Source organism: Cucumis sativus, chromosome 1 (genome assembly GCF_000004075.3).
Source record: "Cucumis sativus cultivar 9930 chromosome 1, Cucumber_9930_V3, whole genome shotgun sequence".
NCBI classification, from domain to species: Eukaryota; Viridiplantae; Streptophyta; class Magnoliopsida; order Cucurbitales; family Cucurbitaceae; genus Cucumis; species Cucumis sativus.
The window spans coordinates 13,144,744-13,216,832 of record NC_026655.2 but is presented as its reverse complement, the minus strand read 5'-3'; the positions used below and the strand labels follow the sequence as shown (position 1 = coordinate 13,216,832).

The window sequence follows — 72,089 nt, the reverse complement described above, 5'->3', positions numbered from 1 at the left end:
AAACTAAGAACAAACTGCAACCATGAAAATGACCAAAACAAACAATAAAAAGAACTTGACTTGGACCCTCTACTTCTCCCGAGCATGAAAGACGGCAGCCTCTACTTCTTTGGAATATTTTGTCCCCTTTCTCCCTCCTCTTTCCTCCCTTTTATTTTGCTTTACTAACAAACTAATGGGAAAGATCTCCTCCAATATTCTCTCCTCCTATAATCTCTCCTATATTCTCGTGTGGGTCAATATTACCCTTTTTAATTCTTCTACTGTATTTAAATAATATTGGAGACATATGCTTCCTAACAAGAACAAGATCTGAATTTATTATAATGTAACTATAAGAAAATACAAGATAAAACCAAGTATAAAGCATTGGAACCCTCCCTCTTGAGTACTCTCACCCAAGCCTTATATCACTCCCCAGAATTCTCCCCACTTACCCTCCCTCCATTTATAATAACATGTAACCAGCCTAGTTACCACACTTACATAATAACTACTAGTAACCACACTTACACAATAACTCTAATTACCCTTATACCCCAACCCTATACTAATCTAGGTATCTAACAAATTCCATAACATAATGTATTAGGGGAAGAAGGAAATCGAGGATAAAAACACTAGCTAGCCAACAAATATCTTTCATTAGTGAGCTTGAGCCATTTTACACGTAAAATGGGAAAAGTAAGCCTGAAACCCAAATTAGCCTAATGGTTGTCTTAACAACCACTACCCACCATCATGATAGAAACAACTGAAAAGGAAGAGCATGATACAATCCAACTCAAATATAAGAATTGATTTTGATGTTTAACTAAAAGTAAACAGGCAGTAGAATAAGAAACTATGCCCTTTTAGATCTAGAAGGTTCACAACAATTTCCAGCCTAAACACAACTACGAGCCAATGGAAGAATAACGGCAAAGGCCTTGTGTGCATGGAATCGCTAACTTTGGTGCAAATGAGATGATTATCGGTATTCAAAGGCCAAAAGGACACATAGAAGAGTGTTCGTCTAAGGTTGGAAGACTAACCCTGAAAAGAGAGCAATACAAAAATTTAGAGTTTTCCGCACTTTTCCTGTAATGACATGAGTGCTTGTACTCCCATAAGCAGTGAGAGAACCACCAAGCTCCTCAATCATCTAAATCAGAAAACAAATGCACATTAGAGCAGTCACAATTTGGAATAAATAGAACTTTTTATTGTTAGAATCTTAGAATATTTACGAAAAGTTTATGGGAATATTTTTCTTAATTCCTAAATATTTTCCTTTTTTATTCCTCTGTATATTCTATTTATTCTCCCTTGTACCTATTGTATTTTTCATCAGAAAATAATAAGAAGAAAAATATAGTGGTTTTTCTCCTGGTACACAGGTTTCCACGTAAAGTTGTGTGTTTGTTTGTCTCCCTTTCAATATGGTATCCGAGCAGGTGGTCCAAGAAGGTCTTGTCTTCAAGCCTCGCATTGTCGTTTCCTCCCCAATTAAAATCCATTTCCAGTTGTTGGGCCTTTCAAATATTTCAAGCCCACAAGTGAGGAGAGTGTTGGTGATATATAATTGAATTTTCTTTCTTTTTTTAAAAAAGGATACGAGTCTCACTATTATTAATATAAAGAAAGAGACAAAGCTCAATGTACATGAGGATTATACAAAGAGCAAAAGGGGAGAGGGAAGATCAATAGGCGCATCCGGGCATCTCAAACTAGGTTGACACCCCCTTAGTGCCCTCAAAACATCCAAAAAGCGACAACACAAGATCAAAACAAAAAGCCACAAAAACAAAGACAAACAAAATGATAAAAAGAATCTTTCCAAAGCAAAATCATAATCAAAGGCAGCATGCTGAGAACAAAGAAGAATAAGCCTTGATTGGTTGAGCAAAAACTATTTGAAGAAGAGGGCTGATCCGAAAGTCCTGATCATCAAAGACTTCAAAGTGGGGATGCTGTAAAGGCTGGCCAATATAACACAATATCCTACGTCGAAGATCTTCTTTTGCATTACATTTTCTAAAATTTCCAATCCACTCTGTTAAAGGCCTTTTCAAGGTCTAATCTAATGATCCATCTTTTCTTTTTTCAGATACTATATACCTCCACAGTTTCTTTTGCTATTAAAATAGGATCCAAGATTTGGCACTCTTCCAGAAAGCCACATTGTAATGGAGAAGTATGTTAGGATTCTAACAATAAAACAACAAAATATCCTAAACCAAATGGCTAAACAGAGGCAGCACCCTGTAATTCTTTATTTATGTAAAAGCCAAAACACAGTCAACAGTAGTAGATATGAAAAATAAAGGAAGAACAACATAGAAAACTTACCCAGCTCCTTTATACGGGCTGGATACCCTCAGGCTACAGCAGCCTTTACTCTCCTTGAAATAACCAAAAAACACCTAGCCTCCCCTACCCCAACATTACATATTTATACCTCTCTCTCTCATCCCTCCTGGTGGGCCCCACCTGCAGGATCCTCTCCCATTATTCTCTCATCATTGGTTGCTAAGGAATTTCCCTTTCTACCCTTCCTTTCATAGGTATAGATAATAGGAGGTCTTACAAAGAAATACCTGGCCTGACTTTCTTTAATCTTTCTGCGAGAACCTTTCCAAACAACTTATAAATTAATGTTGAAACAACTTATAAGCCACACTGTAATGACCTTCCTTCTCTTGACCGAACTTCAATAATCGACAACTTATATTTATCCACATAATCAGCAAAACTCTTAATCTGCCACTAGCTTCAAACAAAGACCCAACCAATTCCTTTTGAACTCCATAGTGCCTTTATAATACAACTGGCAATCTCTTCTCTTTTGGTCTCCGGAATCAATGCTCTATCTGGATTAGCTTTCTTCAAAAGATTTTTAATAGCCAATTGTTTCGAATGGCCCATGAATCCTCTAGTGTTCCATGATATAATCTCCATCTTTGCTACCTCTGCCTTATATCAATTCAGTTTCACATGCTGCCAAGAAAGGAACCAACTCTTGAGGGGGAAGGATACTTGCTGATCTGCACAAAATTTCTTTTTATGGGGAGGAAAACAATTTAATAAAATCTGAATCGAGAGAGTCACTGTCCTCTTGTTTCTCTGTCTCTGATTGAATTATTTCTTCCTCAACTGGTTCAAATTCTGCACTACTTACACTGGTGACTGTCAACCTTTCTTCAACTTCCATGAATTCATCTTCTAGGTTCTTAACTTTTTTGAGACAAGAAGTATCTTGCACAAAATTAAAGAATGAACCAGAAAGTTTGGAGGAGGATTGAGAAAATTTATTACTTAAGGAGGAAGGCAGTACTGACCTTTTGCCAACTGAATTTGGAATTTGTATCTTCACACAACTTTCCTCTAATAAATCAGAATTAGCCAAGCTCATCCAAATGTTGCGAAAAGAAGTTCTCCCTTTGGTATAGGTCTTGAGGTGCTTAGAAAAATTTCTGGCATGAATTGGAATAGCTTTCATTGCAGAGGATATTTTAGTCTTGGGAGAGGCTGGTAATTTTGGTTGAGAACTGAAAACAGGAGATGGCCCGCAAGTGAAGTTCCTTGATGGAGGAGAGGACTCTGATTCTTCCTCCAATTCGTCAGAATACCAAAAGCCATTGGAATTCTGATTAATAAAATTCTTGGGGCCTACCATCTGTGTGTCAGCTTTTAAAATATCTGCAGATACATTAAGTTTGAAAAAATCTGGTTGGGGAGGGCTAGGTGAGCTATTTTTTTAGATAATAAAATGTTGGGTGCCTGTCTTTTCTTCTTTCGAGGTCTGTTTTTCTCTCTTTGCCTTCTGAAAATTATTTTTTCCGGTCGAACAAGGTTTTCTTCTTCCTCACCCAACTTCCTAAGTGCTTCGAAAGGATTTCTTGAGATGGATGGGGCATTCTGTTTGAGAAAATTCAGGTATCTGGGAGACCATCACTTTGGAGCCCTTCATCTAAAATCACTGAATTTATTCTACATAAATCAATAGGATTGGAAAAATCACTTTGAAATAGATCAAATTGGATTATTACAGGAGCTTCTAAGGGTTCAAAATCCCCAAAATTAAGGGAAAAATTTCCTCAGTTCTCACTCTTTAATTCTATAGTTGCTGGTAAGAATCCGCAAAGATTTTTCCGAACTTTAATTCTTGCTTCAGAGAACTTGATCAGATTGAGTGTTTCTAAGATTATACTTTCTAGTCCACCAAAGTAGCTTAAGCTTAAGGCTATAATTGAATTTTCTTTCAACCACCAGCTTAAACATTTTGGTGAATCGGTGGTTTAATATTTATATTAATATTTTATAAAAAAAGTATACAACTAATGCCATATAAAATAAATAAAGAAATACTATAAAATCTACATCCATAAAATATGCATGTGAACACATATCAGAAGATGGATATTCGTAAGTTAGAAAGACCGATCACAAAATGTCATAATTAAACAACAACATTAATATTATGGGTAGTTTCAAGCTTCATTTGTCTATTTTAGGTAGGGATATTGAATAACTCTTAAAAATAATATAAAGATTGAATCCCTAAACTTCATGTGCTTGCTAGTATACAACCTAAAAGTTCAACAGTTAAAGAAACTGATTAATCATTTTTGGCAGGATGTCAGATTCGCCTTTTGAAATCCTACATGAGTAGAGCCAGCCAAATAAGCCAAGCAAGATATGCCTCTTAAGGAATATGGAGAAGTTCAATGACTAGGTATGTATATGATAAGCCTTAACCTCAATTTTATTTATCAATAATGGAGGGAAGGAATCAGAAGCTTCTCTAGCTCTCCCAATTATTCTAAGAAACCTGATACAAGCTATGCCAAAACATACCCCCCCAAACAATCATAATAGCATTTATATGAAAGCATAAAAGACTCATGGCCCCCTTAACTAGCAACATTCAGACCAACAAATACAGCTTCCCATCCTCCTCTCCTGAATCCTTTCTTGTGCCTACGGGTGTACACCTTCACTACCATGGGCCTATCAGTATTTAGAGATCGTAGAGGCTGTATGAGCCAAGGAGCTGGAAGAGTAGGATTAGGGAAGTGTGGAGTTTTCCGCTCTTTGTTTGGCCAAAAGTGTTTGTCCGAAATCCTACAGCTTCAACTAACTTTGGAAAGTCAGTCGAACACATTGAAATTCCCTGAATGTGCGAAATCCATGGATTTTATTACACATCCCAAAGGTGAACGACTTTGAGGCATCTTGGTTATAATCAATTGGTTCTCGAAGTACGCTACCTTCATCCCCACTACAAAAAAACTATGTTCTGTCGAGCTGATAGCACACTTGTTCTTTAAGAACGTCTTGAAGTTATGAGGAGTTCCATCAAGCATTGTGAGTGACAGGGATGGTAGATTCATTGGTACTCTCTGGACCGAACTATTCGCCTTCTTGGGGACATGACCGCCTAAATATATCCTTAAGCTGCCATCCTCAGACGAATGGCCAAACTGAAGGATTCAATTGTATGCTTATGGAATATCTACGATATTTTTGTTGATTCTGGACAAAAGAATTGGGCCTAGTTGATGGATGTGGCTCAATTTTGTTTTAATGCACAAACTAGTCTATCCACAAGAACGAGTCCTTTCGAAATCTTGAGTGGAAGACAACCTATACTGCCTCATATTGTTGATCATCCTTATGCAGGAAAAAATCCTCAAGCTCATAACTTTACGAAAACGTGGGAGAAGACTACGAACATCGCTCGAGCATACTAAGAGAAAGTCTCGAAGCGTATGATAAGAAGCATCATCCTCTCAAGTTTTGAGCGGAAGACCAACTCTTCATAGAGTTTAAAGCAAAGCAAATTTGATTTAGAGGACATCAACATCAACATCTCACCAGAAAATACGAAGGGCCTGTTGAAGTTTTGAAGAAATTTGGAAATGCATTATATAGGGTATCGTTGCCTGCCATGGATAAAAAAATCATCTAGTAGCTCATGTGAGCAACTTGAAACCTTACCATCAAGATCCAGATGACCAGTAGTGCAACAATGGTGTATGGTCATCTAGTGACCTAAAGCAGAAAGACGATAAAGAAATGGAAGAAATCGTTCCTAAGAGAGTGAGGAAGGGTATACCCATGAAGAGGATACATGAATTCCTACTGAAGTGAAAGAACCTCCATGCGGAAGAAACACGTTAGGAATGTGCTGAAGGGTATACCCAGTCGACAGGGACGCCAATTGTTTAAGAGCGGGAGAATGTAACAAGCATGCTTGTCCAGGGCGCTGTTTGCTTATGGCCGCATGCCCAAACACCCAAAATTTACATTGTTTTTATGTTTGTATTTAGTTTTACTTTTTGCTTTTCCTTTTTATGTCATAAACCTTGTGGTGTGACTTGGCTTTTTCTTATGCAAGCCTACCAGAACTAAAAAAGTCTAAAATGTACTATAGATGGGACATAGTAGTTGAATCCCTGCCCAAGCCTTGTTGCACTCTTCGCAATCAAAGTTTTTCTTTGCAATTGACAATCTTCAATGCTTGCTTTAACGATATTTTCATTGAATTTCTTTCTCCTCACGTTTTATAAAACATTTTCTCAAGAACGTGAAGAGAGGCTACATCGTATCATGTGTTTGTCCGTGGTTTTTGGATTTTGATCAGCTAACTTGTTGTCTACGTAAAACAAGTGCAACATAATCGCTCCTCTCGTGTTTGAAAGCTCGCGATTGTGACACAAGAAATGCACTAGCCAAGAATGCACACGAGGAGGGCTACACGAAATGCCAAGCACGCAACCAAGTGAGGTTCACAATGTGCTTGTGTGTGAGGTTAGCACGCGGGCATGCCCAACGCGCGTGAAAAGCCTCTTGTGAGATTCACACACACTAGCCAGCGCCCAACCAAGGCCCTGCCGCCCACCCATTCGTGTCAGGCAGTGTCATATTGCGTGTTGAGCTATTTTGGTAATTTTTTGAGTTTTTTAAGTATACTTTTGATATTTTCTTGGCAAAAGATAATTAATTGTACTATTTTACCATTATTTCAGGACATGAGAAGATCATACAAATTTATAAACCAAGGATTTGAGCTTGTATCTTTGAGTGGAAAATGTTTTATTTAAAGTGATTTCAAGCATGTTCTTAAGTCATGATTTATGACGGATTTATGCTAAAATGTTTAAGTTATGTTATGAAAAGTCTTTCAAGCGTGTTATTGTTTAAAGGTATTTATTCAAGCATATTTTTTACTCTTCAAAATGCATAATATTCAAAATGTTTTCCCACTTTCTAGGTAGAGATCGTGTCCTCTAAGCCTAACTTGAACCTGTCTACTAAAGGATTTCATTTTGTTATCGTATGTGTCCTGTTATTTTGTACTAATGGTAAATTAGTCTTTTGTGCTATCAGACTTATGCTTTTGGAAAGGTTTTATAAGGTTTTGTTCTAGATAAATAAGATTACGTTTTTTCTATGTAAAACTTGTCTAAGGTTGTTAAATGAAAAAGGTTTAGCCCAATTGGTTTTAGTAAAACTTATGTGTTATGTTTCCGCTGTTGTTTAGAGTTTAAAGGTTCAGGCTAAGGGTCAGATAGTGTCGTTCTTGACGTGGGTGCTATCGATTGGCTTCACGCCATATCTCGAGCCACGCAAGTAGGTGCTCGTGGTGGGGTGTGATAGCCTAAGTTGGCTTATTAACGGTTAAAATGTAAACATGTCCATAACAAAATAGTTGGGCAAGGCCCATGTGGACCGACTGGTAAAGGTTGAAGAGCAAATGCTCTACCTAATGAAAGTTCCTAACTCAATTCGCTTCTTGGAAACCCGCCTTGAAGAAATTTTTTAGAAAGCTGATGCTATTAATTAAACCACCACCCAAAATCTTAAGCTAGTGATTAAAAGTAAATTTAATTATATATCACTAACAATCCCCCACTTATGGGTTCGAAATATCTAAAAGGTCCAACAAGTGAAAATCAATTTTAATTTGGAAGGAAACACCAATACAGGGACTTGAACATAAGACCTTTTGGACCACCTGCTCTAATACCATATTAAACCCCAAATTCACCCAAAAGCTTAAGCTAGTGGTTGAAGGTAAATTTAATTATATATTACCAAAGTATGAGGTTTCATCACAATACCAATTGGCAATGAGAGGAGTAGCTCATCTATTTTATAAGGAGTCTAAGTTTCCTTGGTTTTTCAATTGTGGGAACATGCCCCTTCAAGATGGTGCCTCTTTGGTTTCACCTATCTTGAACCAAATATCCGTTTAGGCTTAATGAGCTCTAATACCATATTGAAAGCAATATATACGAAACCAAAGCTTACGTGAAAACGTAAGAATCGAAAGAAAAGCATTGTGTTTGTAGTTTTATTATTTTTATGATAATTACAGACGTACAATTGGTGGTTTAATATATATCACTAACACTATTGCTGCAATGATCGATCATCTCGATGGATTACCCATTTAAGAGTTGGTGGTTTAATAAATGTCCTAAAACTCGTTGTAATCATAATCTATTCATTAAAGTTGTTATTGATACTATAATCTTAAAGCCAATAATCTAAGGACCCGAAGTTATTATTAAGTAAACTTGAACTTTATGTAGATACATAAAAGTTGATCAAGTTTAAGTATAGAGCCTAAATAGTATAGATTGTACGAATACAGTTAGGCACCTTATTCCAGGACACAATGAATGCAGTCTGCTTTGTATTTAGTATAAACGATGTGATCCTAAATCCTAGAGACATGAAAGTGTGGACATCCTATGTAAAGAGTTTACAAAAGACTAGAACCATGAAATAGTCACTTTTAAGTTATAACACCGTTAACTTTGAAAAACTTACTATTTCATTGATAGATATCAAATATAACTTAATCTTAATACTGAGCTAACTATAAGCTTCTGTTCTCACCAGCATGCTTGTTTAAGGCGTTGTTTATCTATGGCCACATGCCCAAATACCCCCAAATCACCTTTTCTTTATGCCTTGTATTTAGTTTAGTCTATTGCTTTCCTTTTATATGTCATAGACCTAGGGTGTGAGGTGTCACACATTTTCATTTGCAAACCTGTCAAAGCTCAAAAAGTCTAAACTGTACTATAGAAGAGACCCAATAGTTGAATCCCCAACCATGTCTTATCGTATTCTTTATAATCAAATTTTTATTTGCAATTGAATGTCTTCAACGCTTTCTTTAATGATGTTTTTAATGATATTCTCTCTCACATTTTATAAAATAATTTTTTCAAGAACGGGAAGGGAGGTTATATCATATCGTGAGTTTGTTCGTGATTTTCGGATTTTACATGACTGACTTATTGACTGAGCAAAACAAGTCTTCTACAATTGTCCGTTCCATGTTTGAAAGATTGCGATTGTGGCACGCAGAGTGTTACAAGTGTGCTTGTCCAATGCATTATTTGCCTATGGTCGTATGCTCGTATATCCTCAAACCACTTTATCTTTATGCTTTGTACTTAGTTTAGTCAACTGCTTTCCTTTTGTTGTCACCGACCTAAGGTGCGTCGTTTCGCAATTTTCATATGCAATGTTGTCAATGCTAAAAAAGTTTAAGATGTATTGTAGGGGAGGCATGGTAGTTGAATCCCCAACTAAGCCCTATTGTGATTTTTGCAAATCTAAGCTTTCTTTGCAATTGACAATATTCAATTTTTTCTTTAAGGATGTTATCAATGTTTTTCTTTATCTCTCACGTTTTATACAACCAATTTCTCTCAAAAGATGAAGCGAGGCTACATCGTACCATGAGTTTATCCGCAACTTTCAAATTTCACAAGGTTGCCTTGTTCATCAATTTAGAACAAGTGTTGCACAATCGCCCGTCCCGTATTTGAAAAGTTGCATTTTGTGACAAGTGGTATTAAAGCTTTCTTAGCTCCTTGGCTAAGCGAGATGCAATTATGTCGACAATGAAACAACTATCAAAGTTGCAATCTGAGCGACTGACTGAGATTGAAGAGGAATTCTTGGATATGAAACAATTGCCAAAGGAAGTAAGATTTCTCCAGACCTAACTTGAGATGTTTAAAGAAAAAGTCAGAGAAATAGACGCATTGAATGCCTAAATAGACAAACTACCCATAAATGAATCGTCAACCTTTTGTATCAAAGCCATAAGATTTGATCATAGTATCAAATCTTATATTCCAGGATCTAGATGTTTGTTTTAATCCATAAATGGATTTTTTAATCTTACAAACCTTTTGTTCTTGATCTTGATCTATAAACCCCTCTAATTGAGTAATATAGATACTCTCTTCAAGATTGTCATTCAAAAAAAGTTGTCTTGACATCCATCTGCCAAATTTCATAATCATAAAACGTGGCGATGCATAAGACTATTCTAATTGACTTTAGCATGGCAAAGATAGAGAAACTTTCTTCATAGTCTATGTTAGAAAGAGACATGCGCAGTGGAAAAATGGAATACAAAATTACCCTAATTGCACCTATTTAACTTGCAACCCTAAATTAAAAGAATTAGGGTTTAGGAAATATTATACCTTTGTATCTATTCGAATATGAACGTCTATACCTCTCACAAAATTCCAAAAGTTTTTGAAACCAAAATGTAACACCTTAAACTTAGGATTTGGAATTCGTATCTCCAGTATTCTCTGAATCCCCTGCGACCTGGCAGCATCATCCTTACTATTCTTAAAAACTTATTAGAATGAAATTCCTCTTCACAAACCAACACGAAATCTTTCATCATGCTTTTCCTCACTCACATATATCCTAGGAAAATTTCCAAGAGGTCACCCAACATAGAATTTCTTCAAGCTAAGCACGCTTAACTATGAAGTCCCTATAATCGAGCCACCGAAAAAAAAAGGTTCACATTGTTGGTATAGGTAATAAGTTTCAATTCTTTTAAGTCTTTCTTAACATGACTTTCATGTCCTCAAGGTGCACCTTGTCGATATACTTGTCGATTTCTCTCTCTTCTCTCAATTCGAACAATTCGACTTATTCCATCACAATGTTCTAAGTTTATTCCATATGAACTAGCAGGGAAACCTAATGGACTTATATATCATGGGCTTCAACGATTCAAGATTAACTGGTTAAACTCTTTTAGACCGAGTTAATCAACATTCGTAAACTAACGAGTCATTCCACTAAAGTCCCGCAGTTGCACTCCCCTCACTATAGATATATTCTTGTCCATTTAATATAACCATGATCAATAAGTTAATCCTTCACATGTTATTCGTAACCTCGAATGGATCAAATTACTATTTTATCCTTGAGACTACATCTTATTTCTTAAGTTTCATTGATCCACTATTGAACAATTGGTTTAAGGTCCAACCTATAAACTTAATCCCTCTCGGGCTAATGTGAGGGTGGGGCCCCTTGTTCAAGACTTGGATTCAGTGCTTAAGAGAACAACCTATCTACTAACCCTAAAACAGGTAGAAGTGAATTTTGTCTTGCATCCTATGTTCCTAGCCATTCATCTGATCTTACCCTTGAAATAGGAGGCTTATTGGGAGAACGTTGATGAGATACCCTCACCTATGCAGATGTAACCCTAAAACAAGTAGAAGTGAATTCAGTCTTATGTAAGTACTTTACAGTGCTTAAGAGAACAACCTATCTACTAACCCTAAAACAGATAGAAGTGAATTCTGTCTTGCATCCTATGTTCCCAGCCATTCATCCGATCTTACCCTTGAAATGAGAGGCTTATTGGGAGAACGTTGATGAGATACCCTCACCTATGCAAATGTAAGGATAATCTCATGTGAACAAGAGTTCATAGTTAGCTTTAGGATTAAGATTAAGCTACCTAAGTCATCAATAAACGAAATAGTCAGTTCTAAACAGTAAACGGTGTTATAACGTAAAAGTGACTATTTCATGGATCAGTCTTATGTAAGTACTTTACATAGGATGCCCCCACTTTCATGTCTCTACATGAACAATTTAGGATCACCTCGTTTGTACTAATTACAAAGCGGGTCACATCCGTAGTTTCTCTAAAAAATAAGGCACTATAGACTATTTAGGCTATACACTCGAACTTGATCCACGTTTATGTCTCGACATAAAGTTCAAATGTATTAAAAAATAGCATTAAGACTTAGTTTATTGGATTTAAGATTATAATTTTAAATTTTTCAATAACGATTTTATTGAACTGAATATGATAACAAACTACGAGTTTTAGGACATAAAATCCCAACATATGTATTTTTGCCTCTAATAATAATGTTGAAAGATGTTTGTTTTCGTTTCATATAGGTGATATCTCTTCTGGTTGGACATAGTTAGGTTTCGTAATGGGTGACTTTAACGATATCAAAATGCATTTTGAGGCTTTTGATAGGTCTTCTGTTCCTATGGATATGGAGGAGTTCGATATGGCTATTTGCGAGGCTTATTTAGTTGAACCTACAGTACAGGGTAACTGGTTCACCTGGACTAGAAAGGTTCATGGGTCTGGTTTGATAAAATGGTTTAATCGTATTCTGGTTAATGGTGTTGGATTACTGCATGGCCTTCGGGTATTTCTGATCACTCCCCTCTTATTTTATCCCAACTTTTAGCAGAGACAGTGGGTAGTTTCTTTTTGTTTCTTCAACCATTGGGTTGAGGATTCTTTGTTTATTGATGTTGTCTCTTTGATTTGGAGTCGCCATGTAGGAGTTTCTCTGATTGTGAGTTTCGTGAGAAATTTACATAACCACAAGCCTACCCTCCATAGACAGTTTGGTAAGCACATTCAGACCTAAGTGAGGAGGTTCGTATTGCTAAAGAGTCCATGGATAAAGCTCAGAGAAAGGTTGGGCAAAATCCTATGTCTGATGTTTTGAGTCGCCAAGCAGGTCTTGCCATTGAGGCCTTTTGGACGGCTGTTAGATTGGAGGAAGCCTTCATGTGTTAGAAGTCCAAGAGGTTTGTGAGTTGCCTTAGAACTTGTGTTACCTCCTCGATGTTCTCCATTATGATTAATGGCTCTTTCAAGGGTTTTTTAATGGGAGGAAAGGTTTGTGGTAGAGTGATCCTTTATCTCCTTTCCTTTTTATCATGGTGATGGAGGTCCTCTCTCGTATGTTGAATCGGCCTCCTCCGAGCTATCAGTTTCACAGGCATTGTGAGAAGGTTAGCTTAACTCATCTAACCTTTGCTAATGATCTTATGATTTTTTGTGCTGCTGATGATTCCTCTCTGAGTTTTATTAACGAGACTATTAGAAAGTTTGGTGATCTCTCGGGGCTATTTACTAATCTTAGTAAAATTTCTATGTTTGTTGTAGGGGTTAATAGTGATGATGTTTATCGTTTGACTACCAGTTTGGGTTTTGTTCTCAGGCATCTCCCTGTTCGTTATCTTGGGCTTCCTTTACTTTCTGGGAGGTTACGACCTACTGATTGTGCTCTCTTATTCAACGTATTACTAGTCAGATTCATTCTTGGTTTGCTAGAGTTTTATCATTTGCAGGTAGATTGCAACTGGTTTGATATGTGCTTGATAATCTTCAGGTTTACTAGGCTAACGTGTTTGTGCTGCCTGTGAGTGTGCATCATGAGGTTGATAAAATCTTGAGGTCTTATCTTTGGAGGGGTAAGGAGGAAGGTAGAGGAGGTGTTAAGGTGGCTGAGGTGTGTTCCTTTTTGAGGAGGGTGGTCTTGCTATTCTTGATGGGTCTTCTTAGAATGTTGTGAGTACTATGAAGAATCTTTGGTTGTTGCTGACTAGTTCGAGTTTTCTATGGGTTGCTTGGGTGGAGGCATATGTTCATAAAGGAAGGTCATTGTGGGAGGTCGATTCTTGTGTTGGTCGGTCTTGGTGTCTTTGCGCTATCATGTGTAAACGAGATAGTCTAAAAGAGCATGTTCAGATGGAGGTTGGGGATGGTAGGCATTGTAAACTGTGCCTGGATCCGTTGTTGCAGGGTGGTCCTATCCTTCAACAAGTTGGTGAGAGAGCGCTTTATAATGTAACGAGTAGATAGGAGGCTAGGCTCTCTAAGTTTATTGGTTCGAAAGGGGAGTGGAGGTGGTCGAGGGTGTCTTTGGATTTGATTAATTTATGGGATAGGGTTCAAGTTGTAAGTTCGTGTCCTAATGTTGGTGATAGGTGGGTTTGGGTTCTTGGTCGTCATAGTGGTTTTTTGATTGCTAGTGCATGGGATACTATTCATCCTCGTAGTGTTAAGGTTCGTTGGACAGGTTTCTTGTGGGGTGGGGATTGAGAGTCTCGTTATCATTTGTTTTTTCATGTCCTTTTGGTTGTGATATTTAGTCTCGGGTCCTTTAGGTTATGGCTTCCTCTCACAGGATTGGGTATTGGGGGGTTGAGTTGTTTAGGGTTTGTCATTAGAGTATTGGTAAGGGTGTGAGAAGGAAGTTGTGGTATGTTCTCTGGTGTGCTACGATTTATTTTATGTGAAAGGAGCATAATCATTGTCTCCATGGTGGTCAAGCTCGTGAGCTCATTGTTCTGTTTCAGCTTATTCCATCTTGTATCAGTGCTCGTGTTGTTTATTTGCGTGAGGATGCTCATGGTATTATTTAGCTTGTTTTCTTTTGATTTTTGTTTTATCTGCTTGTTCTCGGGCTGTGGGGTTGTTTGGACTTTTTATGTTTTTGTTGCTCTTAATTTTGTTGGGTTTATTATTGTTCTTTCTTTTGATACTTTGGATTCTTCCTGTTTTTGTGAGCATTGTCCGCTCTTGTGAGGTCATCCTTGTTGTATTATGATATTAACTTTTCAAGAAAAAAAAAGATAATGCAATTCAACTTTAGATAGAAACATGATTCGAATTTTCATTTCAAGAAAATACAAGGGGACAGAACTCAAGGATTATGTGGATCACAAAACTTGAATTACTAGAATCTAAATTTCCATATGTTAGATATCATTAGAAGCAGTTAGACCAAAAGTTAATTATCAATATGTTAGTTCACAGAAACTGCATAATCAAGCACATAAACATCCACATTGTCATTCATTGTAGGCAGCTTTGATACACAAAAAATATGGATATTTTCAGAAGTTCAAGCATACACAAAAAACATATCCTTGTCAGAAAATAGCCAACTAAGAAAGAGAAGTTCAAGATTTATATACAAAGTGCAGCTGCAAAAGGACAAGCAAGATGCCAGAATCTATATATTATGCAGTCGGATATTAATTGGCAAGTACTAACAGCAAAGGTACCAAAATAAAACCGTATCAATTTATCTTGTCTAAAACTAAACAGTATATGTAAATCTTGCAAACAAACAAGTTTTTTGAATCAAAACTGCCAAAAGATTTTGATTCAAGTGATATGTGGATTGTGATCTTTTGTGTCACCCATCCATTCCTCCTGTTTTAACCATTTAAATCAATAAATAATTTTATGTTCAAACATAAGTTGGACAACCTTTGTTAAAGAACTGCTTCCCAAAACAAATAGCATTAACCACCCTTTTTTAATTCAACACATGGGAATAAAGATCGAATCTCTGATTTTTTGGTCTAAGGTACCTTTCCTAAACTTGTCGAATTCCATTTTCTACACCAACTTTAGAACGAGTATATACATCAAGTAATTTCATGTTCAACTCAAAATTGGACAACCATAGTATTACTCCAAAGCAAACAATACTAACTGTTCCATTAAATATTTTTTTATAGCTCTTGATTGTCTCACTTTTTTGTATTTTGAATTTACAAGCCTCTTTTTTCTTTCTTTGGTATGAAAGGTGGCAACTAGGCCTTGCTAGAACGAGTGGGGTAACCTTTCTATGGTAGTACACTTAGTTTCGAAGTTCGAAGTTTTCCTCCTACAGTGGATCATCGATATTGATTCTTCTACTGTTAATTCGACCTCCCACTAATTCTCTTCTTCTAAGGATTCACTTTTCTCTAAGGCTCTGCACTTTACTAAAAAGCCTTGATCTTCTTCCCCCCAATGTTTTCATAAACTTCTTAAGACAGACCCTGACCTTGGTTAGGCTCGGATCTCCTTGGATTATCACCTTATTCCCCTGATATGTAAATGTTAACATCATATTCTTCCAATCCACTCCAGTCGTTCCCAAGGAATACAATCACTGCATTCCAAGTATGGCAACTACCCCTCCCAACTTCAAGGGTAAAAACTCATTCACTACCTTCTAGTCTCCCAGCATTAACTCAACATCTTCACAAATTACCTTCCCTTTGACTACAGTGCCCGAGCCCAAAATGACTCCATAATTCGACGTTTCTCTTGTACTCAGTTGCAACTCTTTCACTATTTTTTTCCTGAAATGAAATTGCGTGTGACTTCACAATCAATTAGTACTATAGCCACATTCCCTTGTATCATCTCTTTTACCTTCATTTTCCCTAGGTTGGATAATCCCACCACATAATTAATGGATAATTCCACCACCACCTGACTCTCCTCTACGATCTCAGGGGCATTCAACTCTTTCTGATCAATTCCTCATTCTTCGATAATTTCATACTCCTCGCCTTCTTCCTTCACAACAATCATTCACAATTCCCTTTGCTCTTTCATCTTGCATTTGTGGTCATGAGAATATTTCTCATTACAGCGAAAGCACAATCCCTTCTTTCTAGATTGAAATTCAGCATCAAATAAGCGCTTCACCTGTCCCTCTTTCCGTACTTCCTCTTTTGTTGTTCCTCGTAGAGTAATAGTTCTCATCGGCCAATTCATTCCTCCTTTACTTTCTTCTGTATTCGCAATGGTATTAGCCTTGGTGCTATTATTGGAGTTTATCACCTTTTCTCTCCAGAATATCCAGAAAGATTTGCTTCCTGACGTAATATCTTCCTTGTTCTCTACCTTTTGCGGCGATTCGTATCGTTTGTGCTAATCCCTTCGACTCACATAAATCCATCTCCGCCTAGATCAACTGTTTCAATCACGACATAAATGTCTCTTTTACCACCTTCTCTAATAGGTCCGACAAAGGAGCTACCCACTTATCGAATAAATTTTGATCACTACTACAAAAACAGGCTCTCTTGACGTTTTAAACTGTCAAGAGAAGGCTTTCTTGACGGTTTTAAAACCGTCGTTGAAGCCAGCGTCAAGAAAGGGAAAGTTCTTGACGGTTGATTAAACGTCAAGAATAGTGAACGTTGACGGTTTATAAACGTCAAGTATACTTATGTTCATGACGTTTTAGAACCGTCAAGAATGGTATTATTTATGACATTTTAAAACCGTCAAGGATGAACTGATTTATGACATTTTAAAACCGTCAAGAATTTTAATATTCATGACATTTTAAAACTGTCAAGAATGTAATTGTTCTTGACATTTGTAAACCGTCAAAAATGCAATTGTTCATGATAGTTTAAAACCGTCAAGCTCGCAATTGTTCATGACATTTTAAAACCGTCAAGCATTTTTTAATTTTTTTAAAAAAAATAATTTGTAATTGAATTATGTCGTAATGGAACGATGATTGTCCTGTAATTGTCCAAAAACAGTTTCATAGATATTTGATATTCATCCAATATAGTTTCAAATCTCAAAAATATATAAATAAAACCATTCACCATATATAATATTCAATTCCAAGACTTTACATATACATAATGAAATAGGCTTTACATTAGATTTCATATGGCATTACATTGGCATGAATTCAAATCAACTTACAAAGTCACAAAACATGCCAGCGACAACAATAATCAAAAGTATATACGAATGAACCCCCCCCCCCCCTCCTCCATATGAACAATTCAAAAGAATTATAGGCTAAAGATCACTTGTATGTTAATGGTATATTCAAAAGAATGTATTCCCTTTTCACACATAAGTTCCTAAGCAGATGTAAAGAATATAAAAAGCATTTTCAGGAAGAAGTAACCACGTACAAACAAAAAATTAAAAGAAAGTTTCTGGAGCAACTACATCAATTACTATTCAGAAAGGCATAAACATATGGCAAAGCTTCATTAACATCTTAGACCTTCAGTAAACAACATTGTAAGTTCTCTATAAGTTGCACCTTAAAGTCTAGTGAACATTTGTCCAATTTGTGGTATTTGCAAACAAAAACTTCAAATGAGCAAAAAGTTTGAATAAGAAACGAGCAACTTTTGAGCAACAAAAATGTTCTAGAAGAAACTAAAGAGAATCTCACTTGTAATCCATCCAGAACTTTATGATGATGAGCAAAAATGATCATTTTCTGGGAATCCGTCTTCAAATCCAAGTCCATCAAACCATCGGATGAATAGAAAACCATTCACGAAAACCAGATAGCTTTGCAATACCCAGTTCCTGAAACGAGAGTTTCCCAATTCCACAATCTCCACCATCTGAAAAATAGTGGGAAATAAGTCAAAGAAAAAAGATGGGAAGTTCAAAAAGTAGCTGAAATTGTGCTCTTTCAGAGTCTTTCATCCCTTCTGCATTTCCTTCCAAAAGACCAACAAAATAATAGACAAGAAATACCAAACTGAAAAACTACTCTCAAACAATAATAATATAAGAACAATCATGCCTACAAAGGTCATATATCTTTTTGTGATAGCAGAGACGGTAGATTAACAAGATACTTCCTTGCTTGATATCAAAAATTTTAAAATACAAGGATGGGCTTCAATCATAATCAATCATAAAATCAACATCGTTCTAAAATCAACATCGTTCTAAATAGTTTCAACCTTTCAAATTACTCCATATGTAAATTCCACAACTTACCGAAATACTGGCGAACTGAACCCTCAACAATTCACAAATTGGTTGTGAATTTAAGGGAGCCCAAGGTTACTCCCAACACCTCAACGCGACTGTCGAACTCGCAGCAAAATCCTAAGTGTGGGTCGATCAGCGGTCGGCTAAAGGAGACGTGGCCGGAGAATCGCGCGGCAGTACAGCGGTTGGAATGAAGGTTGCGCGGCAGTTACAGGTGGATGGGCGCGGCGGTTTCGATCCGAAGGAGAAAAGAGAGGGTGGTGGTTGGGTTCGGCGAGCGGCGGCGGTTTTGCTTCGCGAACGGAGATGGAGATGGCAGATCGGCGCGCGGGACGACTGCAACGCAGATCTGGACTAGCAGCGGCGCGGTCTTGCTTCGCGAACGGAGATGGAGACAGCAGATCGGAATGGAGGTCGCGGCGCTCGGCTTCAGTAGGGGAGACGCGGCGGCCGACGGCTGCTGCGAACGGAAGAGAAGAAGACGGTGGGGTCGTTGCGGCGCACGGGAGGAAGGAGAAGAGGGGTGGCGGTTACGGCTGGGCTGCGGCTGGGCTGCGGCTGGGCACGAACGGAAGGAGAAGAGGACGGTTGGGGCGGTTGCTGCGCGAACGGAGAGAAGGGGAAGGAGACAGTGGGGTCGTCGCGGCGCATGGGAGGAAGGAGAAGAGGGGCGGCGATTGCGGCTCGGGAGAAGGGGAAGGACGCATGGGGAGGAAGAAGGAAATAGGGAAAAGAAAGAAAAAGGAAAAAGAAAAGAAAAGGAAAAAAGAAAAAACAATATATATATTTTCTTTTTCTTTTCTTTTTATTTAAATTAAATATAAATAATAAATATATATAATATATTTATATATATAAAATAAAAAAAAAAACAAAAAATATATATATATATACCTTTGGGGCATTACAAGCAGAGGTTCTTGACGTTTTAAAAACGTCAAGAATTTTTATAAATTTCTTGACGTTTTAAAAACGTCAAGCAATTTTTACAATAGTCTTGACGTTTTAAAAACGTCAAGAAATTTATAAAATATTCTTGACGGTTTTAAAACGTCAAGTAAAATTTTAAATTCTTGACGTTTAAGAAACGTCAAGCATGTCGAATTCATACGCTTCTTGTTTTTTCTTGACGTTTAATAAACGTCAAGAATGATGTTTCAGAAAAATTCTTGACGTTTTTTATTAAAAATGAAATCTTTCTTGACGTTTTTCGAAAAAAACGTCAAGAAAGGAAAACAGCAACCGTCAAGAAAGCCTATTTTTCTAGTAGTGGATATTCCTCTATCGTTTTCTTTTGTTGAATTTGCAAGAACCTTACATACAACGATTCCTCCCTCACGGATCGAAATCGCACAAATAATCTTTCCTTCATATTCACCCAATCTACAAAGTTCTCTCGTTCTTCTTGAGAACGGTAAAAGTGCAATGCTAGTCCCTCAAAACTAATAGTGGATACAATCATTTTCTCAAATTCAGTAAGTTTATGAATGTGCAAATACCTCTCTACGCGAAACAGCCAAGAATCGGGATCATCTTCATTGAATATCGACATCTCCACCTTCTTAAACTTATTGCAGTAACTATTACTTTCATCATATATTTTCTTTCCTTCCTTCCTTGTTTCGTTCTCCCATCTTGGTCACCCTTCGCCTTCGTCCACATTACGAATGGTTTTGGCAGATTGAATGTGAAAACTAATGTCATTTGGTATCCATTTTGAAATTTATTACAATTGATCAATTGAACCATTACGAATGATATTCTTTTTGATTTGGGAGAATTAACGTCTGTCAGAAATTGTTTAAATCGGTTTCCAAGCTGAATTGATTTGAACTATCTTGAAAGTATTGCGTGTGGTACGAATCGATTTATTGGCTATCAGTTCTGCGTTTGAAGACCGTGATTTAATTCACTCGCTGGAGGGATCTCGCATGAATCTCCTTGGTTGAATTTTAATTCTTTTTGAGTTCATTCGTGTTCCTAGATTGGGCCGAAAAGATCATCACGGGTGTTGGGTTGATGTCCTAAGCATGAAACGATGAAGAAATTATCCAATGACATTGAGGAGGTGAAGAAACGCGTGATGTCAAGCCTTCAACGCGTACATGATATGGCGGCGAACGACCGAAGGGCGGCGACTGTAAAGGCTGACCTAATTTCTGCGAGGAAGAAACGGTCGGACATGAGTGGACCCGAACCGATTTACGTGAACTGTGATACATATAAAAACTGAAATACAGGAAATGGACCGAGCGGAAATGGTCCCATGAAGATTGTTGGCCCAAAGGCGTGTGGGCCGATTGTTTTGAATGAAAACTTGATGAAGTCCAATGAGCCGGTAAAGGGGCTGAAGCCGAATGGTGTGGACACATTTACGAATGGGCCATCGTTGAATGATGGGCCGTCCATCTCACACGAAACTGGGATCTCACAAAAGGAGTGCTTACCTGTTGGTGCTTCAAGTGTTCAACATGTTGGGCAAATTGCAGCAGCCAAAGGATATGGACCTGGGCTGGATGCTATTGCAAGTGCCCCAAAGATTGGGCCGGTTGATGGGCATTTGAATGATGGGCCAGCCATTAGAGAACCGTTTGGTACTAATTCAAATGGTGGGCCGCCTGTTCCGATTCGTGGGCATGAGGTGCATAAATCTAATAATTCTGGAGGTGCAGGCAAAAATTCATGGGCTTCCTTATTTGGCTCAACAAGAGGTTTCCCTTTGACCTATACACCTCTAACTACCGTGGGAGAGAAAATTGTGGTGACCCCGTTTGAAGAAGTTATTAGTCAAGGAGTTAGAGTGCGGGAGAACTCCCTCGTCAGCCAATTACTTGATGCAAAATTGCCGTATCTAGTCATCTATCGTCTTATAGAGAAGATTTGGGGTAGAATTGAAATGCCAACAATTACTCTGATGGAGAATGGGCTCATCTGCTTTCAATTCAAACATCTGAAGTCGATAGAGTGGATCTTATCCCATGGCTCATGGCACCTTGGAGGCAAACCTATGCTCCTCCGCAAATGGACTCCAGGTATAGTTCCTGAATCCTTTGTCTTTGATTCAGTTCCTGTTTGGATAAAGTTAGGGAGGATTCCGTTGGAGCTATGGACGGATGCTGGTTTGGCTGTGGTAGCGAGTGCAATAGGAAAACCTCTTTCAGTTGATCTTGCTACTAAAGAGAGGCGTCATCTTTCTTATGCCCGTACATGTGTGGAATTGAATGTGGACAGTATTATGCCTGCCGAAGTAACAGTCAACCTTAGAGGAGAGGAATTTATTGTAAGTGTCACTTATGAGTGGAAACCGAAAAAATGTAACTTGTGTCGATCTTTTGGACACTCGCAGAACACCTGCCCTAAGAAAAGAGGCAAAGAAGATAATTAAAAGAAAGCTGCAAGTAAAGAGGTTCCTGTTAAAGAGGTTGTTCCTACTAAAGAGGTGGTTCCAGATTGTGGGGAGTATGGAGATGTTATGTTGGAATCCTTCCAACACATGGAAGAAGGAGAAATTATTACCCATAAACTGCCTGAAAAGGTGGAGGTAAATCGGGAGGAATTTACCCCAGTGGACAGAAAAAATAGGGGAATGATCTCTATTCGGGACAGAGGGAAAAGGGTGGAAGTGAGTATCACTGACTCCTTTAACAACCTCATGGAGGTGGATAAAGGAGATAAATGGCCTTTATCTATAGTGGATGGCTCCCCTCCTCCCTTACGAGTAGATGACTCTTCTATGGTCCTTTTGAGTACTACAGGTGATGTCATTCCTATGGGAGAGGCAGCTCCCATACGACCTCATGGTTAGTTGGTGTACGTGGAACGTGCGGGGCCTTAATAGCCCTGTAAAGTGTAGAGCGGTGAAGGACTTCTTAGCCGTGTCTACGGTGGGTTTCTGTTGCATCCTGGAGACTAGAGTTCGAGAGGAGAACTTTGTCTCGATATCTAGAAGATTTGGTGATTCGTGGGGTTCATTAGTAACTACAGCAATAGTGGAGTAGGTCGGATGTGGATTATGTGGAAACGTAACAGATTCGTTTTCACGACTAACGAGGTTGTCGACCAGTTTATTTCTAGTGTAATAACAGATTTGATCTCTGGGGAGAAGGTAGAGGTTTTGTGTGTGTATGCCTCTAATAGTAATATCAAGAGACGTGTTTTATGGAGGCGAATGGCTGAGATCTCTGCTGGTTGGAGAGGACCGGGTATGGTCTTGGGTGATTTTAACACCATCAGACTCCACTCTGAAGCCTTCGGGGGTGCTTCGAACGTGGGGGATATGGAGGAGTTTGACATGGCTATTCGAGAGGCGGACCTTGTTGAACCCGCGGTCCAGGGGAACTGGTTTACTTGGACTAGTAAGATACATGGGTCGGGTTTGATGAATAGACTTGATCGTATCCTAGTGAATGATGAGGGGCTTAGTACATGGTCTAACATGAGGGTTAACGTCCTCCCGTGGGGTATTTCTGATCATTCTCCCATACTTGTCTATCCAGTAATCAGCGAAGCCAACAAGTGGTCTCTTTTCGTTTCTTTAACCATTGGGTTGAAGAAGCGTCCTTTATGGATGTTGTGTCCTCTGCTTGGACCAAAGATACTAGAGTTTCTCCAACTGTGAATATTGTGAGGAACTAAAGAAATCTCAAGTCGATTCTTCGCAGACATTTTGGTAGGCATATCCGGACCATCAGTGAGGATGTTCGTCTTGCCAATGATACCATGGACCGAGCTCAAAGAGAGATGGAGACGAACTCTTTGTCGGAGGAGGCGAGTAATCACGCGAGCTTAGCCACGGTAAACTTTTGGACAGCCGTTAGAATGGAGGAAGCCGCTATGCGCCAGAAGTTGCAAATCAGATGGTTGAAGCTAGATGACCAGAATACTGCCTTTTTTCATCGATCTGTTCGATCAAGGCAGAGCAGCAATGCTTTGAGATCAGTTATTGACCCAGATGGAAATCGGTTGACTAACCATGATCAGGTGACTCAGGTGGTAGTGAATTATTTCAAAGATAGTCTGGGTTCTCAGAATATTAGCTACAAAAGAGCTCTCTACTAGTATTGAGGAGATTGTTCAGTTTAGATGGACTGAGGAGTGTTGCCAGACCCTCCAGTCGCCTATTGGCAGGGAGGAAGTGAGACGTGTTCTGTTCTCCATGGATGGTGGAAAGGCTCCAGGCCCTGATGGGTATTCAGTTAGCTTCTTCAAAGGAGCTTGGACGGTGGTTGGAGAGGGTTTCTATGATGTCGTCTTACACTTCTTTGAGACCAATTACTTCCCTCAAGGGGTGAATACGATTGCTATTACACTTATTCCTAAAAGGAATGGTGCTGATCGATTGGAGGATTTCAGCCCTATATCTTATTGCAGCGTTATTTATAAGTGCATTTCAAGAATATTGGCAGATAGGCTTCGTGTGTGGCTTCCTTCTTTTGTTAGTGGAAATCAGCCAGCTTTCATCCCTGGGAGGAGTATTATTGACAATATTCTTCTTTGTCAGGAGCTTGTAGGGGCATACCATTTGCACAGAGGTAAACCTCGGTGCACTATGAAGGTTGACCTCCAAAAAGCTTATGATTCTGTTAATTGGGATTTCCTCTTTGGCCTGCTGATTGCCATAGGTACGCCTTTAAGATTTATGAGTTGGGTTCGAGCGTGTGTGACCTCTCCGATGTTCTCCATTATGATTAATGGATCGTTGGAAGGTTTTTTCCATGGGAGGAAAGGACTTAGACAAGGTGACCCTTTATCCCCATTCTTATTTGTGATGGTCATGGAGGTGCTTTCTCGCATGTTGAACAGCCCACCTCAGAATTTTCAATTCCACCAGTTTTGTGAGAAGGTCAGATTAACTCATCTTACTTTTGTAGATGACCTAATGATCTTTTGTACTGCTGATAATCATTCTATGAGTTTCATAAAAGAGACTATTAAGAGGTTTGGTGAGCTTTCGGGATTGTTTGCTAATCTTCCTAAAAGCTCAATTTTTCTTGTGGGGGTTAATAGTTCGAAAGATTCTCGGCTTGCTGCTAACATGGGTTTTTCCATTGGTCATCTCCCTATTCGTTATCTTGGGCTTCCTCTCCTCTCTGGAAGATTGCGGAGCTCTGATTGTGATCCCCTTATTCAGCGTATTACCATTCGTATTCGGTCTTGGTCTGCTAAAGTGTTATCTTTTGCAGGTAGACTTCAGCTTGTTCGCTCAGTCCTTAGGAGCCTTCAGGTTTATTGGGCTAGTGTGTTCATGCTTCCTATGAAAGTCCACAGAGACGTTGATAAGATCTTGAGGGCTTATCTGTGGAGAGGTAAGGAGGAGGGAAGAAGTGGTGCTAAAGTTGCCTGGGATGAGGTTTGTCTTCCTTTTGATGAAGGAGGTCTTGATATTCGCGATGGATCTTCTTGGAATATAGCAAGCACGTTGAAGATATTATGGTTGCTACTTGTTAAATCTGGTAGTTTGTGGGTTTCTTGGGTGGAATCTTATATCCTTAAAGGGAGATCGCTGTGGGAGATCGATGCTGGGGTGGGTCGATCTTGGTGCTTTAGGGAAATCTTGCGTAAGCGGGATATCCTTAAAGCTCATGTTTAGATGGAGGTGGGCAATGGAAGGAAGTGTAGAGTGTGGTTGGTTCCATGGATTCAGGGTGGGCCGATTATCCAGCAGTTTGGGGAGAGGGTGATCTATGATGCGGGTAGTCGGTGGGATGTGAGGCTGGTGGATTTCATGGGTCGGGATGGTGATTGGAGGTGGCCGCTTGTTTCTTTGGATTTGATGGACATTTGGGATAGGGTTCAGGGAGTGAGGCCGAGTCCGAGTGTTGAGGATAGGTGGGTCTGGGTGCCGGGGAGTCGTGATAGTTTTTCGATCACTAGTGCGTGGGAGACTATTCGTCCTCATAGTAGTAGGGTTGGATGGTCGGGTTTACTATGGGGTGGGGGAAATATTCCTAAGCACTCCTTCTGTGCTTGGTTGGCCATCAGGGATAGGTTGAGTACTAGAGATAGGTTAAGTCGGTGGGATAGGTCGATTCCTTTATCGTGTTTGCTTTGTGGAGGGAACTATGAGTCTCGTGATCATTTGTTTTTTTCTTGTCATTTTGGGTGGGAGATTTGGTCGAGGATCCTTTTGCTTATGTCATCTTCTCATAGAATCGGTTATTGGGGGGTTGAGTTATCTTGGATTTATAATCAGGGTATTGGGAAGAGTGTGAGGAGAAAACTGTGGCGCCTTCTCTGGTGTGCTACAATTTATTTCATTTGGCAGGAGCGAAATCATCGTCTTCATGGAGGTGCTGTTCGGGAGCCTATGGTTGTATTCCAGCTCATTCGGTCGTGTATTAAAGCGTGTGCTGCTTCTTGGTCGGATGGTGTTCATGGTCTTATTTAATGTTCTTTTCGTTTGCTTGTCCTCGGGCTGTGGGGTTTCTCTTCTCTTTATTAACTTTGTTGTCTTTCTCTCTTTTTCTTGTCCTTTTAATGTTTGGAACACTAGTTGGTTTCTTTTGGTTTTAGTTCTTGTTCCCGAGATGTGGGGTTGTTTTGGGTACTTATGGGTTGTTTTGTCTAACTACTTGTTTTGTGAGTGTTGTTCGCTCTTTTGTCTTGACCTCAGGCTGTGAGGTCCACCTTGTTGTTGTATAATATTATCATTACCTTTTCAAAAAAAAAATCAAACTCAATGCTAAGTTTGACTGCTCCCTTCGAAGTGACAACAAGCCTCGTTTTCGCCCTACTGTGGATCGAGGAGGATTCCTTCTCTTTTCAAAGCCCTCAATCAAACTTGACGTTATGTTTAAAACACTAAAAATAGATGGTCTAGTTTTGGTTAGGCCAAAAGCGATGTTTTCCCCCAAAATCTCTAATAGCTAGGGAACTCAACATGTTCTACTTGACCTAATTGACTTGACTCTGTATTTTTTATGAGCTTTTTTTAATGCATATTGCATATGTTTTTTTTTTATAATTGTTGATTGTCTCACTTTTTATGGTCTGCATTTACGAGCCTCTTTTCTTTCTTTGTTATGAACTGCGGTAACTAGGCATTGCTAGAACCGATGGGGTAACATTTCTATGGTTCTACACTTAGTTTCTAAGTGTGATTGCTCACCTCTAATTTTCAAAACACTTAATTTCTAAGCACATACAATGTTCACCTAGAAAAAAATGAAAATTGTTGTAGTTAAGATCAAAACTAAATAGTTATGAAATAAGACATAAGAGATTTGATTTTAACAACCTTCCCGTTGTACTTGGGATCCACTCTGGCTTTGTGCTGGAAAATTGGTTTGGAGCTGATCGTAAGCTTTCGGTTGCTCTTCTGTAACCTTTAGATACTCTTCAAAGCTATAAGCTTTGCTTCCTGACGAATAATCTTCTACTATTACAATACATAAGAAAATTCTATTTCATAAACCTTGTATCATAATTGAGGCTGATAGAATGATTATTCTATAACCCTACCGATAGTTTCATTCTTAACATTCATAGACACGATGCATGGCAGCTATCCAATTCTATTTCATGTTCTCGAGAATAGCTCGGTTTAACAATAATGTTAATTTTTGTTTTCTATTTTAAAATAATAACGCTGCTTACTAATAACTAAATGTTTTAAGCCATTTACAAATTAGATTTCAATAAGTCGATAATCATTTTTTTTTACAATATAGGACTAAAAAAGATAACTAATTTATATATATATATATATACATACAATAGTATTTAGTTAAATTACAAAAAAAAAATTCTTTTGAATTTTGTAGTTTGTGTAAAAAAATAACCTTAAACTTTGAAATGTTAAAAAAAATTGTTTTGAACTTTTAAAAATTATTCATAAATACCTCTATATACGTAGGATGAAGGTATTGGCATGCTTCTCTAAAAAAACTTTCCAAAAAGATGTTGTGTGACTTTTGAAAAGAAAAATTACAAATGGGGTCGTTTTTAAACAAATTAGATATATCGAGTTATTTTTATTTAATTTTTTTCCTTTTTTCACATATTATCAATCACGTCTTACTTTTTTCTTTTTTCTTTGGAACCCTGCAAAATAACAAAAACATTTATAATCACATGACTCATGTCACTACATTTTCTAAATTTTAAAAGTAGTAAATTTAAAAGTTGATAACCCTATGATTATCGTTTGATAGTCATCTAATATCACTAATTTTGTCATATTCGTAATATCCAAATAAGGTTTCTTGGTGAGTCTAGAGTCAAACGTGAGGACTTATACTAAAAATATATTTATATTTTGAAATTATCTTAAGGTGATTAATAACATACGCCTAAGAACAATAGCAGTATCATCCACTTGTAAGGGGGGAGGGGAGTCATCCACTATAGATAAGGTCCACTTGTCTCCCTCACCCAACTTCATAAGGCTGCCAAAAGAGTTAGGCATAATCACATCCACACGTTTACCCTTCTCTCGAAACATACCAACCAACTCTCTTTTCTTCCTAATAACGAGTAATTTCATCTTGATTACCTACCTCCTTTTTCTTAATATGCCTAATGGGTGAGCTATTAGTCTTACTTTCCTCCAACTATTTAAAGTCTAACACCACATCCACAAGACATAATTGTCCATTCCTCCTCTTTGTTTGAAACCACCTTGCTCACATCCTTCTCTAGATGAACTTTGTTTTCCACAATCCTAGGACACTTACCACTAGAATGCCCAAAAGACCGGCACAAATTACACCTTCGAGGCTTCCACTCATAATTCACAGTCATAACGAAATCCTCTCCCCTAAGGTGAATTGTAAATGCAGCAAGCATAGGAGAGTCCACATTTTATTCAACACATACTCAAGCATATGACAACCTTCGTCTTTCCTTAGTAGCTAGATCTAAAGATAGAGGTTTTCCTATAGCACTAGCCACAACAGTCAATCTGACATCTATCCATAACTCCATTGGAATCCTACCTAGTTTAATCCATATAGGAACATAATAAAAAACAAAGGATTTAGGGACAATACTTGGAGTCCATTTACAGAGGAGCATACTTTTGCCAGCAAGATGTCGCGATCAACGAGGTAGGATCCATTCAACAAGTTTTGGGCATCTGAATTGGAAACATATGAGTCCGTTCTCAAGAATTGTAATCGTTGGCATTTTAATTTTATCAACAATAACAACGAGCTAAACAAAATCCTCTATCCAGGACGCACTAATGAAAACTAAAATGTAAAATAAGTACGAAGTAATTAACTAAAACAGAAGACAAAAGAAACCCAAAGTAAGTTGACAAAATGCCCACAATAAGCTTCAAGATGAGTGAGAGGGAACACCAAGAGAAACATGAATAGCCTTGCTAACTTTTCACTACTAGCTAACTACATATATTTTTACAATACGTGTTAGGGAAATCTTTCCCTTTGCAAAACAGACCAATATATAATCAATCATTGGCTCCTTATGGGAAAATACAGAAGCCCTATACATGTCTGTTTCAAGCTTGTGTTGAACAACTTTTAATTCCCTAAGATAAGGAAATTTATCTGAAGGTTCGAGAATAATGGCATGTCCTAAACTAACCCACCATTTCGCAACAGTGAACCAATTTGATCGTTAGGGGACAACTTTTGATAATAAGCGCACAACCATGCCCCAATTCCAATGTTGCCCAAAAGTAAAGGCCTTTCTTCACAATGCTCCATAAAAAAAAAGTTTGACTTTCACATAAAGATCTTATTTCTTTTTTATTGCTCCAAGAGATCTAATAGAGCTATTTTCACCACGCAAATCCCTTTTGTTATCATGGAAAATGTGTTGGTTGTGCTCAAACCAAATCTCTGCTTGCAACACTTTTATCAAGTCTCACTATTATTAATATTGAAAAATGAAGAGACAAAGCTCAATGTCATGAGAAAGGAAAGCATTGGAAACATCGTTAAAAAAAACTTTGAAGACTGTCCATTGCAAAGAGAGCTTAAATTGCAAAGAGTACCATTAGAGTCGTTTTTAAGAAAATTGTTTTCTTCTAGATATTATAACTCTCTTTCCTTCTAGGAATAGAAAATGAAGTAGAAGAGAATCATGAGATTCTATTAATTTATAAATAATTAAATTAATATATATTTCAAATCTACTGATTAATTAAACAGTAATTAGCTAGTTAATAATTAATGAAATCGAATTTAATTAAATAATATTAAACTAAACTATTAATTAATTCTCCAATTAACTAATAACACTAAATTATTTATCTTATATTTAACTTAAATTAAATTTGAATCATATTCAAATATAAGTTTCTCTCAATAATTTTAATATGAATCCAATTCACATTAAATTAATATTTGAACTCATTCAAATATTTTATCTCTCATAAATTAATTTTGAATCATCCCCAAAGTTAAATTTATATAGTAAAGTTTGATAAAATTTATATTATAATGTATCACTATACATTATACTAATTCCCAAGTTAAATTTAAACATTTTAAATTACAACCAATACAAATAAATCTCATTACCCTTTACGAGCTAGGAAAGGAACCTAATGGACCTACAGATCAGAAGCTACAACGATCTAAGATTAATTGGCTAAACTCATTAATCAATATTTGTTAGCTTTGTGTACACTCTACTAAAGACTCACAACTGAACTCTTCTCACTAAAAATATATTTATGTGTCCACGGATATAGACCAATAATAGTAAGTTAGTCCTTCACGAGTGTTTGTAACACCAGTTGGACCAATTTACCGCTTTACCCCTATGTTACCTCTAATCCTTAAAAACCAGTGCTCCTCTAATGAACAACTTGTTTATGGTCCTACTAATTAACAAAAACCCATCTCATGTCATAGAGAGGGTACGAGCCCTTTGTTCAAGTTTTGGAGACACCATTTAAGCTAACATTCATCTACTTACCCTAAAGTAGGAAATGAGTGAATTCCATTTTGTGCAATTATAATCCCAACTCCCCACTCAGTCTTGTCCCCAAAATCACTACTACAAAAACAGGCTCTCTTGACGGTTGTAGTTTTCCTTTCTTGATGTTTTTCCCAAAAACGTCAAGAAAGATGTGATTTCAAATAAAAAAACGTCAAGAATTTTTATGAAAGGCCAATTTTCAACTTTCTTGACGTTTATTAAACGTCAAGTAAGATGTACTTTTTCTTGACGTTTTTTAAACATCAAGAAATATCTAATAATTTTTTGACGTTTTAAAAACGTCAAGAAATTTATAAAAAAATTCTTGACGTTTTTAAAAACGTCAAGATAATTCTAAAAAATCATTGATGTTTTTAAAAACTTCAAGAAATTTTAATTTGTTTTTGATGTTTTAAAAACGTCAAGAAATTTCCAAAAAAATTATTGTGTTAATATTCTTTTACAAAACGCAACGTTTCAATTAGATCACTTCCCCTTTTCTTAATTAAACCTAATTCGCCGCGACTTTGTCCCTTCTCCACCCGAAATCAAAAGCGTCGTTCACCTAACCTTCCCTTCGCGTTCATCTGTGCATTCATCTGCGTTCATCGCCGAAAAAGACTTCCCTTCGCGTTCATTAGCGTTCACCTTCATTCATTTGCCTTCATCGTCCGTCACCGTTCGTCTGCTTTGCGTTCCCTTCACCTTCGTTGATTTGCGTCCGTCTGTTCACCGTTTGAAATGTATAAACACATTCTCTATTCGAAAACGAGTAAACACGCTCACCGTCCTTCTGTCGCATTCCACTTTCGTTAAACCTCTATTCGTTTCCAAATCCTTCATGGTTACTCATTCATTTTCTTCCCTTTCTAAAGGTAATAATTTTCCTTTTTTCCTTTGTGATTAAAATTTGTAATTTGGAATTTAAAATTGGAATGCAAAATTAAAGAAGAGGAAATATGCCTTAGAGAATGGAAGAAAGGTTTTGCATTTTAGGCTTGAAAATGGGGGATACAAGTTATTATAATTGTAATATATAATATTTTGAACAAGGCTACCAAGCGTGCGAATATGATTCATTGGTTAGTTTAGGGATTGGAAAGAGAAGGATTGTGGAGTTTGTGATAATATTTTGGTACACTGGAGCTGGAAACAGAGAATATTAAAAAACACATACTGTTATACACAATATTATAATATTACGAATCACTAGATTTTCTTCTTCGTTTTCTTTTTCTTCTCCTTGAATTTTTGTTATGGGTATTGTATTGAGTTTTGTGTTTTAGATTGTGAAGTATGGGGTAGCTAAACTCTTAATCCTAGGGATAGATGTAGATAAAGTTTATGAATTATTCTTTGTAACCCTAAATAAATTAAAATCCATATTAATTGATTGTTTTATAAGTTCATATATTGATAAAATGATTGATTAAGTCTAAAATTTTTTATAAGTTTTATAAAATAAATTAGACTTTTAAAATCAATAACAAAGATTAAATGCATGCTCACATAGGTTAAACATATCTTCCATTTTTCATAGAAATAGGTCGATATCTTGTAAAACTGGTTACAAAAGGCTCACCTGGTTCAATCTTGTCAACAAGTCAGATAAGATGACTAAGGTTGGAGGTTCTTAAGTTGACGGTTTACGGAACACCTCCTACCTGGAGATCGTAATCAGTTCTTGAGCCTAGTTAACATAGTTTTATGAGCATTCGTGAGAGGTGTGAGGTAATAAAAATGGTTTATCACCTAGACATCATAGGTTAAAATCCTATATAATGGTTATACTTGGATGTTTTATCTAGACTTAAGATTTGTTTAAGTTAGCCTAAATATAAATCTTGAAGCTTGGATTACCCTATTTTTTTCTTTAGAACACTTCAACTAGAGAAAAATAATGTATTTTAGCTCTAGTGTCCCTAAGAGTTCACACCGTGAGATCCATGCAGGGCTTTGTGCCGTGCATAGGAGCGGCCTTCCTTCGGAGAGTGTTTGCATGGATCAAAATCAAGGTGAATAGGGGAAGTAGTTCATAGTAAGTGGGTGAGGGATTTGTGGCAGCACATCCCACGGTCTCTTCCATTAGGTCGCACCGTGAGATTTCTATAATATCCCTGCTTGTCTGCCCTGGAGCGACGTTCCCTTCGGAGGGTTGTATTATAGGATTCGAAACACCGCGAACTCCAAATCTGGATAGGTTTTCTTAGATTAGTTTTCATAAATGATTCTAATCTATGAAATCTGAAAATGGTGGGTAACACTTACAAGAATTACTAAGTTGTTAGTATATTCTTGACTAAAGTAGCGATAACTAAGTGCTATAAAGAATAAGCAGTTATTCTAGAGATAGCATCTAGTCAAGATTGTCTTGGTTCAAAGGAGGAATAATCAACTACCCTTCGGAGAAGGTTGTTCTAAACCTTCGAAATATTGTTGCAAAATACAAATAATGAAAGGGTACATTATTAGTAATTGCTAAATTAGATTGGATATTTTTTATGATTATAGTTTTTTAAAAAGAATATGTTTGTTTTTCAGCATGAATAGCTCAATAGTTCAACTTTTAGCTTCTGAAAAACTTAATGGCGATAATTATGCGGCTTGGAAATCAAATCTTAACACAATACTAGTGGTTGACGATTTAAGATTTGTCTTAACTGAGGAATGTCCTCAAAACCCTACCTCTAATGATAACCGAACTAGTCGGGATGCATATGATCGATGGATAAAAGCTAATGAAAAAGCCCGTGTCTACACTCTTGCCAACATGTCTGATGTATTGGCAAAGAAACATGAATCCTTAGCCACGGCTAAAGAGATTATGGATTCATTAAGGGGAATGTTTGGACAACCAGAATTATCCTTAAGACACGAGGAAGTCAAATACATTTACACTAAGCGTATGAAGGAAGGGACCTCTGTTAGAGAACATGTTCTGGACATGATGATGCACTTCAACATCGCTGAAGTGAATGGTGGTCCCATCGAAGAGGTTAATCAAGTTAGTTTTATCTTAGAGTCTCTTCCGAAGAGCTTCATTCCATTCCAAACGAATGCGTCTTTGAACAAGATAGAATTTAACTTGACAACCCTTCTGAATGAACTCCAGCGATTCCAAAACCTTACTATGGGTAAAGGAAAACAAGTGGAAGCAAATGTTGCTACCACAAAAAGAAAATTTATACGAGGATCGTCCTCTAAAACCAAAGCTGGACCCTCAAAACCTAATGCTCAAATAAAAATGAAGGGAAAGGGAAAGACTCCCAAACAGAACAAGGGTAAGAAAGGTGCAGAAAAAGGTAAGTGTTACCATTGTGGCCAAAACGGACACTGGTTAAGAAACTGCCCAAAATACCTTGCAGAAAAAAAGGCAGAGAAGGAAACACAAGGTAAATATGATTTACTAGTTGTAGAAACATGTTTAGTGGAATATGAAAATTGTACCTGGATACTAGATTCAGGAGCCACTAACCATATTTGCTTCTCATTTCAGGAAAATAGTTCTTGAAAAAAGCTTTCAGAAGGCGAGATCACTCTCAAGGTTGGAACAAGAGAGATGGTCTCAGCTTCAACAGTGGGAGATTTAAAGTCGTTTTTTAGAGATAGATATGTCATACTTAAGAATGTCTTATATGTACCTCAAATGAAAAGAAATTTAATATCTATCTCTTGTATTTTGGAACAAATGTATAGAATATCTTTTGAAATTAATGAAGCGTTCGTTTTCTATAAAAGTATTCTAGTTTGTTCTGCTATACTTGAGGACAACTTATATAAGTTAAGACCAACCAGAGCAAATTTTGTCTTAAATACTGAAATATTCAGAACAGCTGAAACTCAGAATAAAAGATAAAAAGTTTCTTCTAATGCCTATTTATGGCACTTAAGACTTGGTCATATAAATCTCAATAGGATTGGGAGATTAGTTAAAAGTGGGCTTCTAAGTCAGTTAGAAAATAATACTTTACCTCCTTGTGAATCTTGTCTCGAAGGAAAAATGACCAAGAGATCTTTTACTGGAAAAGGTCTAAGAGCCAAAGAACCCTTAGAGCTCGTACATTCGGACCTTTGTGGACCAATGAATGTCAAAGCTCGAGGTGGATAATGAATATTTCATTAGCTTCATTGATGATTATTCAAGGTATGGTCATATTTACCTAATACATCATAAGTTTAATAGTCTTGAAAAGTTCAAAGAATATAAGGCTGAAGTAGAAAACGAATTAGGTAAAACAATAAAAATACTTCGATCAGATCGAGGTGGAGAGTATATGGACTCACGATTCCGAGACTACTTAATAGAAAATGGAATCCAGTCACAACTCTCTGCACCTAGTACACCTCAACAGAACGGTGTATCAGAAAGAAGAAACCGGACCTTGTTAGACATGGTTCGCTCTATGATGAGTTTTTCTCAGATGCCAGATTCTTTTTGGGGATATGCTTTAGAAACAGCTGCTTATATTTTGAATAATGTTCCCTCTAAAAGTGTTTCAGAAACACCTTATGAGCTATGGAAAGGGCGTAAAGGAAGTTTACGTCATTTTAGAATTTGGGGTTGTCCAGCACACGTGTTGGTACAAAATCCTAAGAAATTGGAACATCGTTCAAAATTATGCTTTTTCATAGGTTATCCAAAAGAATCAAGAGGTGGTTTGTTTTATGATACTCAAGAAAATAAAATATTTGTGTCAACAAATGCCACATTCTTAGAGGAAGACCACATCAGAGATCATCAACCTCGTAGTAAACTAGTATTAAAAGAAATTTCCAAAAGTGCTATAGATAAACCTAGTTCATCCACTAAAGTAGTTGATAAGACTAGGAAATCTGGTCAATCACATCCTTCTCAACAGTTGAGAGAGCCTCGACGTAGTGGGAGGGTTGTTCATCAGCCTGATCGCTATTTGGGTTTAATTGAAACTCAAGTCGTCATACCTGACGATGGCATAGAGGATCCATTAACCTATAAACAGGCAATGAAAGATGTAGATCGTGACCAATGGATCAAAGCCATGGACCTCGAAATGGAGTCTATGTACTTTAATTCTGTCTGGACTCTAGTAGATCAACCAAATGACGTAAAACCTATTGGTTGTAAATGGATCTACAAGAGAAAACGAGACCATGCCAGTAAAGTACAGACTTTTAAGGCTCGACTTGTGGCAAAGGGTTATACCTAGAGAGAGGGAGTAGACTAGAGGAAACTTTCTCTCCCGTTGCCATGTTAAAGTCAATTAGAATACTCTTATCCATCGCCACTTTTTATGATTATGAAATTTGGCAGATGGATGTCAAGACAGCTTTTTTGAACGGTAATCTTGAAGAGGGCATCTATATATCTCAACCAGAGGGGTTTATAGAACAAGATCAAGAACAAAAGGTTTGTAAGCTTAAAAAATCCATTTATGGATTAAAACAAGCTTCTACATCCTGGAATATAAGATTTGATACTGCGATCAAATCTTATGGCTTTGAACAAAATGTTGACGAGCCTTGTGTTTACAAAAGGTCGTCAATTCCATTATAGCATTTTTAGTCTTATATGTAGATGATATTCTACTTATTGGAAATGACGTAGGATATCTTACTGATATCAAGAAATGGCTAGCTATGCAATTTCAAATGAAAGACCTGGAAGATGCACAATACGTTCTCGGAATCCAAATTGTTCGAAATCGTAAGAACAAAACACTAGCCATGTGTCAAGCATCTTACATAGACAAAATGTTGTCTAGATATAAAATGCAGAATTCCAAAAAAGGTCTGCTGCCGTATAGATATGAAATTCATTTGTCAAAGGAACAATGTCTTAAGACACCTCAAGAAGTTGAGGATATGAGAAATATTCCCTATGCTTCCGCTGTTGGAAGTTTAATGTATGCAATGTTATGTACTAGACCTGACATTTGCTACTCAGTAGGGATGGTCAGTAGGTATCAATCCAATCCTGGACATGATCACTGGACAACCGTTAAAAACATTCTAAAATATCTTCGAAGAACAAAAGACTACATGCTCATGTATCGTACAAAGGATCTGATCCTTACTGGATACACTGATTCAGATTTCCAAACTGATAAAGATGTTAGAAAGTCTACATCAGGATCAGTATTTACTCTAAATGGAGGAGCAGTAGTTTGGAGAAGCATAAAGCAAACTTGTATAGATGATCATTTTACAAAATCCCTCACGGCTAAAGTGTTTGAGGGTCACCTACACAGTTTAGGTCTACGATGTTTGTAAACTAGGACAAGTGGGAGACTTATTGGCCATGTGCCCTAGTTTTATATTCTCTCACACCACATCTCTCATACCACTAGGAATTTTAGTCCAAGTGGGAGTTTGTTGGATTTTTTTGTCCTAAAACTCATAGTTTGTAAATCATATTCTATTCAATAAAGTTGTTATTGATAAATTAAATATTATAATCTTAAATCCAATAAATCAAGTTCCAATGCTATTTTTTGAATAAACTTGAACTTTATGTGTAAACATAAACGTGGATCAAGTTCGAGTATATAGCCTAAATAGTCTATAGTATATGAAATAAAGGTTGGGCGCCTTATTTAGAGAAACTATGGATGCGGCCCACTTTGTAGTACAAACGAGGTGATCCTAATCGTTCATGTAGAGACATGAAAGTGGGGCATCCTATGTAAAATGTTTACATAAGACTGAACCATGAATTAGTCATTTTTACGTTATAACACCGTTTACTGTTTAAAACTGACTATCTCAATTATTGATGACCTAGGTAACTTAGTCTTAATCCTGAGTTAACTATGAACTCCTGTTCACACGAGATTATCCTTAGATCTGCATAGGTGAGGGCAGCTCATCAGCGTTGGCCCAATAAGCCTCCCATTTCAAGGATAAGATCATGTGGATAGCTGGGAACATAGGGTACAAGATGGAATTCACTCCTACCCGCTTTAGGGTTAGTAGATAGGTTGTTCTCTTAAGCACTGAATCCAAGTCTTGAACAAGGGGCCCCACCCTCTCATTGGCCCAAGAGGGATTAAGTTTATAGGTTGAACCTTAAACCAATTGTTCAATAGTGGATTAGTGGGACTTAAGGAGCAAGATGTAATCTTGGGGGTAAAACGGTATTTTGACCCAGCCAAGGTTACGAGCAACCTGTGAAGGATTAACTTACCAATTATGGTTTTATCAAATGGACACAAATATATCTATAGTGAGGGGAGTGCAACTACGGGACTTTAGTGGAATGACCCGTTAGTTAACGAATGTTGATTAACTCGGTTTAAAAGAGTTTAGCTAGTTAATCTTGAATCGTTGGAGCCCATGATCTATAGGTCCATTAGGTTCCTCTGCTAGCTCATATGGATTAAACTTAGAACAGTGTGATGAAATAAGTCGAATTGTTCGAATTGGGAGAAGAAAGGGAAACCGACAAATATAGTGATATAGTCGTCGGTCTTCTAATTAGAAATATAGCTTTATGTTTTACATACTATAAGTATGAATGCGGATTCATACTAAGAAGCTCGGAATTGATAGAATTGGTCAAAAATAGTAAAAAGTCAAAATGTTGACTTTTGACTTTGAAAAGTCAAACTTTGACCGACCTTATATTCAAATGTGATTTGAATTTTGGAAAAATGAATGCGGATTCATGCTTGGGAGGTTGGAATTAGTCAAGATGGACAAAATGGTAAAAAGTCAAAATATTGACTTTTGACTAAGAAAAGTCAAAGTTTGACTTTTGACTAGAAATATCTTATCTAATGACCATTTTAGCCTTGGACTAAGTTAGTGGGAAAATCCAACATTTTGTTGGATAATCCCACGAACTCTTAGTGGGATATGTGGCTATATGAGATATAGACACCTAGCCCACTAAGTTCCACTAATTGTTAGTGGAACATTAGGTGTTGAGATTTGGCAAATGAATTGCATGCATTTTTGCATGTAATTAGGTTATAAATAGAGGTGTTTTCAAATGTTGAAAAAGTTTTGCCTCTTTTATCATTTTCATCATCTCAACAAAAGAAAAAAGAAAGCTTCCAATCTCATTTTATCTCCATTACTTTCTACACCAAAATTGGGTCCCACAACCCGGTTCTTTGTCTAGAGGATAGCAGTTGAGTACTAGTGGTGGTCTCGGTTAGAATTGGTAAGAAGATATCAACCCGGTTCTTTATCTCATTTTATCTCCATTACTTTCTACACCAAACTGTTGTTGGAGATCAATTTAAATGATTAACCAGTCTATTGGTGGTTTGAGTCTTTTCTTTTGAATCTATAGGTTGTTCAATGGTCTAATATTAACTGTGTTTTGATTTATGGTAATTTTCATTCTTTTACAGTTTTAATAACCAAGAAAAGGTGTGCTTTGATAATCTTTTCTTTCTCTTCAGCATGTTGGTAATGTAGAAAGATTACATGTATACTATGCCCATGGACTAGATAGCCCAACCTTTGTTCGCCTGTGTTATTGGCTCCTAGATAAGTATGTTATGGTTGAAAGAAAATTGTTAAATTGCTTGCTACCAGTTGTTTCAGTGGGGTCTATCCCCATCATGCCACAAGCAAAGAAAAATGAAATTAGACAGTGGCACTATATCGTGTTCTACTTATATAATTTATGACTTTCTTATGCTTTTTGTTCAGGACCTTTGAACACATTGTCCTTGTTCATTACCGTGAAACACAAGAGGTTAGGTTCAACACAATGCATCTGCAGTTACTAAAATATTATCTTGAGACAAACTTTTATCATTTGGACTACTACATCTATTTAAGATTTGCTGATTTTTCCTCCATGGTTGCAATATTAGAACTTCATCCAAAATAATGTTGTCATGTGTGTCTTTAAATTTTTACTGGCAGTCTGGCACCATATAGATCTAGTAGTTGTGCATGCATGTCTTCCTCTCTATCCTCCATTGAAAAACTCGATAATTATCTATTTGTGTTTTATTTTGATGATTTAATCCAACATTTATTATGGATAAAGTCAGCCATAAAATACATATGTTTACTACTGCTCTTTGTACATTTTAAATACTAGATTTCTTGATGATTGTTGTCTTTAAGTTGCTCTTAATGTTGTTGCATATCGAGAAATGCACTGTAATTTATGTACCAATTTTATCACTGCTTTTAACTAAATCTTCAAAAATCAAGGCACCACCTGGATGTAGAGTGCTATATGGTGATTCAAGTGTTGAGAGTTCTCTTTCTTCTGCTATCCATAAATTTATGGAATGGAAAGGCAATGATCATGACACTATTTTTTGTCAGATAAACACAGGTTTCATATGCTTCAACTCTGTGGTGCTTCACAGCACACGGATAAAACTTCCAAACATTCTGCATCCAATATTACCATAATGCATTTGGACACTTCATTAACAACTTCTTACAATTAGCCTTTCTATATTGAAAATAATTCGTTGTCTTAACTTCATGTTGCTGCTAGTTTCAAAATTTTGCATCCACATCGTTGAACTCAAATTCTGGTTCTGTCTCTAACCCATCAACTCTGTGGCTTTTATCGGAGGAACTTGATTCCAAGGCTACTCATGTTTATTCTCTTGGTGAAAATGAATTGTTAGGTGATACTAGCCGAACCTGTCAAAAATAAATGAGTCATAGTTTGTTTGATCATTCATTTTCTAATCTTTCTTCTTTATATTTAATTAGTTGTTTAATTTCTTAAAAAAGAATTCTGGTTTATTTATAGTATATTTGGTAGTATGCATGCCTCAGCTCCTTTAATGCATGTCTCTTACAGTATATTTGGTAGTCTTTTATAATGTTACACCCTTTTTTTTAATTCCTAAAACCTTTTAACTTTCCAAATTTTCATTCATTCTTTTAGAAAATTATTTTCATTATTTTTTTATGGTTACAAAACCATCCATTAACTACATTAATTATACAATTCACTCCAATAATAAATAAATAACTTTTTTGGATCTAAGGTCTTTTCTCATTCTACAAATTTAATTTACTATATAAAGGTTATTATGCTAATTGAAAAATATATTTCTCTCAAGTATGCAATGACAGAAAATTAGGTTATAAATATAAAAAAAAAATATTTTTAGGTATTATAATTTTTTTTTAAAAATTATATTTTAAATTTTTAATAAAACCTTGCATTTGGGGATTCACATGTTGTTACTTGTCGAACCAAAAAAGATAAATTCGTGGTGAAAACCCTTTAAAAGCCCAATTCGTGGAAGGAAAAATTGAAGTGTGGCGTTGAGTTATTTTGTTGTTGAAGAAGATCAGTAAAAAACCCACAACATTAAAACTTCTTTTTGTTTCTTTAAGTATATTTTAGATTGCAACGTATTTTCTATTTGGGTTTAGTTAGGGTTTCTCTTGTTTATTCCAAGATATGCATGGATAGTTCATGTTCGACTATTTGGAAAGAGGGATTTATGTAGCACGAGTATTATATTATGGTTTTGGAAGTGTCGAGGAAAATGACCATGAGAAAAAGTTGTGTATTCCTCCATCCATAATTGAGCTCTCTAATGTGTATTCCTCCCTCCATAACTGGCTTACTTTGGACTGTTTGGATAGAAAGAAGAATCCTTCGAAGCCCTAGACTTGTCTCTACCGCATTCGAAAATGCCAAGTTCTCTCTGAGGATCTCTAACTTCTGTCGTGTTCACCGTCCGTCCGTCCGCGTTCACCACGTCTGCGTTCACCGTGTTCACCACGTCCGAGTTTATCTGATATATTTTTCCAAATCTTAACGAAGAACTTTTGATTTCATTGGAGTTTATCATTAGAGGCATTACTATATTGGCTGCCTCTCAGTGGGCTATAGGTTTTCCAATGGTCATTTGAGACTGGTTGATAATAGCAAAAGTTAGAGCTTGAGAAGAAGGAGCGAAGAAAGTAGTGAAGACAAAAGAAGAAAGAAAGCTGAGTGAAAAACAAAAATTGACAAGGTAGAGATGTGACATGAAAATGATGATGAGAAGTGAAGGAGGCACGACATAATACTGGTACACAATAACAAAGCCTTGATAATTAAAAAAGGATGGTGCCAAGAAAATTTAAATACAAAAAAAATGAAGGTTCTTGCAAGTGTATTGAGTGAATGGGAGAAAGAAAGGATAAAAAAGGTAGAAAGAGAGAAAGAGAAGTCAAGGGTAGAGATACATAGCTATGTATATAGAAACTTTATGTTTATACTCCATTATACGTTGTGGAGAATATAACATCCTGATATGTTTGATTCAATTTGAATGATGCAATTATTTATTTTTCTGCAATAATTCTACTTCTAGAACCTAAATTTTGAAAGCCTACTAATTTTTCAGAATTAATTCGAGACCCCACTTTTGCTCCCCTTCCTACCTACGGTTACTTTTTGCTTAAACTTTAAAAGTTGTTTGAAAATTTTTGCTGAAACTTGTAAAATTTGTTTGAAGTTCGTATATCTCTCACATATTGCAAGGTTTCTTAATTATTTTATTGAATTTCCTACATAAATGCATTCAAACATGAGTTGACATAAATGCATTTTGCTATCAAGAGAGTATACCATACATGCATGTGTAGGACTTTTATCCCTTATATTTTATAATTTGTCTTACTACTGTTATTGACTGATATACCAATATACATGTGTAAAGTATTGATCATATAATTAATATTAAATTTATTACATTCACTCATCAATTTAAGTTTTTTAGTCAATGTATGTTCATGATGTACCATGGTCATATCATAATAGAATAGATCCAAGATTATATATGTTCAAACCAACTGGTGATTTAATTATCAAAGATATTATGATTTTGTCCAGTTTTTTTTTCAGTCACTACTAGAAAAATGGATTTTAATCAAGACATTGTGTCGTTGAAAATAAAAGAAAAAAGAGGTGGGATGAGGTACATTGTGTTGTTGAAAATAAAAATATGGATTATTTCTTAAAACAATCATATTGACACAATTTAATTTATTTCAAAACAATTTTTGCGTCATTAATTAACAATTTTTTTGTCATTAAAAAAATTTTCAAATGAAAAAACCTCAAATTTCAAAAAAGTTCGAAGTGGGCTACCGAGTCGTTATGAAGAACCCTTGCCCTCCAATTTTTTGCCACTTGCCGTCGTCGATTCCACACTCCAACCACTGTTGTCGTTGCTCCCACAACAAGCCTTCGCCGTCAAACCCACCAATCTAGCCACTTTCGTCGAATAAATTTATTTAGAAATATAAGTTTTAATGACACTTGAAATTAAGAAAAAGGGATATGAGGGAATAAAATGTGTCGTTAAAAATAAAAATACAAAATTTTTTGTGACACAAATTGAGTTTTCTTGACAAAATTTTCGCATTGTAAATAATGGTATAAATTATGTGTCATTAAAAATTACCCTAATAAAAAATCAATGTTTTCCTTCAATCATATGCTTTTTGATTTAAAACAAATAATTCGAAGCTTTCATCCCACTTGTGAACAATGACCGAAAAAAACCTTACTTCATCCCACATCGTCACTGTCTTTAGCAGTGAACAATGACCGAAAAAAACCTTACTTCATCCCACATCGTCACTGTCTTTAGCTCTCTCGCAAATGCTCTCTGGCGACGTTCCCCCCTCTCTCGCAAATACTCTTCACGACTTTTCCTCTCTCTCAAAATTAAGCTCTTCGCCCACCGTTTGAAGGAACTCACCAAATTTGCAAGTAATTGAAGAATTTGTAGTCCATGAGATCGATTAAGTTCATTTATGAGTTAGTTTGATTAGATTATGTCACATATACATGTATTACAATTAAGGGACACTTGCGAAAATGGCAAAATAAGTTATAATAATTAAGTCCATAGAACACATACTTTATTATTTGAGAAAGTGACAAAAACAAAGACCAACTGTAACGACCCAACTTTTCTAGGTAAGTCGAGGTCGTTAATTTTTGACAAAAGACTTTGGTTGATACAAAATGAAATGTAAGCCAATTGAAAAACAACTTTAAGTCAGGCCTGATTTTCAAATATTCCAAAAACTTAAAAAAAGTACTATTTACAAATAAAAGTTTGTAAGCTAAGTTTCAATACAACGTCTTAAACCTAAAAAAAAACAATAAGCGGAAGCAAAATAACACATTTCCTATGGCAATCACGCTTCCTTCCTGCCCCTCGCCGGTTTGCCACCTTTATTACCTTTGCCTGAAAATTAAACATAAGAAGGGTGAGTATAAAAATACCCAGTAAGAGACCCTCTACTGGTCCCGTCATGGGAAAAATAAATTGTTAACATTCTATTGGGACACCCTGTACAGTCGCAGTCTTGTGATCCCGTAGGATGCACATTTCAGTCTAACGCCCCGAGGGACGTACATTTCAGTGTAGTGTTCTGCAGAAACACATATTAGTCTAATGCTCCCGAAGGTGCAGAATAATTGGTGATCCCGTGGGACACCTACAAGGCACACATCCCAATAAAAGCTAACAATTTTTCCCCTCAATCCATTCGTACCATCTTTCAGTTACTTCAAAATATAAAGTTCTTTCACTCAACGTTCTAACAGTCAACTTATCTCACTTTAGCCCAATGTCTGTCAGTAACATACTAATACGTCAGTCAATCAAACTATATAGTCATAACGCCTCTCAGTTCACCAGCACACAGTCATACTTTAGTATAACGTACACCCAGTCTAAACGACAATCACAAGTTCACATCCGCATCTCATACAAACACAATCTACAATTGTCGTCCTGTCTACATCCACACACATATATATATATTCCAAGACAATCACAATATGCATTCAACATCAAGTCTACTTCAATCCATGTGTATATATATATTTTCAATCATCCACAGTATACATTCAACACCGAACCTACATCTATACGTATATATATATTGTCTCAACACATTTACTCAATCAGAGGTGACTAACATTACAATTCCAAAGCATAGGTGAGTCCAGTAGAAAATAAAATCCCTTACCTCACTTTTATGCAAGTTCTTCAATTTACTAAATCCAATGAATTAAATCCTAAACATAATCAATCATAAAATCAACATCTTTCTAAATAGTTTCAACCATTCAAATTACCCCATATGTAAATTCCACAACTTACCCAAGAAGTGGAAAATCAAGTCCACTTCAACCTTTTGGAAAATCAAGGATTCGCTCACTGAATCAAGATGTACCTTCAAGAATTAAGCATTTCGCCAACAATTAAATCCAATGGCAACATTCAACAAAAACCAAGAAACCAACAAAAACCATAACTTGTTCTTACCCAAATATGAGCCCAATGATAGGGGACACGTAATTTAGGAAGAGATCGGCTTGGATCCGTGTATGACTTCACGAGATGTATGCGTCGACGGCTTTACGCAGGTGAAGACAGACGCGGTCGGAGAGTCGCGCGGCAGTGTAGAAAACGGAGAAGAAAGGAACGGGCGGCGGGTGGGCTTTGCTTCGACGGAGACAGAGATTGCGCAGCAGGTCTTCACGAACGGAGAGGAAAGGAATGGGCACGGCGACGCAGATCTGGACGATTGCTGCAAGGTGACGCGTACGGCTTGCTTAACGAACCGATCGACGATTGCAGCGACGGATCTGGGTTACGGCGAACTGCAAGGGTGAAGCACATGCGGCGGCGAGGACCTAGACGGCTCGGCGATGCAGATCTGGACGACGATTTGCTTTCCGAGGGAGGCACGACGGTTGTGAGCGAAGAGGCACGACGGTTGTGAGCGAATGGGCGCGGCGGTTTCGATCCGAAGGAGAAAAGGAAGACGACCGGAAAGAAGAAGAAGAAACGACCGGCAGCTTGTGTGGCCGACTGGGTGAACGGAGAAGAGAGGGATGTGCGGCTGCTAGGGTACGAGAAGGAGAAAGGGATGGAGGACGCACGGGAGGAAGAAGGAAGGAAAATTTTCTTTTTTCTTTTCTTTTATTTAAATAATAAAAATAAAATAAAACTAAAATATAAATAAATATATATATAATAAAATTTCTTTTTCTTTTCTTTTATTTAAACTAAATAATAAAACTAAAAATATAAATAAATATATATATAATTATATTATCACATTTTCAAATCTTCTTTCCCCCTTCAACATATTTTCTTCAAAACAATAAATCTTGTACAAATCGAAAAAATCTCTTAAAATAAAATACCTTCGAGTTTGGGGCGTTACACCAACTCACACATCAAGAGGTAAAATTTCACAAATGCCCTCGTTATTGATGTACATTTGATACACCTTATACACGTCTGATACACCTAATACCTCTTGATACATTAAGTCCATTTATGAGTTAGTTTGATTAGATTATGTCACATATACATGTATTACAATTAAGGGACACTTGCGAAAATGGCAAAATAAGTTATAATAATTAAGTCCATAGAACACATACTTTATTATTTGAGAAAATGACAAAAACAAAGACCAACTCACACATCAAGAGGTAAAATGTCACAAATGCCCTCGTTATTGATGTACATTTGATACACCTTATACACGTCTGATACACCTAATACCCCTTGATACACTTGATACTTCTTACTGATACACTTGATACATTTGATAGATACAATTCATGCACTCGGTACTCATTGATACACTCGATACTTTTTGATACACACTTGAAACATCTTCATACACATAATACTTCTCGTTCCACATAATACTTCTCGTTACACTTGATTCTTCTTGATACACTTGATACCCCTGAGACCTTATAAGTTTGATACACTTGATACACCACTAATAAACTTGTTATACTTCATTGGTACACTTAACAAATTCGATATGTTTGACGTACATGCACTACAAGAAATTTACCCTTTGTCGATGACAAATATCGTTAGTAAATCTTCAAAAACTAATCAACTTTTCTTTTGCCAACGAAATTAAGCTGTCAACACACACCGTCAGGTAGGTCTGTCGGAAGATCCTCTATCGATGGCAAAAAATAAACTGTCAGCAAAAATAGGAACTATCGATGAAATTGAACCATCAGTGGGCGTGTGTGTGCGCTCGTGTGTGCGCATGTCCACGTGTGCTTGGGTGTGTGTATGCGCACATACATGTGTACGTGAGTAGGTGTGTGCGTGTTTGCGTGTGCATTTGTGTGCATGCGTGTGCATGTGTGTGTTCGTGTGTGTGTGCCTATGGTCGTGTGTGTGTGCGTGTATGGGTGCACGCGCGTGCAAGTGTATGTATGTGTGTGCGCATGTGATTGTGTGTGAATAAGTTGATATTTTTTAATGTTGAGTTTCTCCCAATTTTAAAACAATAATTTAATTATCTTGATATTCAAGCCATTAATATTATTGTGAGATAAAGATAGTGAATAAGTTGATATTTTTTAATTTTGAAATTCAGTTAAAGTTATTTTGATATAAAATCTATTGCTGAGATTATCATATTCTGAAAAATAATAATTTTGTTATTTTGAAATTCAATTTGGTTAAAATTCAAATTCAATTAGGTTATTTTGAAATTCAAATTCAATTAGGTTATTTTGAAATTAGTAAGATTAAATAAAGTTGAAGTCTTGAATCCATTAGTTGAGTCCCAGATATTAAGAAAAAAGTATGATATGAGTTTATGTATCTTTTTCAGGTAAAAAATAATTAAAAGCTGATAAATGCATAATATAAATTAATTACAATATAGAAACAAGATAATTTTAGTTGGAGAATGTGAATATTTTGGTATTTTATAAAATATTATGCACGTGCAAAAAATGTTATTTGCTAAAATTAACAAAAAAATAGTTTTGCCATTTTTCAAAATGACCCATAAAAATGTTGCTATATCTCTTATGACAGAGTGTATATCTACTGGTTCATATTCGACATGTTTGTTGCTAATAGAATTGGATAAAATCGCATTATATTGAAATAATTACACGAATGACACTTTTAAGCCAATATTGGTAGAAATTATAGTTTAATTAATGTTATTAAGTCAATGAACATGGTTTAAAAGTCCTTCTAAACACAATTAATGTAGTTGTTTTTTAATTTTAACTCATTTATACATCTTTATGCATATGTGCTTGTGTACGTGTGCGCGTGTAGGTAGGTGTGCGTATGTGTATGTGCGTGTGTTCGTGCGAGTGTCCGTGTGCATGTGTGTGTGGGTGTGTGCATGTTTGTATGTGTTTGTGCGTGCGTGTGTGTGCACGGGCTATTGCGTGTGTGCTTGGGTGTGTGGGTGTGCTCGCGCGTGCGTGTTTGTGCGCGTGTGCGTATGTGTTTACGTGTGTGAGTTTGTGCGTACGCATGTGTGCGTTTGTGCATGTGTGTGTGCTTGTGCATGTGTGGATAGATGTGTGTGTGTGCATGCGTTCGCGTGTGCATGTGTGTGTGCGTGCGTTCGTGCGTCTGTGGGTGTCTATGTGTAGGTGTGCGTGTGCACGCGTGTGTGTAAGTGTGCATGTGTACGTGTGCGCGCAGTGCTTCTATGCTTGTGTGCGAACAAGTTAATATTTTTTAATGTTGAGTTTCTTCCAATTTTAAAATAATAATTTAATTATCATGATATTCAAGGCATTAATGTTATTTTGAGATAAAGATAGTGAACAGGTTGATATTTTTTAATTTTGAAATTCAATAAAGGTTATTTTAATACAAAATCTATTGTTGAGACTCTCAAATTCCGGAAAATAATAATTTTGTTATTTTGAAATTCAATTTTGTTATTTTGAAATTCAATTTTGTTATTTTGAAATTCAAATTCAATTAGGTTATTTTGAAATTAGTATGATTGAATAAAGTTATTAATATGTTGAATTAATTAGTTGAGTCTCGAGATATTAAGAAAAATATTATGATATGAGTTAATATATCTATTTCAAGTAAAAGATAATTAAAAGCTGATAAATGCATAACATAAATTAATTACAATGTAGAAACGAAATAATTACAGTTGAAGAATGTTGATATTTTGGTATTTTATAAAATACCATGCACGTGCAAAAAATGCTAGTTGCTAAAATTCAAAGGAAAAAGTAGTTTTGTCATTTTTCAAAATGACCCCTAAAAACGTTGGTATGTCTCTTATGACAAAGAGTGTAGATCTACTAATCCATATTCGATTTGTTTTTTGTTGGTAAAATTGGATAAGACCGCATTATATTGAAATAATTACACGAATGACAGTTTTAAGCCAATATTGATAGAAATTATAATTAATCAATGTTATTAAGTCAAATGAACATGGTTTAAAACTCTTTCTAAACATAATTAATGTATTTGTTTTTTAACTTTAATTAATTTACACATCCTTGTGCGTGTGTGCATATGTGCGCGTGCGTGTGCGTGTGTGGATGGGTGTGTGTGCGTGTGTGTGCGTGTGTTGTGCACGTGTGCGCGTGTGCGCGTGTGCGAACAAGTTGATATTTGTTAATGTAAAATTTCTCCCAATTTGAAAATAATAATTCAATTATCTTGATATTCAAGTCATTAATGTTATTTTGAGATAAAAATAGTGTACAAGTTGATATTTTTTAATTTTGAAATTCAATTAAAGTTATTTTGATACAAAATCTATCGTTGAGATTCTCAAATTTCGAAAAATAATAATTTTGTTATTTTGAAATTGAAATTTAATTAGGTTATTTTGAAATTAGTAAGATTGAATAAAATTAAAATCTTGAATCAATTAGTTGAGTCCCGAGATATTAAGAAAAAAGGATGTATCTTTTTCAGGTAAAAAATAATTAAAAGCTAATAAATGCATAACATAAATTAATTACAACGTAGAAACGAAATAATTACTGTTTGAGAAGGTGAATATTTTGGTATTTTATAAAATATCATGCACACGTGCAAAAAATTCTATTTGCTAAAATTTAAAAGAAAAATTAGTTTTGCCATTTTTCAAAATGACCCATAAAAACGTTGCTATATCTCTTATGACAAAGAGTGTGCATCTACATATTCGACTTGTTTTTTGTTCGTAAAATTGGAGAAATTGAGGACACAACTCCAATTCCTAGCATGCTTTCTCCCTAAGACTATGCTGGTCCTAGTCGGGGAGTGGCATTTACATCCCAGAAAGACACACATGTATCACCTCGTGTTGGCACTTCCATTGCAATGCACAACTCTGACATATATAGTGCCGACATTTCCTTCCTTAAGCTTGAAAAAAGGTGATTTGATGTCCATAAAAAATTAACTGAGGAGTTAGATATTTTCTAACATGTATCTCACGTAATTTGATGCTCATTGATACTGCAGTACTGTGTCAGGAACGTGTTGATGTAAAATCTTTCAGTTTTGATGGATCTTATTACAAGCTTTCAACTCTTCTTAGCACGACTTCTGACAGAACAAAGGTTTGATGTATCTTTACACGATCGCATATCACATATGAACGATCGCATATCCCATCTGAAATATCGATCACCCTTGGTAAAACAACCGTTTAGATATTCTACACGATTGTTTGCTTAAGGATACACGATCATTTTGTAACTATTTTTTTTATTATCCTTTTTTCTTTCTATACTAGAACCAGAATCAATTGTTTGATGATATTAACAACATGTATGATGATCTTCGTGATGATTCTAGTTATCACAATTCTTTATTGATTCACGTGCAACCCCATCTCTTTCTCCTTCACTCTTCCTCTTCCCCGTGCCCACCGCCGCCTGCGTCCCTTAGCCATTTTATATTACTCTTGGACGTCAGCCGGCCACGCCGTCACCGATCCCCTTCGTCTCCGTTGAAGCCGAAGCACCGTTCGTCGTGAGTTCGAACTCTCGGCATCGCGTCTCACCTCTGTTTTCCAGCCAAGTTGTGATTCATTCGCGCGTAGCTCCTTCCACGTTCGCGCCACCACATTCTGCTCCAGGTGACGAGGAGCGTCACCGATTGACCTATCATCTCACCGGCATTGTTACTTAGTTGAAGCAGCCGTCGACCAGACCTGAGCCCGTCACGTCTGTTGAAGTGCCGTCGCGCGGCTCTTCACCTTCCAGCCATGGGTTGTAAGCTGAAGTTTGTTTTTCGTTTGTTGATTAGATCTGATCTATTACACGCGTCGATTCCAGTTATTCGAAGTTGTTGCCCCCATTTTACTCTAATTTTTGGGATTTTTGTGGTAAGTTGTATTGGTGAGTGTGGTGGTTTTACATTGTAATTATCCTTGGGTTGTAGTTTTGGATAATTAGTTAAATTGTTAATTGATTCTTGAAGTTAGCATTTGAGTTCTTTGGATTCACAACTAAATTGTAGATTTGTTGGAGTTCGATTCGCCAATACTTTGATAAGCTAGAATTTACATTGAGGAAATTAAATGAAAGAAAGTATTGTGAAAGTAATTGAGTTCCATATTCTTAGTATTAGGTTTCCTTCGTTCGAGAAATTTAAGTAACATTAAAGTAAGGGGTTTCTATTACTGGACTCTTTGAAAGTTTTGAAATGTGTTGACTGTTTGGATCTCTGGACTTAGTATGGTTTACCAAATATGTAGAAGTAGATATGATGACAAATGTATATTATGCCAGACTAGTATAGAAGTAGATACGATGGATAATGTATTTGTAAACTGAGAAAGGTGTTATGTATATATATATATCTTGACTGTCTGGTGTGTTGTTATGGTATCAACTGATTTTGTAATAGATTGAATAGATTGAACGTAAGTGTGTTAAGTTGGATTGATGATATGATTGTAACGACCCAACTTTTCTAAGTAAGTCGAGGTCGTTAATTTTTTTACAAATAAAAGACTTTGATTAATATAAAACAAAACGTAAGCTAATTTAAAAACATCTTTAAGTCAGGCCTGAATTTCAAACATTTAAGAAAACATAAAAACAATACTATTTACAATAAACGTTTGTAAGCAAACTTTCAATTCATCTTAAACCTCACAAGAACCCATAAGCGGAAGCAAACAACATATTTCCTATGGCAGTCACGCTTCCTTCCTGCCCCTCGCTGGTTTGCCGCTTTTATTACCTTTGCCTGAAAATTAAACATAAGAAGGGTGAGTATTTAAATACTCAGTAAGAGACCCTCTACTGGTCCCGTCAGGGGAAAATAAATTGTTAACGTTCTATTGGGACACCCTGTACAGTCGCAGTCTTGTGATCCCGTAGGATACACATCTCAGTCTAACGCCCCGAGGGACGTACATATCAGTCTAGTGTTCTGCAAAAACATATATCAGTCTAATGCTCCCGAAGGTGCACAATAAATTGGTGATCCCGTGGGACACCTACAAGGTACACATCCCAATACAATCTAACAATTTTCCCCTCATTCCATTCAATCCATCTTTCAATTACTTCAAAACACAAAGTTCTTTCTTTCAACGTCCTAACAGTCAACTTATTTTACTTCAGTCATATGTCTGTCAATAATATGCTAATACATCAGTCAATCAAACTATACAGTCAACACACCCCTCAGTTCATCAGCACACAGTCATACTTTAACGTAACGTACACCCAATCTAAACGAAAATCACAAGTTCACATCTGCATCTCATACAAACACAATCTACAATCTTCGTCCTGTCCACATACACACACTTATATATATATTCCATGACAATCAAAATATACATTCGACGTCAAGTCTACTTCAATTCATATGCATTCATATATATTTTTAGTCAATCCACAGTATACATTTAACACATACAATTCACAGTCATAAGTGAGTCGAGTAGAAAATCCCTTACCTCAAAGTTAGGGAAGCTCCTTAATCAACTAACGTCCTCGAAACAATCCTAAGCATAACAATACAAAATTCAATTACTTTCACAATACATATGTCACTTACTTTCCTCAACGTAAGTTCCAACTCACCGATATATTGGTGAACTGAACCTTCAACAATTCACAAACGGGTTGTGAATGTAAGGGAGCCTAACGTTACTCCCAACACCTCAACGCACGAATGTCGAACTCGCAGCAAAAATCCTAAGTGTGGGTTGGTCAGCGGTCGGCCAAAGGGAACGTGGCGGCTGGGCTTCACGGATGGAGACCGTCGCGAACAGACCGCGAATCTGAATGGTTACAGCAGACTGTTTTGGGTTTCATGATTGAACGACTTTTATGTTCTTGAACTTTCTTTATTATCGATACTTTTACACTTTCAAAATTTTATTTGAAATAGAGCCCGAATAAAAACTCTTTAATGTTGTTAAAAGATATATTTTTTTAAATTATAAAGTCTTATGGTTAAAGGACGAATCTAGTCTTAAAGTAATAACTTCAGCTTAATTCGAAAAATTAGGTCGTTACAATCTATTTTGCAGAAAAGAAAATCATCGATTTTATTTTGGTTAAGAAAAGCTGTTTTTCTTCTACATATTTATAACTCTCTTTCTTTCATTGAGTAGGAGACGGGGTAGGAGAAAACCATAGGATTCTATTAACTTAAAAAAATATTAAATTAATAGAAGTTTCAAATCAACTAACTAATTAACCATTAATCAATTAGTTAATAATTAATTAAATCATATTTAATTAATATTTCATTTAAATCTTATTGAATGAATATCTCTCCAATACCTTATAGTTTTATATTAATTTAATTAAATCAAATTTAATTAAATAATATTAAACTAAACTATTAATTAATTCTTCAATTAATTAATAACTAAATTAAATATTTTATATTTAACTTAAGTTAAATTTGAATCATATTCAAATATAACTTTATCTCATAATTAATAGTTTTAATATGAAACAAATCCACATTAAATTTAATATTTGAACTCATTCAAATGTTTTATCTCTCATAAATTAATTTTGAACTTTATCTAAAATTAAATTTATATAATAAAGTTTCATTAACATATAAACTTTATATTATAATGTATCACTGTATATTATACTAATTATACTAATTTCCAAAGTAAATTTGAATATTTCAAATTAGAACCAATATAAATAAATCACATTATCATTTTGTATCATCCATTACTTTGTATTTAGTCATACTAATTGGATCAACCTAATACATAAAACAAATATAGAAAAATTAAAAAAAAAAAAGCATGCACAAATAGAGACAAATAGACATTGATAGCTATCTATCTCTATCTATCTGAAACAAGCACACATAAATTGTTATATTTCTATATCGATAGACAAAAATAGCAGTCTATTTATCTCTACCTAAGATACAAACATTAAAAAAAAAAAACCTTACCAATAAAATTCTTGACTTTATTCTAAATGCAACACGTTCTCAGCCCAAGAAGTCAAACAACTCTTCATTGTAAAAGTAGCTTTACTTCTTTCATCAAACCACTTTTGCAATACATCTCTAATTGAACTAAGCATGGTAGCTACAGGTAGTTCTCTAAGATCTTTAAAAACTAAATTTACACTGTCTACACAATTTGATGTCATCATTCTATATATGAAACTCATTATACCTGAGATAGATTCAACCAATTTATCAAAGAACCTTGGAATCAACATGTATGATTTAACTGTGTCACCTTTTAATATCTTTACTATGTGTTCTTTTGCCCTCCAAGCTTTCTGCTAACTTATATTAACTCCAAGATTTGTACATGCCTTATGCACAATTGCTTTCGGAATGAAACGATCAGTAGACATGAACCTGAACTCATCTATCAAGCAACTGTCAATTACTGTTGAAGAAGCTTGCATATGACAACTAGTATTCAATGAACGGTCATGTTCATAATTCTACTTATCCATCCAATTGAATCTGTTCACATATTAAATCAACTAGAGAATTAAAGCTGACTCGGACATCTACCAAAATTTCAGCAACTAAGTAATTCTCATAAATATTACATCCATTCCATTGACCTCCATAAAAAACAACAATAGGAAAAGACATTATAATCTGTAAAAAAAAAAAAAAATTAAGTATTTAATTGGGATAGAAAGAAATAGATAGACATAGATATACATTTATTACTGAATAAAAGAATAAAATGTACAAAATGATAATACTAAACACAATGCAAGAATAAGTAAACGATCGTGCAATGAAATAATATACATTAAACGATCCTATTAACCGTGATAAACGACCATTTAACAACGGTAAATGATAATATTGATTAAAATAAATTATCGTGTTGACATGGGTACACGATCATATGATATTGGTGATCGTATTGAATAGTGTAAACAATCGTCTTGTTATCGGTACACGATCGTGTTAATATTTGTAAGTGATTCTATTGATAGTGGTAACTGATCGTGTAATTCCATGTAAATTATCGTAAAAAACTTTAAACTATCGATCTTTATAATGAAGTACATAATTCTTACATTAATACTTAAAATTTGTTGTAACGATCCAACTTTTCTAACTAAGTTGAAGTCATTAATTTGGACAAAGAGACCTTGATTGACACAAATTATAGTAAAATTCACTTGAAATCATACGATCAAAGAAAACAAACTTAAGTTCGGGCCCTATTTCAAATAACCAAAACTTTAAAAGTACTATTTACAAAACAACAGTTCGTAAACTCAGTTCCATCACAAAATTTTTAAACAACCTCATGTACAAAGGAAAAACAAGAAACATAAAGCGAAAGCATTTGAAGAACATTCCCTTATGGCAATCACGTCTCCTTCTTGTCCCTCGTCGGTCTACCTCCTTTGTTACCTTTGCCTGAAATAGTTAAACATGAAAGGATGAGTATAAACATACCCAATAAGAGACCCGCTATTGGTCCCATTAGGGGAAAAAGAAACTGTTAACTTCCTATTGGGGTACCCTGCACAGTCACAGTCTTGTGATCCCGTAGGATACACATAATCAGTCTAACACCTCAAAGGACGCATAAATCAGTCTACTGTTCTGCAGAAACACATATCAGTCTAATGCTCTCGAAGGATGCACATATCAGTCTAGTGCTATCGAAGGATGCACATATCAGGTGGTGATCCCGTAGGACACCCGCAAGGTAACTACCCAATAGAAATCTAACAATTTTCCCCTCAATCCATTCTAAACATCTTAACACTCATTCATAGTACAGTCCAGCTACTTCAACATATAATCCTTTCACTTAACACCCTAATAGTCAACCTATCTCACTTGAGCCCAATGTCCGCCAGTAACATATCAATACATCAGTCAATCAAACTATATAGTTATAACACCCCTCAATTCACCAGTACACAGCCCTACTTTAGTATAACCTACACCCAATCTAAACGACAATCACAAGTTCACATCCACATTCCATACAAACACAATCTACAATTGTCGTCCTGTCTACATCCATACATATATATATATTCCCAGACAATCACAATATGCATTCAACATCAAGTCTACATCAATCCATGTATATATATATTTTTTTTCAGTCATTCACAGTATACATTCAACACCAAGTCTACATCCATATGTATATATATCGTTTTGACATCTTTACTCAATCAGAGGTAACTATACAGACAGCACAATTCAAAACTATAGGTGAGTCCAGTAGTAGAGAATCCCTTACCTTATAACCTTACTTAAGCTTCTTTTTCAAACTAAAGTGCAACGAACCGACCTAAACATAATTGAAGAGAAATCAATCACTTCCACAAACAATTTAATCCATTCAATTCACTCTATATGTAAATTCCATAACTTACCCAAATTGTGGAGAATCAAATTCTAACGGAGACGGATCGGTGCAACAAATAACCGAACAATTCAGATCTAAACATACATGGCGTGACAGAACTGGAGTGACTCGGGCTAACGGTTATGCGACGATAGGAAAAAATTTGCTTGACGTTCGGTGTAGGTGGAAGACGGTGGTGAAGTTGATTGGAGAAGGAAAAGAGAAGGAAGAAAAGAGAGATTATGCATACACTGTGAGAAGCACACAAAAAAATTGAAAATAAATTGAAAAGAAGAGAGAGATAAGTCTGAGGGAGAAATATTCATTTCCTTTTCAAAGTGAATTGCAAAGAAATTTTCTCAAATTGAAAAGAAAGGAGAAATATACAAAGTCAGCCACCGCTTCTTCTCCCTTCAGTTTGCAGTTTTCGTCTCCCTCTCTTCTATTATTAAAATAAATAAATAAAATATCACAACCCGACTTAACACAAACTATTTACTCCAACTTTTTAAACTACAAATTTAATTTCTCAACTTTTAAACTATTTTAAACTTACAAATCTACTTTATTCATTTCTTCAGATTTATATCTAACAAATAAAAAAAAATCAAAATTTATAGACACTTAAAACATAAAATTGAAAGACCTATTAAACAATTGAAAGGTTTAAGAGGTAACTAGACAAACTTTAAAAGTTCTAAGGGAAAGAATCTTTTGTTTAACTATTACAGTAATTAATTTTGAAAATATGTTATTTTAAAAAAACTACAAGTGTTTGACAACTCTTTGAAAGCTATTGAAATACTCTCAAATTGTATTTTAAGCAATTTTAATAAAAAGAAAGTCTACATAAAAAAATTACCCTTTTTAAAGGAACATTTTTTCTCTAATCACTCCAATGGAACTCAAACACGTACTTCAAGTTAATTCTGGTATCCAAGAATCAGTCTCATCCAACATAAACAAGAACATTCAACTTGATAGAACTTCATTACCTCATTTTTACAATTCCCAAAGTTACTAAATGAAGGACCATTCCTAAAACATACTTACATCCAACTTTCTCCATGAATAAACTTATCGTCTTTTATGTACTGATGAATATAGAGATGGAGCGATCAGAGTTTGTTTATGTACCAAATTAGAGTGAGTTGAGAAAAGAGTGGATTTACACAAGGACGAAATGGCTGGCTGCTGCTTGTTCAAAACTGAAAGTTAGGGTGACCTTGTTTCTCATAGGGACTCAGCAAATTGAGGGGCCTCCAGGTCAACTTCTGGTCTCATTATACATGCCATTAGCCATTCAACGTTGAAAGTCCATATCCCTTTTTGTACGGCCACCAAGGCTTCCTCCACGTCTTCCTCACAAGCCACAAAGATCGTCTTCCATACGTTGTTTACTTTATCTAGCTCATGAATCACCTAAATTTTCAAGCATAATGAATTTGCCAAATGAGAGAAAAAATTATGTATATACTACAAGGAAATTGCAAGAATTCACCCTATCAAAAAATATTAAACAAATTCTTGTTCTAGTCCCTAAAATTTTCCATCTTTTCCCAACTTTCAAAATGATTCCTATGAGATATATTCCAATCACATATAGCAGAAATGACCGATGAGTATTGGATAAATGAATATTAGTTGATAAAATAATTTACAAAATACTAAAATCGTTAGTTGGCTACGTTTTGGAAGCTCGATGATTAAAATGGATGTTTTGAAAGTTCTAAGGCTAAAATGGAATTTAAATCAACATAATAGTAAGTTCAAGATCAAAGACAAGCTAAACAATAAAATGTTGCAAGCAGAAAACAATCTAATCATAATTAGAAACATGAATGTATGTATTTGTAAACCAAATCACAAAAAATAACTCCAAATTTCGATCTAGAGACAATTAAAAACTTGAACAAATTTGATAATTAAAGAAACACGGAGATGGCCATATGACCCCTTGTGCATAGACTTTTTACATTACATGCTCAATTCCTAGGATCAAAACAAACATAAATATTAAAGACTTAAGAAGCACATACACTCTAGTTTGGCTAGTGTATCAATAAACAATATGTATGGAACACTCGGAGAACACGTGTTGAACACTAGTTAGTACAGTAGATGTGTTAGACAACAAGTATTCCAATGCAATAAAGGTCAAGATTGGTCACACACACATATTAAACTCTTGGCTTTGAATAAGTTTTGAGTGAAGGACAAGCTTATTTTTAAGCATATAAATACATAAACTTATTGACTTTGAATTTCTATATAAATATGATACATACTTTTTAAATTATATATATTAAAACTGTGTTCTAGCACTATCCTATATTTTTTAGAAAAAAATGACACGTCACCATGTCTATGATTTATTGACCCATGTCTAGAATTCGTATACGTGCTTGTTTGTTGAGAACTTCACGTCTTCATTAGATGGGAGGATAGCCATATTATAGTGGTTGTATATGTAATATAGAGAACCAAACCTAGTACTCGAGATTTGTACAATAACAGAGAACTTACATTTCCACCGGTTGACTTGACTATCAGGGATAGAGTTTTAGGTGGTGGTTGAGCGTGAGCTGATATGCAAACATCATACCCTTCAAATAAAGCTCAAGAACATGCTTTTGCCCTGAGAACTGCAGCTTTTAGGCTGGCTCGATACTTCGATATGTAGTCATCATCATTTAGTATGTAAGGCAACTCGTCTGCAGATCAATAAGGAATTAATCAATCACAAAAATTAGGTAGGATGAAAAACATAAGTGGAAGAAAATACATTACGCTTTGATACTAGCAAGCCATTCGAACTTACCAACAAATCTGCCTTCCCGTTAGGTTTCCTTTAACCAACTGGAGGAGAAAATCCAAGCTCTGAGTAATTTGCAATTAACTTGCAATTTTAGTAACAAGATATAGTAAAAATTATGAGCAAGAGCACACTGACACACTTGAAGCCACATGGTAATGCATATGCTCGATAATCATTGAGAACATTAACAGGAGAAAATAAAGTTAAGAACAGTAGCTTGAAGAACAAAAAACATTCTACAACATAAAATCTTCAAAAACACATTGCTTAAAATCAAGTTTACTAATATAAAAGGTAAGATATTACGTTCCACTCTCCACACTACTGAAGTTCAACATTTCACATGAAAGAAATGAAATACTACTCTCAAATATAACTGAAAAAAGCATAAATGGGTAAAGAAAAAGCATAGAGAAATGCAAAAGAATCCTTGGCTTTGATATATTGAAAGGTAAAGAATATCAACCATAGATGCCCGGGAGAAGAACTCCTACAAATACACACTTAACGCAGATTATCATTCGCTAACATGAGACCTTCTAGAGGAATTCTGTTAGGATACTTCCAAACAAGAACAAGATCTTAATTTATTATAATGAACTATAAGAAAATACAAGATAAAACCAAGTATAAGGCACTTGGAACCTCCCTCTTGAGTACTCTCACCCAAGCCCTAGATCACTCCCCAGAATTCTCCCCTCACTTACCCTCCCTCCATTTATAATAAGATGTAACCACACTTACATAATAACTACTAGTAACTTTCTAAATATCTAATTACCCTTATACCCCTAACCTTATAATAATCTAAGTATCTAACATTACCCGATCCTTCAAAACACCTTGTCCTCAAGGTGTGCTTACAAACATGATCAAGGCCCCTTTCTCTTTTTTTCTCTTTTTAATTGCAAACAATCCCCAGCATTCTGCTCTTCAATGTTGAAAAAGAAATCCTCCCCTTCGGCTTTGAAAAACTCTTGATTCCAATAAGGTCCATTGACTTCAGCCCACAAAGCAGCCCAATGTACTTGAATTTTCCTTTTCCAAAACACATTGTCTTAGTTAACCCTTTGCATATCACCAACAAGTGTTTAATTTTCAAACTCTTCATCTCTAGTGGGCTCGGCCATAATCAAAGTGTTGCGTCAAGACCAAAATCATATTGCCGCCGGTTTCATTCCTAGGACCCACCTACATACACGTTTTTCTTCCCTCCTATTTTTGGAACTCTCCACCCACTTCATCTACAAAATGATGTGCCCCCAATGTTTTATTTAGAATAAGTTGAAGCTCATTTAGAGTAAGTTGAAGCCCACTTGAAATAGTAAAACCCAAGATTGTTACTTTTGTCCTAATCCTCTTTCCTACCAATTTCTACCACGTCATTGTCACCATCATGTGTGCAGCAACTTCTTCCTCGTCACGTGATTCACCCCTATTCCAGACCACCTTCTCGAGCCTCTGTAGACCGGTAACTGTCGGCTTCTTCTTTCTCCATTGCAACCAGCCATTTTGTGTTTCTTTGAGCAACAAATTTTTCTCCACTCGCGTCTTCATTTCGAGCCTCACAGGTAATCCTCGTCGACCTTCCTCTATAGTTTCTTCTTGGTCACTCTTTGCCATCCTCTTCACCTTCGTTGTATAACCGTTGCAATCGCGTTTTCCTCGATTCTTCTATGGATTTAGCAACTTCTTGGAATCCATCGATTTATGGACCTGAAGATTCCAATCCGTTCTAAATAAACACAATCCAGATCAGTGCCACTGAACACAGGCATTTCAACCTTCTTGAATTTGCTATGATCGTTCGAGTTTTCATCCCTTTTAAAGTTGTTTGTTTTACCTTCTACCTTGATTTCCTTCAATGTCTTACCTCCACCTTCGATGATACTCTCAATCGTTGGTCCTTTGCTCGACGATCCTTCCATTCTTCCGGAGATTTTCGAATTATCCTTCTGCTATTCCTTCGATGCATTTAGCAACCGTTCTTGTTTTTCCAACTAGATGACCAGTCTTTCGATGCTTTCTGGCAAGGATAACAAGTTTTATTCAATTGCCAGCAACTTGTGTAACTCCACTTGTATCCCCGAGATTTCCTTATCAGAGGTCTCCAACTTCTCTTCGATCCGTTTTTGTGCTGCTCTATCGTTCTCCCAAGTTAAAACGCTCTGATACCAATTTGTTAAGATACTGTAAATATACGGCAAGTGTATCTTACTTTATTGAATTACCTCAACGAATTACAGTATAGAGAATAAAAAATCACTCACATCTACTTCCTAAAGGCACACTCCAGTGAGGATCACAACAAAGAACAAGAAAAACTAAGAACAAACCGCAACCATGAAAATGACCAAAACAAACAATAAAAAGAACTTGACTTGGACCCTCTACTTCTCCCGAGCACGAAAGACGGCAGCCTCTACTTCTTTGGAATATTTTGTCCCCTTTCTCCCTCCTCTTTCCTCCCTTTTATTTTGCTTTACTAACAAACTAATGGGAAAGATCTCCTCCGATATTTTCTCCTCCTATAATCTCTCCTATATTCTCGTGTGGGTCAATATTACCCTTTTTAATTCTTCTACTGTATTTAAATAATATTGGAGACATATACTTCCTAACAAGAACAAGATCTGAATTTATTATAATGTAACTATAAGAAAATACAAGATAAAACCAAGTATAAAGCACTTGGAACCCTCCCTCTTGAGTACTCTCACCCAAGCCTTATATCACTCCCCAAAATTCTCCCAACTTACCCTCCCTCCATTTATAATAACATGTAACCACCCTAGTTACCACACTTACATAATAACTACTAGTAACCACACTTACACAATAACTACTAGTAACTTCCTAAATATCTAATTACCCTTATACCCCAACCCTATACTAATCTAGGTATCTAACAAATTCCATAACATAATGTATTAGGGGAAGAAGGAAATCGAGGATAAAAACACTAGCTAGCCAACAAATATCTTTCATTAGTGAGCTTGAGCCATTTTACACGTAAAATGGGAAAAGTAAGCCTGAAACCCAAATTAGCCTAATGGTTGTCTTAACAACCACTACCCACCATCACGATAGAAACAACTGAGAAGGAAGAGCATGATACAATCCAACTCAAACATAAGAATTGATTTTGATGTTTAATTAAAAGTAAACAGGCAGTAGAATAAGAAACTATGCCCTTTTAGATCTAGAAGGTTCACAACAATTTCCAGCCTAAGCACAACTACGAGGCAATGGAAGAATAACGACAAAGGCCTTGTGTGCATGGAATCGCTAACTTTTGTGCAAATGAGATGATTATCGGTATTCAAAGGCCAAAAGGATACATAGAAGAGTGTTCGTCTAAGGTTGCAAGACTAACCCTGAAAAGAGAGCAATACAAAAATTTAGAGTTTTCCGCAAATTTCCTGTAATGACATGAGTGCTTGTACTCCCATCAGCAGTGAGAGAACCACCAAGCTCCTCAATCATCTGAATCAGAAAACAACTGCACATTAGAGCAGTCACAATTTGGAATAAATAGAACTTTTTATTGTTAGAATCTTAGAATATTTATGAAAAGTTTATGGGAATATTTTTCTTAATTCCTAAATATTTTCCTTTTTTATTCCTCTGTATATTCTATTTATTCTCCCTTGTACCTATTGTATTTTTCATCAAAAAATAATAAGAAGAAAAATATAGTGGTTTTTCTCCTGGTACACAGGTTTCCACATAAAGTTCTGTGTTTATTTGTCTCCCTTTCAATATGGTATCTGAGCAGGTGGTCCAAGAAGGTCTTGTGTTCAAGCCTCGCATTGTCGTTTCCTCCCCAATTAAAATCCGTTTCCAGTTGTTGGGCCTTTCAAATATTTCAAGCCCACAAGTGAGGAGAGTGTTGGTGATATATAATTGAATTTTCTTTCTTTTTTTAAAAAAGGATACGAGTCTCACTATTATTAATATAAAGAAAGAGACAAAGCTCAATGTACATGAGGATTATACAAAGAGCAAAAGGGGAGAGGGAAGATCAACAGGCGCATCCGGGCATCTCAAACTAGGTTGACACCCCCTTAGTGCCCTCAAAACATCCAAAAAGCGACAACACAAGATCAAAACAAAAAGCCACAAAAACAAAGACAAACAAAATGATAAAAAGAATCTTTCCAAAGCAAAATCATAATCCAAGGCAGCATGCTGAGAACAAAGAAGAATAAGCCTTGATTGGTTGAGCAAAAACTGTTTGAAGCAGAGGGTTGATCCGAAAGTTCTGATCATCACAATATCCTACGTCGAAGATCTTCTTTTGCATTACATTTTCTAAAATTTCCAATCCACTCTGTTAAAGGCCTTTTCAAGGTCTAATTTAATGATCCATCTTTTCTTTTTTCGGATACTATAGACCTCCACAGTTTCTTTTGCTATTAAAATAGGATCCAATATTTGGCACTCTTCCAGAAAGCCACATTGTAATGGAGAAGTATGTTAGGATTCTAACAATAAAACACAAAATATCCTAACCAAATGGCTAAACAGAGGCAGCACTCTGTAATTCTTTATTTATGTAAAAGCCAAAACACATTCAACTGTAGTAGATATGAAAAATAAAGGATGAACAACATAGAAAACTTACCCAGCTCCTTTATACGGGGCTGGATACCCTCAGGCTACAACAGCCTTTACTCTCCTTGAAATAACCAAAAAAGACCTAGCCTCCCCTACCCCAACATTACATATTTATACCTCTCTCTCTCATCCCTCCTGGCGGGCCCCACCTGCACGATCCTCTCCCATTATTCTCTCATCATTGGTTGCTAAGGAATTTCCCTTTCTACCGTTCCTTTTATAGGTATAGATAATAGGAGGTCTTACAAAGTAATACCTGGCCTGACTTTCTTTAATCTTTCTGCGAGAACCTTTCCAAACAACTTATAAATTAATGTTGAAACAACTTATAAGCCACACTGTAATGACATTCCTTCTCTTGACCGAACTTCAATAATCGACAACTTATATTTATCCACATAATCAGCAAAACTCTTAATCTGCCACTAGCTTCAAACAAAGACCCAGCCAATTCCTTTTAAACTCCATAGTGCCTTTATAATACAACTGGCAATCTCTTCTCTTTTGGTCTCCGGAATCAATGCTCTATCTGGATTAGCTTTCTTCAAAAGATTTTTAATAGCCAATTGTTTCGAATGGCCCATGAATCCTCTAGTGTTCCATGATATAATCTCCATCTTTGCTACCTCTGCCTTATATCAATTCAATTTCACATGCTGCCAAGAAAGGAACCAACTCTTGAGGGGGAAGGATACTTGCTGACCTGCACAAAATTTCTTTTTATGGGGAGGAAAACAATTTAATAAAATCTGGACCGAGAGAGTCAATGTCCTCTTGTTTCTCTGTCTCTGATTGAATTATTTCTTCCTCAACTGGTTCAAATTCTGCACTACTTAAACTGGTGACTGATTCAACTTCCATGAATTCATCTTCTAGGTTCTCAACTTTTTTGAGACAAGAAGTATCTTGCACAAAATTAAAGAATGAACCAAAAAGTTTGGAGGAGGATTGAGAAAATTTATTACTTAAGGAGGAAGGCAGTACTGACCTTTTGCCAACTGAATTTGGAATTTGTATCTTCACACAACTTTCCTCTAATAAATCAGAATTAGCCAAGCTCATCCAAATGTTGCGAAAAGAAGTTCTCCCTTTGGTATAGGTCTTGAGGTGCTCATAAATTTTTTTGGCATGTATTGGAATAGCTTTCATTGCAGAGGATATTTTAGTCTTGGGAGAGGCTGGTAATTTTGGTTGAGAACTGAAAACAGGAGATGGCCAGCAAGTGAAGTTCCTTGATGGAGGAGAGGACTCTGATTCTTCCTCCAATTCGTCAGAATACCAAAAGCCATTGGTATTCTGATTAATAAAATTCTTGGGGCCTACCATCTGTGTGTCAGATTTTAAAATGTCTGCAGATACATTAAGTTTGAAAAAATCTGGTTGGGGAGGGCTAGGTGAGCTATTTTTTGAGATAATAAAATACCGGCTGGCTGCCTTTTCTACTTTCAAGGTCTGTTTTTCTCTCTTTTCTGTTGAAGTCTTTTCCCCTTCTAAGTACGTGGAGATGCCAGCTATACCCAAATTTGAATTTTGCCTTCTGAAAATTATTTTTTCCGGCGAGGATTCAAGGTCTGAAACTCTTTCCGGTCGAACAAGGTTTTCTTCTTCATCATCCAACTTCCTAAGTGCTTCGAAAGGATTTCTTGAGATGGATGGGGCATTCTGTTTGAGAAAATTCAGGTATCTGGGAGACCATCACTTTGGAGCCCTTCATCTAAAATCACTGAATTTATTCTACATAAATCAATAGGATTGGAAAAATCACTTTGAAATAGATCAGATTGGATTATTACAGGAGCTTCTAAGGGTTCAAAATCCCCAAAATTAAGGGAAAATTTTCCTCAGTTCTCACTCTTTAATTCTATAGTTGCTGGTAAAAATCCGCAAAGATTTTTCCAAACTTTAATTCTTGCTTCAGAGAACTTGATCAGATTGAGTGTTTCTAAGATTATACTTTCTAGTCCACCAAAGTAGCTTAAGCTTAAGGCTATAATTGAATTTTCTTTCAACCACCAGCTTAAACTTTTTGGTGAATCGGTGGTTTAATATTTATATTAATATTTTATAAAAAAGTATACAGCTAATGCCATATAAAATAAATAAAGAAATACTATAAAATCTACATCCATAAAATATGCATGTGAACACATATCAGAAGATGGATATTCGTAAGTTAGAAAGACCGATAACAAAATGTCATAATTAAACAACATCATTAATATTATGGGTAGTTTCAAGCTTCATTTGTCTATTCTAGGTAGGGATATTGAATAACTCTTAAAAATAATATAAAGATTGAATCCCTAAACTTCATGTGCTTGCTAGTATACAACCTAAAAGTTCAACAGTTAAAGAAACTGATTAATCATTTTTGGCAGGATGTCAGATTCGCCTTTCGAAATCCTACATGAGTAGAGCCAGCCAAATAAGCCAAGCCTCTTAAGGAATATGGAGAAGTTCAATGACTGGGTATGTATATGATAAGCCTTAACCTCAATTTTATTTGTCAATAATGGAGGGAAGGAATCAAAAGCTTCTCTAGCTCTCCCAATTATTCTAAGAAACCTAATACAAGGTATGTCAAAACATACCCTCCCCAAACAATCATAATAGCATTTATATGAAAGCATAAAAGACTCATGGCCCCCTTAACTAGCAACATTCAGACCAACAAATACAGCTTCCCATCCTCCTCTCCTGAATCCTTTCTTGTGCCTACGGGTGTACACCTTCACTACCATGGGCCTATCAGTATTTAGAGATCGTAGAGGCTGTATGAGCCAAGGAGCTGGAAGAGTAGGATTAGGGAAGTGTGGAGTTTTCCGCTCTTTGTTTGGCCAAAAGTGTTTGTGGACTCCCGACAAGAAAATTTCAATTTTATGCCTTATTGACTTCGTATGTCCTAGGCCCTAAGAGTTCAAAACTTTCTAGATTTCACAACTTCTTGGACCACTCCTTGTGCCAAACACCCCTTTAAAGAATACTAAGCCAAGGATATAAAACTTCAATACCATCAATAGAAAATCTCATAAAAGAAACATGAATGATGAATATTTTAGAAGACTATAAATTGGTACCGTACCTTCATGAGCTGAGTTTTCTTAGTTTCGTCTGCAATGTTCATCAGCATAATTTTAAATGATTTTCCTAATGTGTTCTCTTCAGAATTGAGGTCCTCTGATGCCACATTTACACTTCCAAATTCTTGACAGAAATTTTGTGTACACTGATTGGTTGGATTTTTAGGATAAATACTTGATAAAATCTCATGCTTTGAATTGGCTAAAGAGCATCCTGGAGAGCAGGTATCGTATACATCACTTTTAGGATCAAGATTTTTGTTAGAGTGGGAATGGAAATGGTCCAGATTGACTCCTTTTACTTTCTTTGACTTCAGGGAAGAAAGTGATGCTTCCCAAACTCTCTTTGCGCTATGTTTAGAGCAAGAACAATGTGTCTCATCCAAATTACCAAGAGTATTGGATAATTTTGCAATACTAGCTGTCGTGTTGTTCTCTATTTCTGCAAAAGAAACCAGACCGTTGCTGTCATGCACTGCATCCTAGTTTAAATAAACCGTTATGAGATAATTAAGCAACATATGGAGAATAATTTAAATTGTACTATCTTGTGGAACAAAACCTGAATTACACATACCCTGAATTTCATTTTCTTCTCCAAGGGGCACTAAAGTTACAAACTCGTCATGTTGAAAATTCAAATTTTGAATGGTATGCTGATCAGTTGCATTTGAAACGTTGCAACCTCGATTGGCAACACTGATTCTTGCAGCATACGGGGCTTCAGGCTTTAATAGAGAAAGTAACTTTGGAAAGTTAGTCGAACACATTGAAATTCCCTGAATGTGCGAAATCCATGGATTTTATTACACATCCCAAAGGTGAACGACTTTGAGGCATCTTGGTTATAATCAATTGGTTCTCGAAGTACGCCACCTTCATCCCCACTATAAAACTATGTTCTGTCGAGCTGATAGCACACTTGTTCTTTAAGAACGTCTTGAAGTTATGGAGAGTTCCATCAAGCATTGTGAGTGACAGGGATGGTAGATTCATTGGTACTCTCTGGACCGAACTATTCGCCTTCTTAGGGACACGCCTAAATATATCCTTAAGCTGCCATCCTCAGACGAATGGCCAAACTGAAGGATTCAATTGTATGCTTAAGGAATATCTACGACATTTTGTTGATTCTGGACAAAAGAATTGGGCCTAGTTGATGGATGTGGCTCAATTTTGTTTTAATGCACAAACTAGTCTATCCACAAGAACGAGTCCTTTCGAAATCTTGAGTGGAAGACAACCTATACTGCCTCATATTGTTGATCATCCTTATGCCGGAAAAAATCCTCAAGCTCATAACTTTACGATAAAGTGGGAGAAGACTACGAACATCGCTCGAGCATACTAAGAAAAAGTCTCGAAGCGTATGATAAGAAGCATCATCCTCTCAAGTTTTGAGCGGAAGACCAACTCTTCATAGAGTTTAAAGCAAAGCAAATTTGATTTAGAGGACATCAACATCAGCATTCTCGGGTCCTTCAGGTTATGGCTTCCTCTCACAGGATTGGGTATTGGAGGGTTGAGTTGTTTGGGGTTTGTCATTAGAGTATTGGTAAGGGTGTGAGAAGGAAGTTGTGGTATGTTCTCTGGTGTGCTACGATTTATTTTATGTGAAAGGAGCATAATCATTGTCTCCATGGTGGTCAAGCTCGTGAGGTCATCCTTGTTGTATTATGATATTAACTTTTCAAAAAAAAAAAAAGAAAGATAATGCAATTCAACTTTAGATAAAAACATGATTCGAATTTTCATTTCAAGAAAATACAAGGGGACAAAACTTTTCTTTCACTATTTCAATTACTAGAATCTAAATTTCAATTCTCACTTTTTTGTATTTTGAATTTACAAGCCTCTTTTTTCTTTCTTTGGTATGAAAGGTGGCAACTAGGCCTTGCTAGAACGAGTGGGGTAACCTTTCTATGGTTCTACACTTAGTTTTGAAGTTCGAAGTTTTCCTCCTACAGTGGATCATCGCTATTGATTTTTCTACTGTTAATTCGACCTCCCACGAATTCTCTTCTTCTAAGGATTCACTTTTCTTTAAGGCTCTGCACTCTACTAAAAAGCCTTGATCTTCTTCCCCCCAATGTTTTCATGAACTTCTTAAGACAGACCCTGACCTTGGTTAGGCTCGGATCTCCTTGGATTATCACCTTCTTCCCCTAATATATCAATGTTAACATCATATTTTTCCAATCCACTCCAGTCGTTCCCAAGGAATACAATCACTGCATTCCAAGTATGGCAACTACCCCTCCCAACTTCAAGGGTAAAAACTCATTCACTACCTTCTAGTCTCCCAGCATTAACTCAACATCTTCACAAATTACCTTCCCTTTTACTACAGTGCCTGAGCCCAAAATGACTCCATAATTCGACGTTTCTCTTGTACTCAGTTGCAACTCTTTCACTATTTTTTTTTTAATGAAATTGCGTGTGACTCCACAATCAATTAGTACTATAGCCACCTTTCCTTGTATCATCTCTTTTACCTTCATTTTCCCTAGGTTGGATAATCCCACCACATAATTAATGGATAATTCCACCATCACTTGACTCTCCTCTACGATCTCAGGGGCATTCAATTCTTTCTGATCAATTCCTCCTTCTTCAATAATTTCATACTCCTCGCCTTCTTCCTTGACAACAATCATTCGCAATTCCCTTTGCTCTTTCATCTTGCATTTGTGGTCATGAGAATATTTCTCATTACAACGAAAGCACAATCCCTTCTTTCTAGATTGAAATTCAGCATCAAATAAGCGCTTCGTCTGTCCCTTTTTCCGTACTTCCTCTTTTGTTGTTCCTCGTAGAGTAATAGTTCTCATCGGCCAATTCATTATGGGAGTTTATCACCTTTTCTCCAGATAAGCGCTTCGTCTGTCCCTTTACTTTCTTCTGTATTCGCAATGGTATTAGCCTTGGTGCTATTATGGGAGTTTATCACCTTTTCTCCAGAATATCCAGAAAGATTTGCTTCCTGACGTATATCTTCCTTGTTCTCTACGTGCTAATCCCTTCGACTCACATAAATCCATCTTCGCGTAGATCCATAGTTTCAATCCCGACATAAATGTCTCTTTTACCACCTTCTCTAATAGGTCCGACAAAGGAGCTACCCACTTATCGAATAAATTTTGATATTCCTCTATCGTTGTCTTTTGTTGAATTTGCAAGAACCTTACATACATCGATTCCTCCCTAACGGATCGAAATCGCACCAATAATCTTTCCTTCATATTCACCCAATCTACAAAGTTCTCTCGTTCTTCTTGAGAACGGTAAAAGTTCAATGCTAGTCCCTTAAAACTAATAGTGGATACAGTCATTTTCTCAAATTCAGTAAGTTTATGAATGTGCAAATACCTCTCTACGCGAAACAGCCAAAAATCAGGATCATCTCCATTGAATATCGACATCTCCACCTTCTTAAACTTATTGTAGTCACTATTACTTTCATCATCTATTTTCTTTCCTTCCTTCCTTGTTTCGTTCTCCCATCTTGGTCACCCTTCACCTTCGTCCACATTCTTCGTCGATGAATTGTGCATTGTTGTCGATTCCATAATTCGTAACATCATCTAATTCTACCTCTCCATATTTTTGGATAGTTTGGCCAACGTCTTTTCGATCACCAGTATCTTACTAATCTCTTTCTTAATGTCCTATATTTCCTGGTCAAACGTCTCCATCTCTTCGATTCGAGTCTGAACCATTTGCATTCTTCTTGCCCAAGATCAATGCTCTAATACCAATTTGATGGAAACCAGTCTTGGAATAAAATTGCTACTATATTATTAATGATAGAATAGGAATGAAATCCTAATTACAATATGAAATCCCTCTCCTGTTATCCTCTCTCTCAAGGAAGAATAGAAATTCACTTTCTCAAACAAAACCTAACTTTCCCGCCCACGATTACTTTTTATTTATACTAACAATAAGGTAACTAACCCTTCCCTTTACTAACCCTCACATGCTATTCATGTGCACGTGATATTTTTTTTTTAATTTCTTTATCCCTCTTCTGCTGTACAGATGTAATATAGGGGGTCTATCAGATTCCTCCTCTTTTCAAAGCCTCCAATCAAACTCAATGCTAAGTTTGACTGCTCCCTTCAGAGTGACGACCCTCATTTTCCCCCTTCCGTGGTTTGGGGAGGATTCCTCCTCTTTTTAAAGCCCTCAATCAAACTTGATGCTATGTTTAGAACGCTAAGAATAGGTGGTTTAGTTTTGGTTAGGCCAAAAGTGAAATTTTCCCCCACAAGCACTAATAGTTAGGGAACTCAACACATTCTACTTGACTTAATCGACTTGACTCTCTAATTTTTATGAGCTTTTTTCAATGCATATTGCATATGTTTTTTTTATAGTTGTTGGTTGTCTCACATTTTTATGGTTTGCATTTACAAGCCCCTTTTTCTTTCTTTGGTATGAAATATGGTAATAGGCCTTGCTAGAACCGGTGGGGTAATCTCTCTATGGTTCTACACTTAGTTTCAAAGTTTGATTACTCCCTTCGAAGTGACAACAAGCCTCGTTTTCCCCTATTGTGGATCAGAGAGGATTCCTCCTCTTTTCAAAGCCCACAATCAAACTCAATTAGAGTAAAAAGGAAAAATTTTCATCTCGGGCGCGTGTACCTCACACGCATCTCTCTAGGATTTCCAAGTTCTCTCACTCGGCTGGTGAAGGAGGCGAACGGTTGGTGAGTGCTGCGGCCAGCAAGGGATCAAATTCGAAGGTAATTCGTTCAATTTTGGCAGATTGAATGTGAAAACTAATGTCATTTGGTATCCATTTCGAAATTGATTACAATTGATCAATTGAACCATTACGAATGATATTCGTTTTGATTCGGGAGAATTAACGTCTGTCCAGAAATTGTTTAAATCGGTTTCCAAGCTGAATTGATTTGAACTATCTTGAAAGTATTGCGTGTGGTACAAAATCGATTTATTGGCTATCAGTTCTGGGTTTGGAGACTGTGATTTAATTCACTCGCTGGAGGGATCTCGCATGAATCTCCTCGGTTGAATTTCAATTCTTTTTTAGTTCATTCATGTTCCCAAATTGGGCCGAAAAGATCATCACGGGTGTTGGGTTGATGTCTTAAGCATGAAACAATGAAGAAATTATCCAGTGACATTGAGGAGGTGAAGAAACGCGTGATGTCAAGCCTTCAACGCGTACATGATATGGCGGCGAACGACCGAAGGGCGGCGACTGCAAAGGCTGACCTAATTTCTGTGAGGAAGAAATGGTCGGACATGAGTGGACCCGAACCGGTTTACGTGAACCATGAAACATATAGAAATCGAAATACAGGAAATGGACCGAGCGGAGATGGTCCCATGAAGATTGTTGGCCCAAAGGCGTGTGGACCGATTGTTTCGAATGAAAACTTGATGAAGCCCAGTGAGCCGGTAAAGGG

At 36.3% G+C, this 72,089-nt stretch overlaps 1 protein-coding gene and 4 long non-coding RNA genes across 7 annotated transcripts; 1 reads left to right on the top strand and 4 right to left on the bottom strand.

Annotated features, from left to right (window-relative positions):
• Positions 1-17,866: 17,866 nt before the first annotated feature.
• Positions 17,867-19,402, bottom strand: LOC116404481. Its single transcript, XR_004217356.1, has 2 exons — positions 18,674-19,402; positions 17,867-18,288 (listed from the first exon to the last, which is right to left on the bottom strand). It is a non-coding gene; the product is annotated as an uncharacterized LOC116404481 (long non-coding RNA).
• Positions 19,403-44,571: 25,169 nt separating this feature from the next.
• LOC116402163 lies at positions 44,572-44,862 on the bottom strand. The gene is made up of 2 exons (XR_004214605.1): positions 44,821-44,862; positions 44,572-44,728 (listed from the first exon to the last, which is right to left on the bottom strand). It is a non-coding gene; the product is annotated as an uncharacterized LOC116402163 (long non-coding RNA).
• Positions 44,863-49,430: 4,568 nt separating this feature from the next.
• On the top strand, positions 49,431-50,583 carry LOC116404067. Its single transcript, XM_031886262.1, has 4 exons — positions 49,431-49,700; positions 49,789-49,886; positions 50,063-50,149; positions 50,578-50,583. Exons 1-4 carry the CDS (start codon positions 49,565-49,567, stop codon positions 50,581-50,583), a joined length of 327 nt encoding a protein of 108 aa, XP_031742122.1. The 5' UTR covers positions 49,431-49,564.
• A 4,368-nt stretch (positions 50,584-54,951) lies between these two features.
• Positions 54,952-56,637, bottom strand: LOC116401756. Its single transcript, XR_004214115.1, has 3 exons — positions 56,160-56,637; positions 56,024-56,074; positions 54,952-55,179 (listed from the first exon to the last, which is right to left on the bottom strand). It is a non-coding gene; the product is annotated as an uncharacterized LOC116401756 (long non-coding RNA).
• Positions 56,638-57,033: 396 nt separating this feature from the next.
• On the bottom strand, positions 57,034-66,955 carry LOC116401775. Of its 3 annotated transcripts, none has more exons than XR_004214141.1 (4): positions 66,652-66,955; positions 58,953-59,011; positions 58,658-58,845; positions 57,034-57,553 (listed from the first exon to the last, which is right to left on the bottom strand). It is a non-coding gene; the product is annotated as an uncharacterized LOC116401775 (long non-coding RNA). The 3 variants fall into 3 exon arrangements; XR_004214140.1 differs by lacking the exon at positions 66,652-66,955 and adding an exon at positions 62,326-62,471; XR_004214139.1 differs by lacking the exon at positions 66,652-66,955 and having other exon boundaries at positions 58,953-59,132.
• Positions 66,956-72,089: the final 5,134 nt, after the last annotated feature.

Excerpts from the sequence above, each read along its gene's own strand:
- LOC116404067 (XM_031886262.1), top strand. The coding sequence starts at position 49,565 with ATGCTGGTCCTAGTCGGGGAGTGGCATTTACATCCCAGAAAGACACAC. Across the intron at positions 49,701-49,788 it reads TTCCTTAAGCTTGAAAAAAG|TACTGTGTCAGGAACGTGTT; the intron begins GTGATTTGATGT and ends TTGATACTGCAG. Across the intron at positions 49,887-50,062 it reads CGACTTCTGACAGAACAAAG|AACCAGAATCAATTGTTTGA; the intron begins GTTTGATGTATC and ends TTTCTATACTAG.